The sequence below is a fragment of the Juglans microcarpa x Juglans regia genome, chromosome 1S, assembly GCF_004785595.1.
Source record: "Juglans microcarpa x Juglans regia isolate MS1-56 chromosome 1S, Jm3101_v1.0, whole genome shotgun sequence".
Lineage (NCBI taxonomy): Eukaryota > Viridiplantae > Streptophyta > Magnoliopsida > Fagales > Juglandaceae > Juglans > Juglans microcarpa x Juglans regia.
This window is the reverse complement of record NC_054595.1, coordinates 22,162,668-22,234,756: the sequence shown is the minus strand read 5'-3', so window position 1 is coordinate 22,234,756 and position 72,089 is coordinate 22,162,668. Positions and strand designations below refer to the sequence as shown.

General features: G+C 35.3%; 3 protein-coding genes, 1 long non-coding RNA gene and 1 pseudogene across 8 annotated transcripts in view; 4 read left to right on the top strand and 1 right to left on the bottom strand.

Annotated features, from left to right (window-relative positions):
- The first annotated feature begins 14,196 nt into the window (after positions 1–14,196).
- LOC121246258 (probable methyltransferase PMT3) lies at positions 14,197–19,205 on the top strand. Of its 4 annotated transcripts, none has more exons than XR_005937090.1 (9): positions 14,197–14,488; positions 15,351–15,790; positions 15,891–16,055; positions 16,177–16,359; positions 16,571–17,165; positions 17,744–17,856; positions 17,946–18,166; positions 18,533–18,910; positions 18,962–19,205. XR_005937090.1 is itself a non-coding variant. In XM_041144367.1 (9 exons), exons 2-8 carry the CDS (start codon positions 15,512–15,514, stop codon positions 18,852–18,854), a joined length of 1,878 nt encoding a protein of 625 aa, XP_041000301.1. In that variant the 5' UTR covers positions 14,223–14,488; positions 15,351–15,511; the 3' UTR covers positions 18,855–18,868; positions 18,961–19,205. The 4 variants fall into 4 exon arrangements, 2 of the variants coding, with proteins under 2 accessions (XP_041000301.1, XP_041000302.1); XR_005937089.1 differs by having other exon boundaries at positions 14,223–14,488; positions 18,533–18,922; positions 18,976–19,205; XM_041144367.1 differs by having other exon boundaries at positions 14,223–14,488; positions 18,533–18,868; positions 18,961–19,205.
- An 832-nt stretch (positions 19,206–20,037) lies between these two features.
- On the bottom strand, positions 20,038–33,250 carry LOC121246263. Its single transcript, XR_005937091.1, has 3 exons — positions 32,675–33,250; positions 25,477–25,484; positions 20,038–20,048 (listed from the first exon to the last, which is right to left on the bottom strand). It is a non-coding gene; the product is annotated as an uncharacterized LOC121246263 (long non-coding RNA).
- On the top strand, positions 30,345–45,837 carry LOC121246260 (annotated as a pseudogene).
- Positions 45,838–46,958: 1,121 nt separating this feature from the next.
- On the top strand, positions 46,959–49,589 carry LOC121247677 (uncharacterized protein At4g14342-like). Its single transcript, XM_041146082.1, has 4 exons — positions 46,959–47,116; positions 47,719–47,804; positions 47,918–48,041; positions 49,300–49,589. Exons 1-4 carry the CDS (start codon positions 47,111–47,113, stop codon positions 49,345–49,347), a joined length of 264 nt encoding a protein of 87 aa, XP_041002016.1. The 5' UTR covers positions 46,959–47,110; the 3' UTR covers positions 49,348–49,589.
- An 11,731-nt stretch (positions 49,590–61,320) lies between these two features.
- LOC121246522 (casein kinase 1-like protein 10) overlaps positions 61,321–72,089 on the top strand; it is a 10,812-nt gene continuing 43 nt past the window's right edge. Inside the window, exons 1-14 of one of the 2 annotated variants that reach the window (XM_041144701.1) lie at positions 61,321–62,088; positions 62,198–62,238; positions 62,849–62,922; positions 63,024–63,171; positions 63,301–63,396; positions 68,989–69,059; positions 69,874–69,935; positions 70,030–70,093; positions 70,181–70,265; positions 70,477–70,603; positions 70,705–70,778; positions 70,878–70,938; positions 71,286–71,410; positions 71,522–72,089. The exon at positions 71,522–72,089 is cut by the window's right edge and continues 43 nt beyond it. In XM_041144701.1, the coding sequence (XP_041000635.1) occupies positions 62,013–62,088; positions 62,198–62,238; positions 62,849–62,922; positions 63,024–63,171; positions 63,301–63,396; positions 68,989–69,059; positions 69,874–69,935; positions 70,030–70,093; positions 70,181–70,265; positions 70,477–70,603; positions 70,705–70,778; positions 70,878–70,938; positions 71,286–71,410; positions 71,522–71,797 (1,380 nt within the window). In that variant the 5' untranslated portion in view covers positions 61,321–62,012 and the 3' untranslated portion in view covers positions 71,798–72,089. The remainder of the gene's footprint in view (positions 62,089–62,197; positions 62,239–62,848; positions 62,923–63,023; positions 63,172–63,300; positions 63,397–68,988; positions 69,060–69,873; positions 69,936–70,029; positions 70,094–70,180; positions 70,266–70,476; positions 70,604–70,704; positions 70,779–70,877; positions 70,939–71,285; positions 71,411–71,521) is intronic. The other variant, XM_041144699.1, reaches the window with a different exon arrangement.

Sequence of the window (72,089 nt, the reverse complement as noted above, 5' to 3'; positions counted from 1 at the left end):
CTTATTCTTCCTCCTTTCACGGTGACTTTGGGGCACACTTTACTACAGCCGACAACAAATTGAACATGATGATGAACTATTCCTCCCATGGTTGGGTTTTTTTTCAGCCATGACACTGATTTCTTCGACTTCATTCAAGCTCGATCCACTGATTTCTTCTAAATGAGTTAAACCATTGTGCCTGTTACTGGTACTAATAAGTTCAGATATTGCTGGAGTCTAGAGATTGTATTATCCATTTAAACTCATTTGATTGGCTGGCCTTTTAATTAATTACTTTCCCATTATTCATATATATATATAGGTAGCTTATATCGGATTATACATCAAGATGCTTTCAGGTGAATCAAGGGACCCATCTATAGGACATTAGCATATCAGAAAAAGAAAAAGAATTATCAAAGCCATAATCTTTATAATAATGCTAAGATATTTTATATTGGTTTTTTTAGCAGTGGGTTTACTTTTCCTACCTATATTAATATTTTAATAATTATCCCAGTAGGCCATAATTTATCAAATTTGGTTGTTATATATTAAACGTCAAGATATCATGTACACACGGTTGTGATGGGGCCCCCCCGTTGATGATGGAGCTTCCTAGCCTTTTCATGTATTATTATTATTCCTGTGTTGCATAATTAGAATCAACAAAAACATTATGAATAAAATGATAAAAAATCTTGATGTTAAGAAATTATAACAGTTGGCCTGCGTATATATAGTTAGTGGGTTTTCATGTTATTTGAGTCCTATGCTTATCAATTAATTTGACATGATCTGATGTGGAAACACGCGTACCAGCTTGATTTCTCTTGTGGTGTGTATAATTAATCCATTGCGTGTACTACATGTTAGACATCTTTTCGTTACGTTAAGAAGTGATTTCCTAGGTTGGAAATTTGTCTTAAGATGTTTTATTTCTCGTTTGAATTAAGCTCGAGTTTTCTTTTCTGATTTTACAACTGTTCTATTATCTTGATTATGCATTGGGTGGAATTCGAACAGTAAGGTATGTAGCTAGCTAGCTAACTATAGGAATAATTGGAGCCAATTATACTTAACCTACATGTATTTATAATTAGATCATGCAATTAAGCTAAGCTATCATTTTTTTTTTTTTTTTACCTTACTATATATGAAAAACAATGCATACATCATTGTCTTCTGTTTAGAGTTCTCCTCTAATTTATTATGGTCGAAATAATCTGATAATTTGATGATTTCTAGTAATATTGACTGCACTACTCTCTCATGCATTCAGCTACTCCATAAAGTTCATGATCAGAGGAGCTAGCTAGTTTTGGACATGCATCGATGATCAAGGAGGATCTTTTAATTTGTCCTTCTAGCCTTTTTATTGAGAATCCACCCCCCTCCCTTTTGATTGTTTGTTTGTAAGCTAGCTAGGATGTTTCAGTCGATCTGAAGTTGTTCCAATATATCAATAATATGTCTTTAAGCCATATATTGAAAATCCAAAGGCTTTCTAGACTAGATTAGTATCGTCTAGATCGATGTCGTTGATTATGTTCAAACATGCATATACTTAAAATTAGGGAAAAGAAAAGACGTCTACTCCCAAGTCCTTAATACTAGAAGTACTACCGCAGAAAGTGAAGTTTCCGCAAATAATTAATAATTAATATTGCTTAATGTTTTGTTATGTTTTATCAAATGTGACAATAATCCTACAAGAATGAAGTGAGTCTCGACGCATTAATCAATATTTGTAATTAGTCATGTGTTCTTCAATATAGTATAAGTACGTAGGTATTTAATCATATGCATGATATGGTACTGTTTAGAGGATCAATTATCAGAATATATTAATTGCAGTTAGCAGTAATCCGGCCATAACTATTATTAATTTACAAACTTTGGCATGCAATGTGATCGATCTGCACCGACATGTTGTGGCTATACTTCTGAGGATACGGAGCTTAATTTATCATCATTATCATTTTTTTAAGTCTGCTAATTTAGTAATTTAATTTTGGCCATAAATCCTGATCTGGTCATTTAATTTTTTCTCTCTTTGCTTCGAATTACTTTAAATGTTGACCACAAGCTAGCTAGCTGGCATCCAGTTTCCGACACCGGAGAAAGATCACACGGGCCGGATTCTTTATTTATTTTTTATCAATGCCTGCCTAAAGATTTATAAACATATATTATGTGTATATATGCATGTTTAAATTTTTTTCCTTAAAGTACTACTATCGCGACCAAACTTCCCAGAAAATTATTAAGTTTAGCTCGCCATCAACTTTCCCAGTCCCTTTCAATGCACGTTTGGGCAATATGAGGAAAAATTGTTAGTTACTCCTGGATTTTAGATGATGTGGTATTTTAATTTCACCCTATCACAACATGTCATGTAATTAATTAAACTTGTTGACAAAAGTACTAATTTTAGTAACATGACATCTTATTTTAAGATTAAGATGTCATGATAATTGCTCTAAATGAGACGAATTAATAGATTTATATAGCTTAAGAGGCGCCATAGCTTGTCTTTTCCTTGAGGTGAGAGCTAGCTTCTGCATTCAAGTGCAAAAATGTGCGATTAATTCTCAATCGTAATACAAAATAAACTGATCAAGCTACGGTAGTGCATGCAAACACATGAAACTAGTTAGGTGATCAACTAGCTAGATGGAAGAGTTAATTAATATATAATCAGGCCAGCTGCGCGCTAGCTTTCATTAATGAAGTTTTTCTGGGTCGTGTCCATTAATTTTAGTATTAATTTGCTTCAAGCTGCAGCTACCGACATTCCCTTACAAAGTTCAAATTTTGGTTGGTATAAATTAATACGTCAGGATTCTTCATTTTTCCAGCCAAAAAGTAAAGCAGATCATATGGTTCCCTCTTCATTTAATCAAGCTATTTCTAGAAGGAATGTTAGAGAAATTTCTTTACACCTTGTCCCGTTCTGAAATTGATCTGCAGCAGGCTAGGTCGAGGTTGCATGCTTCTGTCTGATCGACGGCTTGCTTCTAAGTAAAACGGTGGAGGAAACCTTTTAGTAGCTAGGACGTTGGATATTGTTTAGTGCCCTGTGCCTGCCTGCCTGCCATTAATTAGGTTTTCAGATCGCGTGCACATGCTGGTGAAAATTTTAAATGCTAGCTAGATATATAAGTAGTACTACTCCAGGCAAATTTAATTTTAGCAGATGCAGATCACGTACGTACGTGATTTAGATATCACATGCTACGTACATACGTATATATATATGATCCTATTCAAATGATCAGCTAGCACGCATGTGATCCATATATGCATGTAATTGGTAATTAATCGATAGCTTTGCAAAGTTGCCTGCATGCACCGTGAATTGTGGTAATTAAATTATAATCAGTGTCTGAACGCAGCCAGAGAGAGAATCATGCCATCACGATCTAGGCCTAGATATCCCCCTTAATTCCCATTATAATTATATACCATAAGTTCGATGATGCATAATCATGAACATCAATGATCGATTCTAGAGACATATTTTACTCATGATCATCACCCATTTCTAAAACCTAATATTCACGCTGCTTCTTGTTCAAGTTTCTTCTTCTTGATCTTTTTTTCCTACTTTTCAGTAGAATGATCTTAATCTTCAAGCTATCGCTGTTTTTTATATCATTAGGAAGTAGAGTTTGGAAATGGTGGACAGAGACTGTTGGGAAGGAAACTACATGTACAAGACTGGAGGGTTATGCACATATTTGGGCAAGTAAAATACAAAGTACAAAACCAAAAATGGTTTTGAGCAGCTTCCCGGGGGCGATCGAGGGAATCATTTTCGATGACTTTTCACGTACACGAAGAAAGAATCTTATAGAAAATATTAATATAAATAATAATAATAATAACAACGACAATAATTTCAAACAATGTAAAGAAAAATATAGGAAAAGAAAAGATAGGGGTACGAGAATTGGGCACAGCAGGCAGGGTCACTTCAGTTCATGGGAGGTGGTGGCATTCTTTTCTTTTATTGGGGCCTACACCGCCCGTGCTGGCCCGTCATTCATGTCGGCCTATGAGAGAGAGAGAGAGAGAGCAGGAGTGGGTCCAGTCAATGGAGGGATCCCAGGACGATCTATGACCACGTGGACCCGTAGTGGCCGTGAGAGTCATAGTCCTCCTGATTTGGAACGTACAAAAATCACCTCTCCTGTCTTTCGTCAGTGATTTTCATTTACTTACCCATATTTTCTGGTAAATATTGAGAGAACCTTTTACATGCTTCCCCTTAAAGTCTCCGATGTGACAGCATCAGATGGTTTTGATTGATAATAGGTTCGTTTTTTAAAGCAAATTTTGTGTAGTAATGTCAAAGGCACGCCAAACCCACTAAAATTTGTTTGTAATGTGAATTTAGATAGATAAATTGTAATAAAAGTTAAAAATTAAATAAAATATTATTTATTAAAATTATTATATATTTGAGTTTTAAATAAAGTTAAATTATTTATTATATTTTATTTTAAAATTTTAAAAAAAATTATAATAATAAAATAAAATAAAATAAGATAAAATAAAATAAACAAAATTGATATGTTCAATTATCCAAGATAAACGCTGCGCAAGCAGCTGATGATGTGAAAAAAAAAATCTAAGTGAACCGTTTCGACTCCATGGCCTTCCCTCAAAATTTTTTTCCTTAATTTCCTCCCTCTCTGCGTGTTCTTTCCTCCTCCGTTTCCTCCTCAAGAACAAACACTTTCACTATAGGGTCCTAAATATCCTCATCCCATAATCTCGTTTTCTCTTAAAAGAAAAAAACAAACTAAATAAATGATTCGGTTTATGTCTTTTTGGTTTGTCAGGTATTGATAAACGAGTAAGAAATTAATCAGAGAGAAGATGGTTGATGAGATCATATAGAGTTCATAATATCACGTGTTTTTATTTTAATTTGCATGGTGTAGTAGTGGAATTTGAACTAGATGATGGATGGTATGCCAAGTACCTCATATTGTAAGGGAAAACTATTACCTATAATATTAATGCCGCGTCAATAAATTTTTAAAGATTGGGTCAAGACTATCCAATCGACCACAGCATTTTCTACATGTGTTAGAGTTATAGTCCTATAACAAAATTGTTTATTTTTTTTTATCAAAATTAACGTATTTTCATCGCAAATAATTTTTCTTAAATGATTATTTTTCTTGTAATATTGTCACAACATGATTCAATAGAACCTAATTAAATATAAAATGATGACTTTGGCTATGTTTAGATGTTGAAATGATCTTAGATAATTTGTAAATAGTAATAGTAAGTAATGAATAATAATAATAAAATAATAAATAATTTGTGAATAGTAATCAATTACTATATATAAAAGCGGAGTCATATAATTTCAACGTAGCATTTTATCCAGAAAAGTAAGCATTCTACCCATTAAATTTAAAATGTTATGTTTATAAAGCGATAAGCTTTTTAAAAATAATGTTTCACTATGAACCATTATAACTTTTAAGTTTCATTTTATTTCTTACATATATAAATATAAACCGATTCAAAACTCCGCCCAAAAATATTATTTTAACACTTATATTGTTTTATATTTTAAGCGAAGTCATATAATTTCGATGTGACATTCTATCCATAAATTTAAGCATTCTACCTATTAAACTTGAAGTGTTATATTTATAGAATGGTAATCTTTTTAAAAGTAATATTTCATTATGAATTATTGTAATTTTTAAGTTCTATTTATTTTCTTACATATTAAGATATAAATCGACTCAAGTTTTTATCCAAATGCACTATTTTAATATTTATATTATTTTGTCAGATAAACCGTTCTATAAATTGTTTTGAATTTTTCTATTATAAAAGTCAATTGCTCTAAATCTCTCTTTTTCATGCCCAACATACACAATAATCTGTGAATTGCGCGAGTTATAAATTTATAAATAATAATAAGATAGTATAAAGTAATCTGCACTAACCAAATATAGCCTCACTGGTCTGATTCATCTGCAAGCCACTCCTCAAGAGTTGCTCTGTTCACCCTGGGGTGCCCGATCCTTACCTAAAGATCAAGATGGTTGACCACCTTAAAGAGGTGGTTGGGCATACCAAACCCAACCTGTAAAGGAAAAGGAAAATATTAATATGTGATTTGAATTTATTTTTTTATTTTGATCGTTTATATATTTATTTATTATTTAATTATATAAAAATAATAATTTTAATATATTGATATATTTTTTATTTTTTAAAAATATTTAATTATATTAAAAAAAGTAAAAAAATAAAATAAAAATAAAACATCAACTTTACGTTAGCAGGCACGGCGAGCGGCCAAAGCTGGCAAGCTAGCAGGACTCTAAAATAGAATGACTCATGTGACTTGTCATGTCAATCAGATTGTACGACATTGTATTAGTATTATTTTTACTTATAATACTCGCATCTTTATCCCAATAATATAGACTATAAAAAACAATAAAATATATACCTACAACCACGATATACGATCGATTAGCCTGTCAACTCATCGAAAATTCAGTTGACATCATTCAATTTTAAGTTAAATCTAATATTTAAATATTTAATTTTTAAAATATTAAATTTATTATAACTCAAAATTTTTTTATATATAAGATTTATAATTTTTTTAATTTAATATATCTTTATATATGAAATTTTAATTTTTTTTAATTTTTTATAAATAGTATTAAACTCATTTTAATATTTAAATACATCTACAGTCATTTTAGATGAACTCTACATAATTCACTCTACATACTCAACTCATTATTATTTATAAAAAATTTAAATCAACTTAACATCCAAACACAACTCAAGATCCATTTGCATATTATAACTCAAGAAATATATAAATGCAACCTTGGTTAAGGCCCAAAGTTGTTATTTTATTTTTTGGGGGGTATGAGTAAGATATAATGGAATGTAGGGGTCGGGCTCAATTATTCTAGTAGATAAGATTTGTTGATATTGTGGCAAATATTTGGAATCATATCTTAATTGGATCGGAAAATATTTTAAAAAAATCAAAATAAAAAAGAAGATAAACTCTTTTTGTTCAATAACGTAGTGTCTCTTTCAACGAAATATTTCGAATCTATCTCATACACCCATGGCTGGCTTCTATTCTTCATGCCTGTATTTTTTATTTTTTATTTTTTAATGACGTTGGCCAAAAGTAATGCTGAGAATTTTGTTTTTTTCTTCACCAAAAAAAAAAAAAAAAAAAATCAAGTACATTGAAAGGAACTCTTAGTTTTTTTTTTTTTTTTTTATATATAAAAATGAAAGAAATAATTATACAACATGTGACTTTGAGACTTGAGAGTGGGGGCTCACCAGCTCACTTTGTTGGGTTTGGTAATAGAATAGTGGGCTGACTCGACGGCTCGCAGACGCTGTAAACTAGGCTAGGAGAATCCATGAAGAGCCCTACTGTTTTTTATAACTTTGAGCTTGGTAAAAGCTGGGCCTCCTCTAGCATAAGGTCCAAGCCCAATATTAAACATTTATCTCGACTCTCATAGATTTTCTTTCTTTCTTTCTTTTTTGTTTTATTTTTTATTTCTTTTAGTTTTTAATTTTTTATTATAAATTAAAATGACTTATCATGTCAAGTCACTTCAATTTATATATATATTTTTTTAAATTAAGTTTAAGATTTTTGTACACGGATATGTTGTTTGTCTATGAAAGAAAAACAAAATACATGGATACAAATGTATGAGCTTCTGCTTCACCTTTTTTTTTTTCCCAACTTGTTTTTTTAATGGCCAGTGTAAAATTAACTAGAATGACGTGCAATCAGAGCCTCGTATTTTTGGACTTTTCGAAAAGAAAAGATCTCTTCAAGTTTTCATTGTTGGAGGAGGATTTTAGATTTGTATGTTGAAATGAGTTCACTTGACTTGACTTGTGAATAATAGTATTTTATAAATTTTATTGAGATGAGTTTAAATTTTTAGATTGAGATGGATTTAACTTTTTAAATTAAAAAATAAATTTAACTTTTTTATGAAAAGTTGAAAAAGTAATAGATTCCTTCAATGATTGGTTTGGAATGAGTTGAATTTAGTTCAACAACCAGACAAAACCTAAAATTACCCATCTCGAGGCAGTCTATGGGAATCTTTTCTCTCCCATCCATAAATATGAGAGTTTGCTATTGAAAAAAATAACATCATAAGCGAGTGAGATTGGAACACTAGAGACGAGTACAAGCTGCGCGCTAAGTGTTGAAAGTTGCGGCATGTGGTCGCCACAATGGAGGGGAGTTGTGGATTGAGGGTTGCAACATGAGTGGTAGGGTGTATTCTCGATGGTTTTGGATAAAAGTCAGTGGATCAATTCATACCCATTCCCCTTTGCTCCCTTTCCCCTTATACAGAATTAACAAATAAAAATAACAAACTACTCTAATTGACTCCAACATGTTCTAACAGTGCAACACTACTAGGTGCGTGGACAAAAGGCTACTCTCGATTCTTGCGTACTACACCATCCCAAGTGCAACATTTCAGTTGTTAATATACTGTACCGTATGAGACCGGCCTTGAACGACACCGATGAGGCTTAATGACTCAACTTTGTCTTCAAGTTTTATTCGTCACCACTGTTCTGACTTGAGCACGAAACAACTCCTCCCCTCTTAAAGCTCTTGAAGCTCTTGAAGCTTCCACAAAATTTTCCAAATGTTGTCATCCGATGATGCTCCAGACCACTTCACCAACACCTTGATCACTGCTCTATTTTCCTTGGCGTTTGAAATGCCAATCAATCACCGCCTCCTATTATGGTTGAAGTGCACCATTTTTATCCATTGGTGGCAGAGTCGGTAGAGGTTGAATCTAATCACCCAACTTTTTCTCAAGGCACGAGACATGAAACACCAGATGGATCTTGGACGAGGGAGGTAAGCTCAAGCGATATGCAACGGTCCCAATCTTCCAAAGTATCTAAAATGTCCCATAGAACCTAGGAGACAACTTCATGTTAAGACATATTGCCACTGATTTCTGATGGTAGGGTTGTAAACGTAGGTACACCCAGTCTCCGATTTCAAATTTTCTGTCTATCCTCTTACGATTTGCATAAGACTTCATACGATTCTGGGTCCATACCAGATTTTCCTTTAATAACTTCCTAATTTGTTCTCTTGATCTCAGCAGACGATCTAACTTTCGTAGATGAGGTTCCTGGTACATAAGTTAGCAGTCTAGGCGGCAGATAGTCGTAGAGGGCTTCGAAAAGTGATAGCTTTGTTGAGGTATGATACAAACTGTTATAGCACTATTCTGCCATGCTCAACCACTTGCTCCACTCCTTTTGTTTTGGCCCCTGCATAGCAACGTAAGTAACCCTCCAAACACTTATTAAGGGCTTCCTCAATTTGCCCATCCGATTAGGGGTGATAGGCTGAATTGAAATTGAGTGTCGAGCCTTGTAGTGTAAACATGTATTTCCAAAACGAGCTAAAAAATATGGGGTCTTGGTCTGAAACAATGAATTTAGAGAATCCATGTAGTTTGAACATCGATCCATGAATGTTTGAGCCACACATTGGGTTGTATAGGGATGTGCTAATGCCATAAAATGACTATACTTAATGTAGCAATCAACTACTACCAATATGGCACTAAGCCCCTGGGAAATGAGTAGTCCCTTGATAAAGTCCACAGAGATATCTGCCCACGCTTGATTAGGGACGGAGAGGGGTTGCCGTAGTCTAGGGGGTGCACTATCTCACCCTTGTAAATTTGTCAAATATCGCACTCTCTAATTGTCTTGCATATGGGTTAACGTGTATGTCTTCCAGAACCTTGTTCTTAAGGACAGAACTCAACACCACCACAATCCTCCATTTCTTTGTAATTAATCCCTATTGGAGTGAATAGCCTTTGGGAACCTTTATATTATTCTACGGCTTGTGGAGTAGCTCTTCCATCTCGATAGAAGTAGAGTAACTAAGTTTAAGTTCTTCAATCCAATCAGGGATAGTGCATCAGCCACCTTGTTTTCCCTTCCTTTCTTGTACTCAATTGAGAAGTCATAGCCCGTAAGTTTTATAACTCATTTTTGTTGAGCTACCGTGCCCACCTTTTGTTCTAGCAAGAATTCTAAAACTTGTTGGTTAGTCTTAATAATGAATGACTGCCCTAACAAACAAGGCCAAGAGTTTTTTTCACATGTAGACATCAGCAATGCCTTCCCTTTTAATGACCTGCTCATAAAAGCAATTGGTTGTCCATCTTGCATCAACACTGCCTCTATCCCAGTACCACTTGTATTGCATTGGATAGTGAAAAATCTAGAAAAAATGACAGCCTTAATACTGGGGGATGAGAAACTGCTTCTTTTTGGTTCTGAAAGGCTTAAGTGGCAACTTCATTCCAGCTGAAAGCATTCTTCTTCAAAAGAGTTGTAAGAGGGGCTGCAATTACCCCATAGTTCTTGATAAATTTCTAGTAATAACCTGTCAAACCAAGGAAACCCCTCAATGATTTTGGGTCGACAAGTAATGGTCATTCCATCATGGACTTTACTCTAGAACAATCAGTCTTAACTCCTTCGACTGAGATAATATACCCCAAGTAATTCACCCATTTCACTCCAAAACTGCATTTTGAGATCTTAGCATAGAGCTAGTTGTCTCTCAGCACCTCTAATACTTGTTCCAAATGATTTGCCCAACATTTTCTATAAATTAGGATATCATCGAAAAATACAAACACAAATCTCCTCAAGAAGGGCTTGAACACCTTGTTCATTAGCCATTGAAATGTAATCGGCGCATTAGTGAGCCTAAAGGGTATTACTAGGAATTTATAATGTCATTCGTGTGTATGAAATGCAATATTTGTTGTGTCCTCTGGTACCACTCTAATTTGGTTATACCTAGATCTTAAATCTAATTCAGAGAACACCTTATAATTATATAACTCATCCAAGAGTTCATCAGTTACGAGTATAGGGAATTTATCTTTAATTATTTCTTGATTCAGGGCTCTATAGTCCACTCAAAGCCGTTAACTACCATCAACCTTGAGGACCAGTAACATAGGTGAGGAGAAGGGACTGGTGCTGGTCTAATCAAACCAGATTGTAGTACGTATCTCACTATTTTTTCAATCTCTGACTTTTGGTAGTGAAGATACCTATAAGGTCTTGTGGAGACTAGAAGTGCACCTTCTTTGAGTACAATTATGTGATCCTTAGTTCTTAGGGGTGGGAGCCCCTTGGGTTCCTCAAACACTACTGTAAACCTTCCCAATACTTTAGAGATTTTCTCACCCTGGTTTCCATGCTAACACTCTCCTAGTAGGAGTGAAAGACTTATGACCCTTCAGCATGTCTCCATATTACTAGAGAATTGGGGGATTCTCAAGTTTTATTTAGTGTTGTCTCACCTACTTTTTTCCATGACTTTCGAGTACTTAGTAAGTATTCTTCCTTCATTTTTGCCAATCCAAAAGTTGCTTTCAAGTTGACAGGATTGAGCATTCGAATGGGGATTCGAATCTCATCCTTCAACCCACTCAAAAAGTAACTCAGCTCGTGGTGATTTGAGAGGCCACTATTGGATAACGGCTCAAACTAAGGTTTATCGGTGGCCACTATTGGTGTTTGCTTCAGACAAGTTAGTGCCTCCATTGGATCGTCATATGTCGAGATCCAAATATGATTTGTAGGGCTCGTGTAAATGCTTCCCAATTGTTGAAAAATGTACTCTCTAACACATCCTGGTACCATACCAATGCCTCTTCATTCATGTTGTATGAAACCATAAAAAAAAACGTTGGGCAGGTGGGCTTTGATAATAATTGAAGTATTGATTTACTTTGAAAACCCATCCCGCAGAGTTGTCTCCTTCAAATTGGGGAAACTCCAGCCTTACTCCCCTGTGTAGACCTCTCCTGGCATCATGGACCTATAGCTCCGGGTCATTGTGGTGCTCTCTATTAGCCATGGTAGTTTGATTGCCTACAAGAGTTCGCATCTAAGGGAAATTATCTATAACAAGCAAATTAAGGAATGGAATGGAAATTATCTAAGGGAGAGTTTCATTCATGGATTCATTCACTCTAGGAATTGATTAGAGACAATTCTGAACCTCCCAATGGAATACTCCATATACAAGGCAATTCATACCCATTCTCCTATGCTCCCTTTACCTTAATACAGAATTAACAAATCAAAATAACAAACTGCTCTAATGGACAAAAGGCTACTCCTGTTTCTCAAATACTACACTATTCCAGACGCAGTTGTTGGTAAACGGTACCGTATGAGACCGGCCTTGAAGGACACCGTAGGAGGCTTGATGACTCAACTTTGTCTTCAAGTTTTATTCGTCACCACTGTTCTGACTTTCCGGCGAGCACTGTGTAAGATTTTCTTAAGGGATTAGGCTAGGGAGTAGGGCGTCTGAGTCAGAAAATTCCAAGGTTGACTTGCGTCAAAACTTGGTATTGTTTGGACCAGTAATGGGAATAAAATGACTATATACAATCTTTATCGATCTCCTTTCTAATAATGCGCATCTGCCTAATGCAATAATAATGAATCGAAGCTCATCTTACTAGCTACCTCACTAGCTGTCTTTCCCATTTTATTTTCTTGAATGAGATGGTGTACTAAAATCCATGCATCAAACTTCTTACTTTTCATTCCACTCACACTTTTGTTCGAGAAGCCGCAACATAAAATTTGAAATAGGATATTAGTGAGTAATGTTATTCATCATCATTTTTTTTTATTATACTCTTATCATTTCATGATGTGATATTAGATGATTGGAGATTATTTATTATATTTTACTTGTGAATTTATTATCTAATACTACATCATATGATGATGAGAAGATGAATAGATTTTTTCTCCCGATTATATAACAAACGTATAAATGATCCATCTTAAAAAGAAAGTTATTTTTTAAAGAATGGGATTCCTTAATTTTATTTTATTTTTTTAATAAAAAGGACACAAAAAGAACGGTAGAAATTAAGGTCCAACAAAATGTCTCGTTCAGTATGCACTATGCATGCAGGATCAATCTTTGCCGACCAACTTGTGAGTGATTTGCAGCTTGCCGTTAAAGTTTAAAACTCATTCAATCAATTGCAATTTTTAATATATTACTCATTTCAATATTTTCAGATATTAATGTTTTTAGATATCTTTAAATTATTTTTGTTTCCTAATTTTATTTTATTTTTATCACCTTTTTGTGGAGAGGGGAGATTATAATTAATTCCTTTTTTATATTGTTTGAGGGCTGATCCTAAAGACTGAGGGTTTGGATATAAAACCTTCTTATCTCATCTTATCATTATAATTTTTTTAAATTATCATATAAAAATATAATAAACAATTCAATTTTTTCAAATCTCTAAATAAAAATAATACTAAAAAATTATATCTAACAATATTTTATTCAACTACTATTCAAAACATATCATCTCATCTCATCTAAACTGTCTATCCAAACCCAACCTCGAGTTTTGAAGTGATTGTAAATTAATTAGGTGATAAATTGAGATGTGTTTGGTGTTTTTTTTTTTCTTTTTTTTTCCAAAAAATAGAAAACACAATGGAAGTCCAGGTGGATTTGAATTAAAATTGGGATCACCAAAGTTAACTATTTAATATTTGTTTACTTTGTAGCTAGCTTTAATGTCATAATATCATTTCTCAATTACTAAAGCACTTTATATCTTATATAAAATACATATTCACACATATATATATATATATATAATTAAAATGGATATTTTCACGCTTAAAAAACCAAAAACAAGAAATATAGTATAAGAAGTTTATGGTTGATACACCTACAAATTTTCTACAATTATTTAACTCATTTTAAATTAATCAATATAATTTCAGTTTTACGTAGTTACCTTTAATTTTAAATAGGGTGATAAGATAGTTGTAAATTAATTGTAGATTTATCATTTTTTATATTTAGTACTTATTTCAAACCTAAAGATGGAAATTCTCTTTTTGTTGTTTAAAATATACTCGAACTGAATGTAAAAATTATTTATTTTTAAAATCAGAACATTGAATATAGCAAATAAACATTATAGTTTTATAAATAATTTTCACAAAATTTACCTGAAACCATCTGGCTTAGTTAATAATTAGCAATAAATGAATTATTGTGGGAGCGATCTCATTTGCGTTAATTGACAACTAGCTAGCTCAGAATTACAAGTGTTCGTTGACAACTAGGCGTTAATGGATATTTAACGACATTTGACGTACTGTGAAACGAGCATACACACTCACGAACAGTCCCACGATACAAACAAAGGCAAAACTCTGAGATCTGATCTCTCCCCCTGGCCCCCACTTTGTTTCCTGTTATAGAAGTGGAGTAAGCACAAGGAGCTTCTATTGACCCAGATCTCCGCTTAGGATTTCAGGGGCTCTTTCACGTACCACAATCAGACCCACTTCGTCATTCGGTTCAAACCCAGTAAGCCTTTTGCCTTCTGTCCTTGTTTCTTGGCATTTGAGTTTCTGGGTTTTGGGTAGAGTTTTTGTTTCGTGGCTGGATCTGATTGAATTGGCGTTACTGGGTGCGGTTTATTTTGTTGTTTTAATATCGAATGATTTGAATCTGTTGTGTTGTTTCTTTGTGATTTTTGTTGTGGTAAGTTGGTTGCTTATTCTTGTTTGAGAAAAGGGTGATTTTGATAAGTTAACGGAGCTTTCCAAATGGGAAGCGTGGTGTTGCCTTGGTCTTTGTCCCAGATCTGTGAGTTCCACTTCAATTCGTGGCTTAGAGAAAGTGTCATTTTTTTCATTGCTCGGATTTCAATTCACTGAAGGGACATGAAGATTGGGATAGATAGATTATATTGCTAAATCTTCGTTTTTATTTGCGTTCAATATCATATTTTCTTTTCTTCTAGGGTCCGTCAATCATTTTCCTTACTTGGTTGTCAATTCACTGAATACAATCGTGGCTGGTTAACTTCAACTTGTTTTCGTGCTTATTCTTGTTTGTAATTTTTTATCTGGCACTTTCCATCCGTAGATTTTGAATGGAAACACGCTTTGAAATCTTGGGAGACAAATTGCAACTTTCCATGGAACTACGTTGATAAAATTCTTGATTTACAGTCTGTTTCGTACCGCAGTAATGTGAGGGTGCTTCTTCACACAGGACTTTTTAATAAATATTTATTTTATGTGTTTTCTTAACTAACGATATTTGACCATTGGTTTCCCTAGTTATTTGATGTCCTTTTGAACTGGCCAGGTTTGATATGGATTGTATTAGGTTTTTCAGATTTTCTCATCAACTTATGGTTGTTTGCTTTTAATTTTTACAGGTCTATTGATCAATCTCTATGATTCTTGACTGCTAAGTCTTCAGGGATCTCATTTGTGTGTTTGACACAAGATATCTTCATGAAATGAGATCTGTATAGTGATCTATTAATACATAAGTGGAAGTGAAAAGTTGTGATTGAAGAGCTTGAAAACTAAATAAATGATGAGGGGAAGATCTGATGGAACACAAAAGAAGCGTTTAATCACTTCTTTGTGTGTTGTGGCAATCTTTCTTGGTTTTCTGTATGTATACTATGGATCCATTTTTGGCTCTACAAACCATGGTACATCTGCCCTAGAATATGGGAGCAGATCTTTGAGAAGACTTGGTTCATCGTATTTGGGTGGGGATGAAGATGCTGATAGCAAGCAAGATGAATCTTCAACAAGATTTGGCCTAGAAAATGGAGAGGATGTTATCACACCAAAGAGTCTCCCAGTAAGTTCTTTCGGAATATACTTGGTGTTTGGCCCATCTGTTCAGTTTAATTGTTTTCTTAATACATCCATTGAGTCCATTTGTCAACTGATTTTTGAAGGTTTGTGATGATCGACATTCAGAACTAATTCCCTGCCTAGACAGACACCTCATATACCAAATGAGGTTGAAGCTGGACTTATCTTTAATGGAGCACTATGAGAGACATTGCCCTCTTCCAGAAAGGCGGTACAACTGCTTGATTCCTCCTCCACGAGGATACAAGGTGGGGGAGATGCTAAGTTTGAGCGAGATAACGATGTGGAATATCTGTTATTTTCAAGAGTTTTGCATCCTCATCTATTCTACTAAATATTAGTTGTTCTGTTGCTGGTGTGGTGTTTCAGGTCCCAATCAAGTGGCCGGAAAGCAGAGATCAAGTATGGAAAGCAAACATACCTCATACTCACCTTGCACACGAGAAGTCTGACCAGAACTGGATGGTTGTGAAAGGTGAAAAGATTGTATTTCCGGGTGGAGGTACTCATTTTCACTATGGAGCAGATAAGTATATTGCTTCAATTGCAAATGTAAGATGATTGCTGGCCTTTACTGAATACCTTTTGCTAAGTACTTTTTCGAGTTAGTAGGCCATATAGAATTTTGCATACTTCCTGTGCTCTGCATTGCCCTATGGCTCATTTTCTTTTTTATTCAGCTCTTGCTATATCTCTGATTTATTTTTTAGTAAATATACTTCATGGATGAAGAAATAATCTTACATGTGGCTTAATTTTGCAGATGCTAAACTTTTCACACAATAATATAAACAATGAAGGAAGATTAAGAACAGTTCTTGATGTTGGCTGTGGTGTTGCGAGTTTTGGAGCTTATCTCCTCTCATCTGATGTTATAACGATGTCCTTAGCACCGAATGATGTGCATCAAAACCAAATTCAGTTCGCCCTAGAAAGAGGAATTCCTGCATATCTTGGTGTTCTAGGAACCAAGAGGCTCCCTTACCCTAGCAGATCTTTTGAACTTGCTCACTGTTCTCGTTGTAGGATTGATTGGCTTCAAAGAGATGGAATTCTTCTTCTTGAGCTAGATAGATTACTCAGACCAGGCGGCTATTTTGCCTACTCATCTCCCGAGGCATATGCTCAGGATGAAGAGGATCTCAGAATATGGAGAGAGATGAGTGCCCTTGTGGGACGTATGTGTTGGACAATAGCTTCAAAGAGGAACCAAACTGTTATTTGGCAAAAGCCTCTGACAAATGACTGTTATATGGAAAGAAAACCTGGTACCCTCCCTCCTCTCTGCCAGTCTGGTGATAATCCAGATAAAGTTTGGGGTGTGTCAATGGAAGCATGCATCACACCATACTCTGATCGTGAGTGCCTTCTCCTATTTTCTTTAGCATAATTACTTGTTTTCTTCACTGTTATAAATTGTTAACGGAAGGTTAATATTTTTTGAGTTGCTAAACAAAAGTTGTTCTTGCCTTTATGAATTATGATGCCTATGTACCACTAATTTAAAAAGTTTGTTTAAGTTTTCTTTTGACTTTGGATCTATTTAGTCAAAGCTTTAAATTACCTTCACCGTTATTTATGTCATAAGCAATAAAAACAAACACTAAGGTTTTGTTTGTTTTGGCATAAAATATATTCTGGAAAATGTTTTTTGTGCTTTCCTGTGTTTGGTGCTACCAAAAATTATTAGCGAAAAAAAGTATTTCATAGTCAACTGAAAATTAGCCAAAGAAACAGAAAATGACGTGTGCTTTGATGAAGTGAGCTATTTTTTAGACAGCCTACGCTCCCTCCCCTCCACCTGCAGACCATCAAGCTGCAGTGACGTACCAAATAAAGAAACTTATTATTTTATATTAGAAGATAAAATCTTGATGGTGACTGCATTTTGAGGGCTTCAATAGGATAGTGCTAAAATTTTGCTTGGTCTTATCAGATGATCATATGGTTAAGGGCAGTGGATTGGCTCCTTGGCCATCTAGGCTGACTGCTCCTCCTCCTCGACTTGCTGATTTTGGCTATTCAACTGACATGTTTGAAAAGGACACGGTAATAATTGGCAGCACTCGATCTACTTTTTTTCGTTATCAGTTATTCTGTTGCTTAGTCGGCTTATGTGTTGCTGGTAAGTGGTGTAGGAAGTTTGGAAAGAGAGGGTTGTGAGCTATTGGAATCTCTTGAGCCCAAAGATTTCATCAAACACACTGAGGAATGTGATGGACATGAAGACAAACATGGGTTCGTTTGCAGCTGCTCTGAAGGACAAGGATGTTTGGGTCATGAATGTTGTCCCTGAAGATGGACCAAACACGCTTAAGCTGATATACGACAGAGGCCTCATAGGCACTGTTCATGACTGGTATGAATATTGATTTCTGAAATATAATCTTGTGATTTAATGTTTAGATGGGAATACCTTGTTCTGTCTTATGGTGGACTGTTATTTATGGAAATAATTACACCCCAGATAAGTGACAGTAATTGGTAATTGACTTCTATCATATGAATGGTACTTATCTTCAAAAAAAAAAAAATGGTAATTGACTTCAAGTTTACCTGCCTGTTTACACAAGTTTCGAAAATGCTAGGTGGAGATATGGCTGATATGTTTTGCATTTTCTAATGTTTTGCATTCTAGAAGTCAAGGTCCATAGATTCTTGGAGAAGTTGTCAGATGAAGTTGGAGGTGGTTGATTTTAACTTGTGATGAAATGTATTTCGACAGGTGCCAAGCATTTTCAACATACCCTCGAACATATGATCTACTCCATGCTTGGACTGTCTTTTCTGACATTGAGAAGAAAGATTGCAGTCCTGAAGATTTGCTGATTGAGATGGATCGGATACTTCGACCTACTGGTTTCATAATCATCCGTGACAAGCTAGCAGTGATAAATTTCATAAAGAAGTACTTAGTGCCGTTGCACTGGGAAGCAGTGGCGACATCTGATTCCAGTTCAGATTCAGACCAGGATGGAGACGACATTGTGTTTGTTATTCAGAAGAAAATGTGGCTGACAAGTGAAAGCCTGAGGGATTCGGAATAGGACCGATGGTTGCTTCTTTGTTCCCTGTTTCTCATCTAAGTCTCTGCTCCCCCCCAAGGGATTACAACATGTCCCAAGTATTTATTTAGAAAACAATTATATTTTCCCAAGGGATTACAACATGTCCCAAGTATTTATTCAGAAAACAATTATATTTTGTAGCATTGAATGATTTTTACTATATTATTTTTTATTTCCTTTTTCTACAATGAGTTTAGTCGATAAGCCATAGACTACAAGCATCTATAGACTATTTCTTCATCTTTTTCTTTTCTTTTTGAAATATGGGCAATTGTGTAAACTGTTTCAGCAATTGATCAATAACTAAAACAAATATTTGCTTCTGAAGTATTTAGAATTGTTGCATATTTTGCTTGCCCAATTTTAATACATATCTTGTCTTTCTGTTATTTTTAGTTTCCATTTAATGCAGTCGAGATGTTATTGATTCCTTCTCTTTTAAGTGGATTTTCATCAAAATGAGGATGTTGATTTAAACTTTGATAGAATATCTGAGGAAATATCGTCGCAACTGTCCAATTGGTCCAATTTGGGAAATTTTATTTCCCAACTGCAAATAAAATTCTCGGACCTGTTTATGTAAGTACCTCTGCCTTTTCCTCACGAGACATGCATCTACGTCTTTACTTCACCGTATGGTATCTAGTTTCTGCATTTTGTTAGAATTATGCCTAATGGATACAGAGGATTAGGCACAGAGGTGAGATGAAACACTTATCTCATCTCATTTCAGTCCCGTTTGGATGATGAGATGAGATGATTTTAAATGAAAGTTGAATAAAATATTATTATTATTTTGGAATTTGAAAATGTTGAATTGTTTATTATATTTTATGTAAAATTTTGAGAAAGTTGTAATGATGAGATGAAATGAAATGAAGCCGTTTCTGTATCCAAATGGAGCTTTCATCTAATTTGAACTAATAATCTTACTATTGTTTACAAAACATCTCAATTCATCTCATCTTATCTCACTATCCAAACAGGCCTTACAGTCCTCTTGTTCAAAGTGCTAGCAATGCATGTGATCCAACTTGGTTATGATTATGTTGTTAAGAATATAATACAAACAACACTCTTTTGAAAAAGTGCCCAAGTGCTACACATACTTTTGAAAAAGTGAATAAACATGAGATTCACATAAAAAAATATTTTTTTTAATAGAGAATCTCACTCTTTTCTAAAACAAATACATAGTATTTTCATAACTTATAATTGTTTCTACTATTAATTCTATTAGAACAATTATTGAGTAATCCCATATAACAAACAAGTCTCATTTTATTTTAGAAAGGGAAATTATTAAAACTTAATGATTGTTACATAAACAGATTCAATGTTGAACATGAGTGTCAAATCATCCAAACTCCAGAACTACGTAATAATCTTCCAAACATCATTTCACACTTGTCTCAAAAGTTTAAGCGGATGAAAAGATGTAAATTTAATTATTTATACTATATTCTTAACATTCTCACTCTTACGCGTGGGTTCAACACGATTAATTAAGTGGAATTGATTACATAGTCCTAATTCAAACAACAGACATACAACACTATTGTAAATTGGAATTACTTGCTTGTCAATAGCCCGGGAAATGCCAAAACTAGACGTGGAAAGGTCGTCTTAGAGTTGAAAATCATGGTAGCATGCATTCCAATCACTTGTCATAGAGGTTAAGCTTGTCGAAGCCTTTGTAAAATCTATCCGTAACAGAAGGTTAATGGTCGTCATAAAAAAGTAAAAAGGGCAACATGCCTCGCCGCAACAAAACCGAAAAGCCGCTACAACTATCTTTCAGGGCGACTTCTTTTTAACTTCTTGTTTATAAAGTTAACAGCCAAATCGAAGTCTCGGGATTCCACCAACTAAAGTAATGGACACCGAAGTCTTCCATATCAAGTCTTTATAGAGCTCTTGATTCTTGACAGCACTTTCTTTAATTTATGGATTATTTAAATTTACTCATGAATTGGACTGTTTGCATTCAAAAATAAGATGAGATGATTTTAGATAAAAGATAAAAATTAAAAAATATTATTAAAATATTATTTTTTTAATATTATTATTATTATTATTATTATTAAATTTAAAAAAATTGAATTGAGATATGAAAAAATTGAATTGTTTATTATGTTTTATGTGAGAATTTAAAAACATTGTAATGATGAGATAAGATGAGATGAAACACTTTCTGAATCTAAACAAGACCAGACTTTCTTTTATGCATCCTTTTCATAATTTTAACAAAATCTGGCCATTAACCAATTTTACCCTTTCTAGTACTCTTTTAAAAAACCTTCATGTATTCATTTTAGAACAAGGAACTTTTTCGAAAAATACCGTAATTAGTCTTACATTATATGGATCATGCTTAAAAGTGAGAGAAGGGGGGTGGGGATTGAAACTCAGATAAATACAAGTACTTCCAGACATATTCTGAAACCAAAGCCACTCCATGGCGAGCTCAGATTCTCATCTCGTCTTCAATAATGTACGTGAGACGAGACATAACAGTGACCCATGCATGGGACCCAAGGTTTTTTGTTTTGTTTTGTTATTTTCGTCTCGCTACTTTGTTCTGTTTTATAACCCAGCTGTTAGGAGTTGCTAGCTAGTTGTTGTCCAGCATATGCATGCATGCATGATACAGCTGTTTAAGAAGTACTGAACTTGAACTTTATCTTCTTCTATCTGATCTTAAACATGACCAATCTTAATTGTCAAAAAGGGCATTTCTTCCTTTCCATAAAGCACAAGTAACAAAATGGCCTCTTTTTTCTCTGTTAATTAACTTCCTCGTGCGTTGGTTCCTTAACATCCACACACATCCGCCTCTGCTGCCGACATCTATGATGCTGTTGGTTTTCTTTTCCTTCAGTGGGACATGCATTTGAGCCGTCTGCTGGCAACACGAAAACAGTTATCCTATACTTTTTCTTTGTTCTTCTTTACTTGTTTTCTTGTGCAAAAATAAACTGATTTCTCCCTGAAGAACATGTGTATGTCGTCTTTTTGTCCTTCGTGATCAGTTTCATGTATAATAAGGAATGCCAGGTTATAGATGCCTGGCCTTGAACTCTAGCCACATGGTACTGAAGTTTTTTTACGTTATAATTAAGTGCATTCCACGTCCTAATACCAAACAGAGAGTACTGCACGCACTTTTTCATACTTTATATGTATATTCCATCGATCAAAGGTACTGTACCGTCTAGGTATAAATAAAAAGGTCTACGTCAAGAGCTCTCTCTCTCTCTCTCTCTCTCTCTCTCTCTCTCTCCCTGCTTAACTATGATGTGTTTATCAGTAAGCTGGAAAACAAGAGCAAACTAGAAAGGGTTCAGATCAACTAGTGAACAGAATCTTTTGAACGCATCGATCTTGTCATTTTTTATCTTATTTCATTTGTTGAAAAATTCAGATTTCATTGTTATGTGCATAATTTTTTGTCTCCATTCATGGATGATCATCTCATAGAAGTTTGGACAAGGTTAATCCGCGATAGTCCTAGCTATGTGGTGAACAACTTAATATGAACATCTTGTTGAATACTGTGGAGTCGGGTCCACACCGCTCGAGCTGAGTCTCTAGCTGCTCAAGTGGAGGCAAGTTAGAGAGTTCGTTCAAAACAGCTTGACAGTAAGTTCGAGCAAATGCAAGTCAGAAAGTTCGTTCGATACCACTCGACATATCACTGGAGTGGAGACAAGTCAGAGAATTCGCTCGAAGAGCCGCTCGACACATGGCTCGAGTAATTGTAAAAAATAAGTTCGCTCGATGCGAGCTTGACATGCCGTTTGAGTAAACATTACTATTACTAAATAAAAAAACTCTAAAGAATCTTTATCCATCCCATCTGCATATCCAAGTGCAAATATTGCAAGGCTTATTCAAGTACTCGTCCTACCTCATCCTCACGGAGTTGAGGACCACATTTATAAAAAAATAACCCTAATATATATATATATATATATGTATATATAGTTTGACAAAATGAACGCAATGACGACCCAGGTGAAACTTACATCTTGTTTGGATTAAAAAATATTCTCAACTCATCTCATATAATTATGTGATAATTATTATTATTATAACTTTTCAAAACTTTCAAACAAAATATAATAAACAATTTCACTTTTTCAAATCTCAAAATAAAAATCATATTAAAAAATTTTATTCTAACAAAATTTTATTCAATTTTTAACTTTTATCTCATCTCATCTTAATTCAACTTACTATTCAAACCGATCTCCTTAACTGTACGAGGCTGGACTGGAGTGAAACAACTTGATGCTTGGGTATTTATGGCATCAATTGATCAAGAAGGAAATGGTTGCCTAAATCATCCACCGGAACATTCTAATAAATAATAACTTTTTTACATTTTTTTAAAATGAGATCTACTTTTTACAAATGCTTGCACAAGACTTATTTATTTATAATTTGTACAAATCATTTATCTCTATAATATATATATATATATATATATATGCATCAAAATATCTATTTTCATTTCTCTATTTAGAGTACTGATCCGTTTGGTAGCTAATAAATGGAATGCATGTGGTTTTGAAAGGGGAAAGTGAAACGCGTTGAATGCATGCATGCATGCAGCTAAATATTGGCTAAATCAAAATCGCATCTTTTTGAAGAATAATTTCGTGATGATCATGTATGCATGCATCTAATTGTGGGATAATGTGTGTGTATATATTTGTCCATAAACTACAAAAGTGTAGGGCATAGTTCAGACTAATATTTTCTTTTAAGAAAATAGTGTTATTTGTGGGCATAAACTCAGTCGTTGACATTGACAATGTGATCAGTAGATAATAATATTATTGGAGTTCCCTTTTTTTAAGATGGCTACATTAGTGGAATTCTAACAAACTATGACAATTAAACTAAGAAAAGTCAAAATAATAAAAAAGGAAATGAATTTACGTTGTTGACATTGATTATTAGCTTTAATTAAAGCTAATAGAAAGACACGTCAACTAGCATAAACAGAAAAATGAATGATAAGAATATTATAATTTCTTGATATCAATTATGGATGGTAACATATGACACAATCCGTGAATTTAATAGTAACACGATATGAAATTAACGAGTTTGAGTTTGATATTAACATATTCGGGTCAAAACAGATTGACCCGTTAAAGTGACGATTTATAAACGGGTCAACCTGCTTAATACGAAATTAATCTGTTTTGACATGTTTTGAATTTATTTCAAAATTAAAACTTTATTATTGTTAAGTTGTAATATTAATGGTATTTCTCAATATGCTTATGTTTTTATTGTTGAGATTGTAACTTTAGATATATACTCATATTTGTTGTTGTATAGTTTGTAATTTTGGTTTTATTTTATATTAAAATTTTAAAAATATTAATGTATATTTTTTAAGATAATGTAGTTAATAATAAATATAGATTTTAACTTTTATGTGAAATTATATTAATCAGGTCAAATGAGTTATGTGTTTTAGTTCAATCTATTTACATAAAATAAAAGAGTTTAAATGAGTCGTATCGTGGTAACATATTTTTAATTAATTATTAAACAGGTCAAAATGAATGACACGACACAATCTGTTATCTCAATGAGTTAGGTTAAGATTTGAAAGTTTGATATATTTAACTTAACAGGTTGAATTCAAGTTGGTCTATATAATTAAATATTTATGATTTGATACGACACGAATATGACTCGAAAACATGAATTGTCACCTCTAAATTATGAACAGATTTACGTCTATAAGAGGAGAGTGAGATAAATTATAATATTTATTCTTGTTAGTATAAATATTTGAGATAACATTAAATAAACAATAAATATTAGAGAGATGCTACGAACCGGCTGTGGTGTAAAGATATAATTTACACCTTCTAATAACCGAATGACACGTCACCATTCTAAGAAGATTAGGCTGCGTTTAGATGTTAAACTGAGTTGAGTGGATATAATAAAATATTATTAGAATATTATTTTTTAATAATATTATTATTTTGATATTTGAAAAAATTGAATTGTTTATTAAATTTTGTATTGAAATTTTTAAAAAAATTGTAATGATAAATTGAGATGAGTTGAGGAATCAAATAAAACCTAACTGCGTTTGAATATTGAATTGAGTTGAGTTGATATGATAAAATATTGTTAGAATATTATTTTTTAATATTATTATTATTTTGAGATTTGAAAAAATTGAATTGTTTATTATATTTTGTATTAAAATTTGTAAAAATTGTAATGATGAATTGAGATGAGTTGAGTTTGGTTTAGTTTCAAATACCCACCTGTCTGAGCTGATTATCCCAAACAATCCTCTCCTCTTTCTCAAGCTTTTTGTGCGCTCTCTCTCTCCTCAACAAATATACCATATTTAAGCATTCACAATGCTCATGTAAAATATACTTTTTTAGTAAAATATGGAACCCAGAAAGCTACATAAAGCTACAGCAAAGCCTTCAGAACCCGCTAGTGCAACTTGTGGCATCCCTGCTAGTGCATACAATCCACTGTTGAGAACATATTCCATAATTTTGAAGTGCCCCCAACATCCTCTGCTTCGCCTCTTCAAACCAACGACAGTTCAAACTAATTATATAATATTATATATCAAGAGATATTATAAATATTAAAAGATATGAAAATATTATAAATTTCTTGATAGTTAGAATAAATATTTGAAATGAATAAAAAATATTTAAATGATATAGAGAAAAAATAATTAAACGATAAGTTGATGTATGGCTTGTTGTAAAAATTAATATCTAAAAAAAAAAAATAAGTTTTAATAATATATTTTGAAAGATAGGATAAATGATTCCTTGGAAATATAAGAACTCAATTTTGGAATCATTCTCAAACCATGTGAATGAGAAAGAAGAATCTGGGTCAGTAACTGTTATGAACTTAATAGGTAAAATTCACTATTGAAAACTAACTTACAATAGAAGAGTATCTAGGAGTTTATAAACTATCAACCAATCTCATACTTAGTTGATGTGAAATTGTAACAATCACCATTATCTGCAGCTGACGTCCACGGCAGTCCCCGTGCTCACACGGGCTGGTTGTGCTCTAGGTCTTTTTTTAACTCTGGGCGAACACTGTCATACCGGCATCATCCCCTATGTCGCACAATTGCAACCGTCGTAACATGACCTTAGACATGGAGTGACTCTGATATCATTTGTTATGAACCCACTAAGTAGAAATCATCTTTGAAAATAAACTTATAAAGGAAGGGTGTATAGAAGTTTATAAATCATCAATGAATCTCATACTTAGTCGACGTAGGATCGTAACAATAACCAATGATTCGAATAACAAAATGAAGAAACTGGATAATACGGGCATGGATGAAGTGGGTTTCGGTTTTGTGCGAACTAGTGGGTTTCAAAGATTTGTGGGGCATTTGCATAATTATTTGTTTATGGCTGCGTAGCCTGCGATGGATCGAGGGGAGGGAGACAGAGGGGTGCAGCGAGAGAGAGAGAGAGAGTGGCGGGATTGCATGGGAAAATCACTTGGGACCGGTTTTATTGTAACGGCGGAACCTTGGGCCAACTTTCCTAAAGCGTGAGATATTCATGTAAAATGAAAAAAATATTAAAACATCGTAAATAATGAATATATACAAAATTAAATTTTGATAATTTGTTATAAAAATAAATTTAAAAATCAAAACTTAGAGTATTTTTTAATTTTTTGACGATAATATTTTATAGAATAATATTTATCTATTATTATTTTTATAATAAAATATTTAAAAATTATTTTCATCATAAAAATTATCAAGAGATCTTTTAAAATATCATCTTTCATTCTAGTATCTAAGTTACTTTATCAAGTTTCATGTAAAATTTAAATATTTTCGTGTTATATTAAGCATAAAATGTTACAATTGACGCCTTAAATAAAATTTACCTTACTCAGTGAAGTTCAGAAGATAAAACTTTTCAACTATTTTTTTATATAAATTATCAATTTTAAATAATTTTTCTTATATTTTTACTTTAGATTCTATATTAAAAAATCTAAATTTAGTTTGGGATCCATACTAATAGTTCATTATTTATCCTAAACTTAGTTTTAATTTAATTTTTGTAGGACCACAACCTTGAAATTAAATAATATATAGAAATTATACAAAATTCAAAGGCTATAGGAAAAAAAATGGAGCGGCATTTCTATGTATATTGAGATTTTAAAAATTTTTACAGAGCATATAGAAATTATAATTTTTTTGGAGGCGCCAATTTCTATATACATAGAATTGTGTATAAATTTTAGGAGCTATTTTGAATTTTAAAAACAAAAAATTGGGGGGCCACTGATTGTAATATTCTTAGAATGATGTGGTGTCATCCGGCTAGCGGAGGGTTTAAACTCTCTCTTTTTAACACATTCGGTTTGAAGTTATTCTCTAAATACTAATACTCACTTTGTATATCTTATCCCTTTTGTACTTGAAGTCTTATGTCCAAACTTTGTGAGTATCTTTTTCATATTCACATATTTTTCATTGGAGTGACATGTGCGGAGATAAATAACAACTTACTGTTATTCTTATAATACTTGGGAAACTGATGCTATGCCATCTAGACTCGTTTGTTTGTAGAAATGAGATGAGATGAATTTAAATTAAAATTAAAAAGTTGAATAAAATATTATTAAAATATATTAGGGTTATTATTTTTGTCTTGAAATTTGAAAAAGTTGAATTGTTTATTTTATTTTGTATAGAAATTTGAAAAAGTTGTAATGATGATATGAGATGAGATGAGATGAAATGTTTTTTGAAAATAAACAAGGCCTAAGTTTATCCCCTCAATTTGACCGATCATGTATTTTATTTTATTTTATTTCTTTAATTTATAAATAATTAAGGAAGTGACTTTTAGTGTATTATTTTTTTTAAATATTTTTACAAATGTTTAAAGATGTTTAAGAAATATTTAAAAGAAAAAACAAAAAAACAGAAGTACAATTTGCATTAGGGGCACACCAAGTGGGCAAACTTAGATGGTATAGTAGCACTACCATTTTAAGGGATCCATATCCTTCTATCAAAGAACAGTAAGATCTCTTGTAGATGTTGAAAAATTTGTGAATAATAATAAAATGGTTTGTAAATAATATTGAAATGGTTTATGAATAATAATGAAATAATTTAAGTTAAGATGTTTTATGGAGTTTTGAAAAATGAGAGAGAAAATGTTAAATAAAAATATTATAAAATTAAAATATTATTATAATATATTTTTTAAATATTATTTTTATTTTAGGGTTTGCAAAATTTGAATTATTTTTTACATTTTGTTTGAAAGTTTATGAAAGTTGTAATAATTACATAATGATTAAATGAAAAAGTTACAGATTTAAAATTGGAAAATATTTGTGTTTACAATATTTAAATGTTAAGATGAGATAAATAAGATGGAATAATATGAAACCATCTTGCAATACAAATGAGGCCTATACCATGACTTCATTGAGACCTGTAAACAAGATCACTAAGATGTTGTTTAGGAATAAAGCTTTTATATTATCTCAGAACTTTTTATAATTTTATTTCTAAACATTACTCAAATATAAATATTTTTTAATTTCAAATTTTCAATATTTTTATCTAATCATCACCTAATTATTACAATTGAATTTTTTCAAATATCAAAACATAAACAATATTAAAATATATATATATTTAACAATATTTTAATTTTATAATATTTTTATTTAACTTTTTCTCTTATTTTTTAAAATCCAATAAAATATCATAATTTAGACTCTTTTACTACTATTCACAAATTATTTTATTATTTTTTACAAAATTTTTATCTCATTTCATTTCTCAAGCTTCTCCTAAGTTTTCACTGGTAGCCACCCAAAAAAGAAAAAAAAGAGTTTCTCTGGTTTATACTTCTTGACCGCCATTAAATTTCGTATCTATATACCCTTGTCACTTTGTTATTGCCACTTTGAATATTCGATGTCTAGTGGCAATCATAAAAACCGTCATTATAGGTTCTTGTAGCGGCGGTTCTCGTGATGATATGTTCTCTCTTCCACAGAGCATTTAAGAAAAAAAGGGAAAAGGGAAAATGACGTAAAGAAAAAAAGGGAACATTCGTTCTCTGTTTCCTTCCTTGCTAAGTGTTTTACTCTACATTTATTTTCGTAGTTCTGCCATCTGTCATGGGGCATTAATTTATATATTTCCCACAATAACTTCTACACTATAGTATTGCTCATAACTTGAGAAAAAATATACTGTTTATAGCAGACTGCATTGTGGAGTTAGAGGAAACTCCTCTTAATCTATAATTGTTTCAGTTTAATGAAATGAGTTCCTTTACAAAAAAAAAAAAAAAAAAAAAAAAAAAAGGGCGAGCGAGCTATTTAGCCGTGAAAGATATTTATTATTTTCCTTTTCACTTGTTCAATGCTAAAGTAAAGAATTATTTTAGGCTTCGTTTGGTTGTTAAAAGTATTTCAAAACATATATTAATAATAGTAAATAATTTATAAATAATAATGAATTATTTCTAAATAATAATAAATTATTTATAAATAATAATGAAGTAGTCTAAAAAGATTTGAGAACATTTATGTTCGCAAACACAGCCTAGCAGGTTTGGAGCCTTAGATGAGACACAAAATTCTCATTTAGTTTCATTTTATTTCATCCAATCTTATTTTTAGACATAATTTAAATATAAAATTTTCAAACTAATCATTACAATTTTTTTAAACTTTCAAATAAAAAATAAAAAATAATTTCAACTTTTTCAAATTTCAAAACAAAAACAACATTATAGAACTATATTATTACAATATTTTAACTTTATAATATTTTTTATTCAATTTTTTCTTTTTCATTTTCTAAAACTTTAAAAATACTGAACTTCAAACAATCTCATATTATTCACAAATTATCTTATTACTATTCACAAATTTTTATCTCATTTCACTCAAACAAACCGGATTTAGATCTTAAATTTTGGTATCATTAATTTTCTTTGAATTTATGCATTTTTATATTAAAGAATTATTTTAAGAGAATACAAAATATTGAGCATCATGTAGCCCTAAAATGAAGAATGCAAGCTACGTTCTGCACATAATTTTGGTCTAAATTTATAAAGAAGTATGCAAGCTCTTGTTTATTATTATTTTCGAGTCAGTATCGATGGAATAGGTTGTCGTAGTAAAAAGATGTCAATTACAAATCGTGATTGTATGTCATGATCTAAGATCTAAGTATTCGACTTCATTTAATTACAAACTTTATTAACCATTTTTATATACTCTTAAATATTATTAGCTTTATTCGTGGATCAATGAGTCCTAAAAATAAAAAAAACAATAATTTTTAAAGAAAAAAAGGCACTAAAAAATGAGGAAAACCCAAACTGCCAACAGCAGAGAAGCACATTAAATAAATAAATAAGTAAATAAAAGTCTTTCAAAAAGCAAAAGAGCACAAAAAGGCCGAGCAGGGAACCGGGATCATCATCAACCCCATAGTGCTCCTCTTCACAATCACAGTTCCTTTGTCACCGTAATTCGCGGACTCTCCCGTTCCCGTCTCTCTTACTCTAGCGTTTCGCTCCGCTGCTCTTTTCTAGCTCCTTCAGCTCCCGTGGTACGCTCTCCCTCTCTCTCAGGAACCGCCTGATTCCGTTTCGTGTAAGCTAAAGGTATCTGCAATCTAGGGTTTTCGGAGATTCTCGTTCGGAATTGAGTTTGTTCGTTATTTAATTTGAGTTTTATTACTTTGTAGCTCTGCTTGGTCACTGATAAAATGTGGGAAAATTAAAGGAAAACGAAACCTTGATAAGCCATCTAGGATGGTGAATTAGACTAAGTTATCGCTGTTTGAGCATGTATCTTTTAATGATCTTATTTTACTTTGCTCTAGGCCAATAACTTCTTTGAGTATATTTCTTCTTGTTTCTCGGAAGCAAACGGTGCATTCGCTGTATCTGTTCTAGAAACTAAGATCTTCAAGTTGGGGGCGCCTTTTTTCTTACAGTTACTTGGAAATGGCATCGTTCAGGAATCGAGTTCGGGTTTCATGCCGTAAGTGAAGTTTGTTCGTCAATTACAGAGCACATGCATCGGATACTTAGTGATCGATGCTGCATCGCCTTATAGGATGAAATGTTTACTCCATAATTATTGGTGAGATGAGGTAATATCTGCACTTGAAAGTGTGGATTGACTAAGTGGGAGGATAACTTGAGTGTAAAAGATGGAAAAGGCGAGGGGTTGGTTCAATAAATTTAGGTCGAAAGATAAGTCAAAGGCTTCTAAGAAGAATGAAGCTACAGGGAATGGGAAGGAGGTCTTGAAAATGCCGACGAGTGAGGACGCTCCTTCAAATGTGACTAAGCAGAAGGTTGCGGCCGCAAAACAATATATAGAAGACCACTACAAGAAGCAGATGAAGAGCCTGCAGGAGAGGAAGGAGCGGTATGTTTTCAATGCTTCTTTTTTAATAATGCGCTGGTCATGTTGTAAACTGTGAGTCTACACTTTAAACTGGCCATGATAGTTTCCTTTTTCTCACTTGTTAGAAAAAATGATTAATATTACATTCTGGCAGATTGAAGATGTTTATTACAATGAGTACCTTCCCCTTTAGTTTCTATGGCTACCTTCATGGGTCACTGATAAGTAGTAAGGCTTTGCATGCAGTCCTTGCTGATTTGACTGCATGAACACCAGAAGGACCCAAATTGTTTAACTCCCCGGCTACATTTATACTGGGATGAGTATAGCAATTTATCCAGCTCTTTGTTTATTCTCTATGATCAATTATTTCCACTAATGGTGGTTTTTTTATTCAATAGAAATAATATTGCACCCTTTTCCACAGCCATATACTGGCTTGTAAAAGTACCTAATATTCTGGCTAATGATTTTATTTCATCAAAGAGGTTTTTGAAGCAAACTAGTTTTTAGAAGCTTGAGTGATGATATTAAACTACTTATATTTGATTCAGACGCAATATACTTGAAAAGAAGTTGGCTGATGCTGAGGTCTCCGAGGAAGAGCAGAACAACTTGCTAAAGCATTTGGAGAAGAAGGAAACTGAATACATGCGCCTTCAAAGGCATAAGATGGGTGCTGATGATTTTGAGCCATTGACGATGATAGGGAAGGGTGCATTTGGAGAAGTATACTATTTTGCTTTGACCTATATATAATATATATATATATATATATATATATATTAGTTCTAATTATTTGCATGGGATTTCTGTTTGTAATTATAGCACAATTTTATTCATCTGTTCCCGCCAGTAGTTTAGAGGAAACAAGAAACCAAATTAGTATAATGCATTTAAATAGTATTTTGCAGCTAGTACATATGACAGTGGCCAGTGAATTTTTTATTATGTTTTTCCAAATGTTTTACACCTATCTCATGCATTCCACTCCCCCCCTCCCTTTCCCCCCCCCCCCTCTCTCTCTCTCTCTCACACACACACACACACACAAACACACACACGCACACACACATGGTGGGGTTATGTTCTGGAAGAAGGCTTGTAAGTAGGTATTCTTTATGTTCTTTATGTTTATGAATGTTATGGTGTTGGAGTTATGACACATAACTAGTGGGTTGAGGTGACCTGAAGGGGATTGGTTACCTTTTAGAAAGAGAGGAGAAATAATGTAAGGGAAGAGTGAGATGAAAATTATGAACAAAAGAATCCAATAACTAGAGCAACTGGCACATTTTTAATTTTATTATGCATAAATTTGTCACTTTTTTTTTTTATTGGCACCGGGCGTCTGAGAACAAAGTCCGAACTAATCTCGAGGGTGCATAGGCCCTCGGCAAAGAGTTTTTCACAAGTGCACATCGGGTAATTTAAAAGAAAGTTCCTCTAATCTGATGACTCCTTGAAATTGTTTGCACCTAAGAGGATTCAAACCTTAGACTTGGAGGGAGCATACCTCCAAGATGAAGGCCTTTACCACTTCAGCCAACTCCTAGGGGTTATAAATTTGTCACTTGATTTATGTCCATTAAAATATTTTCTGCATAGGGCTACTTTCTGCCCCAAAAGCTTAAATAACTCTGAATAGAAAAACTTTAGGACCTAATTTTTTTTTTTTTAGTCACAATGTGGGTCACTTCTTTCTTCTGAAGAACTTCTGTTTAGGCAATGAATAAGAAGGATGTGCTGTTGGATATAAAACGTACTTGAATTTTTTCGAAGTTGGAGTTTTTAGTTAATGATGTTCTTGACTTATTCTGGGCATGTAATTAACCTGTTCTGTGAAGTTCATCCACAATGTTCTTAGATCGATTGGTTGCCCGTTACTAATTTTCCTTGTGGTGCAGGTTAGAATTTGTAGGGAGAAGGCAACTGGACATGTATATGCTATGAAGAAGCTTAAGAAATCAGAGATGCTTCGCAGAGGCCAAGTATATATTTAACTGAAGACATTTTCTCTCTCCTAAAAATTTTCTCTCCGTACATTTCTTCTTTCTTTGTTTTTACTACTGGTTGGTTGTGGTGTGTCAATGACTACATCTCCTTTGGAGATTAGTGCATTAGTCCAGTTTGAGCTACTGTGTTGGTTGGTTTTCATGGGGCTGTGCAGAGAGGTTGTTATTGTACATAAGGTATTTGAGTTCAGAAATGAGAATGAAAGGTGGTGGAGAATCACAGAGAGTGGTCGTCGTGTGGTGAAATACATTTCTTTGGATCATGAAGCCCTGGGGTGGTTGGGTTTAATGGTAAGGGAATGTGCAGAGTCATTGGATTCTTCAGAGTTCTTGAGAACTCGTAGAAAAGGAAATAATGTGTTAATGGTGAGGAGGGGATGCAATAACAATGGCAGTTTTATCTTCATCTCGGAGTTTGGGCATGAAAAGAGGAAAGGGCTGCTAGTGGTGCCGGAAGGAAGGAAGGGGGAGGGGTGGAGGAATTTTGGAGTTACATTGAAGGAGATCAGTCCCCCTCCCTCTGTTTCGAGTGTGAGAAACAGAGTAGCTAAAGGTGGTGGTGTTTCGAAGAGTGACGGTGGTGCTCCATCGTGGATGGCAGCTGGTGCACAGTCGTACAGTGAGGTGCTCCAAGCACAACAGGTATAGCGAGCTGTGAGTGCTGTGGTGCTAGGCGTGAATAGTATAGAGATTGTGCGGCAACGAGGGGGAGATGGTTATGTATTGTTGGGGTCAAAGGAGGAAAATATCTTAAGAGTGCTGGGTGACATGGAGAAAAAAGTGGGGACGTTATTAGATGAAATAGACTGGCTGAAATGCAGCGTTAAGGGTAAGGAGATGCTGAGTTTGGGCATGGGCTGTGATGCGGGCTTTACTGAATGGAGGGACTTGGGCCGTGTTTCGAGCCAGAGGGTTATGGACGTAGGAAGAGGGCAGATGGAGTAGTTTGTCTCGATGGGCTTAGAGATGGGCCCTGCTTTGTGCCAGGCTGTAGGCCCAAAGAAAGGCTGGAGGGCAAAACAGCTGCAGACCGAGATTTGGGCCGAGTCATCCTCTGATGGCGCCGATAAGCGCCTCACCGGTTGCTCCACCGGCACAGAAACAACCGACGGTAGCGGGCGATCACTCTAGTGAGCCGATAGACTCATTCCGGCTAGAGGAGTTGGAGGACAACGAAATGGAACCAGATGAGACCTTGAGGGTTGTTTTTCCGTCGTCGTCAGGGGGGTTGGTGATGGGGAGTGCACATACTCAGTCGTGCGTGGCGTTTGAAGGCCCAGGTGCTGCGTGTGTAGTCTTGCCGGCATAGGAGGGGCTTTTGTGTGATTACCTGTCACCGATTCGTGGGCTGTGTTTGGAGAAGGCACAGTATACGCCGTGTGTAGTGGATGGAGGCCCGGTGGTGAATCTTGTGCAGTTAGTGTTGTCGGAGCATGATCCCTCGATACTGAGGTCTTTGAGTGACTCTCTATCAATGGAGATGGTCTCCTTTGAGGAGAATAAGTCGGGTGGAGGGATTGAAGAATTAAAATTTTCGGTTCCTGCTAGTGGGGAACCAGAAGCAGTGTGTGGCTTGGAATTGGATTTTTTTACTCCTGCCAACACTGGTGAGGAGGGGGCAATTCTATCTCCTTTGTGTACACTCCCCCCCAACTATGAGAGTAGTTCATCAAAGTGGGTTTTCAAGAAAGTTGAAGAGATTCAAGCTATTATTGGGATTTCGTTTGGAGGTTATGAAGAACAATTTAAGGCTCTTCTCGTAGCACTTGAGGATAACCATTTGAAGTCAGCCTCAAAGCGGGATAGAGAATTTAAAAAGTTAACTTGCTCAATTGATTATGATGTGAAAGAAGGGAGTAGCGGAAGGGATAGATCGAGAGGGAGGGGTATGAAACCTAAGATTTTATCTTGGAATGTTCGGGGGCTCAATGATCACAATAAACGCCTTCGTATTAAATCATTATTGTGGATGTGGAAGTGTGATGTGATATGTTTTCAAGAAACAAAGTTGCGATGCATTGATAGGAAAATTGTGAGAAGCTTATGAGGGTGCTCGTATGTGGGTTGGACTTATTTGGCCTCTTTGGGAGCCTTAGGTGGAGTGTTAATTATGTGGGATAAAAGAGTGATTGAGTTGATTGAGGAGTGTATTGGAGAGTTCTCGATTGTGACTCTTTTTAAAAATGTGGTGGATGGATGGGAATGGGTATTTGCTGGCTCCTATGGTCCTAATGTGGATAGGGAGAGGAGAAGTTTGTGGGAGGAGTTGGCTGGTATTTATTCATTATGGGATGTGTTGTGGTGCATGAGGAGTGATTTTAACACTATTCGCTTCCCTAGTGAGCGATCAGGGCACTGTCAACATTCCATAGCTATAGATGAATTCAGTGAGTTCATCTTTGATCTGGACCTCATGGATATCCCTCTGGTAGGGGGTGAGTATACCTGGTCAAATGGGCGGGTTTGGTCGAGATTGGATAGATTCCTTATATCTCCTTCGTGGGAAGATAAATATCCGAAAGTATGTCAGAAACGACTAGCTCGAGTTAGTTCAGATCACTTTCCTATCCTTTTGGATTGTGGGAGTATTCACAGAGGGCGTCGGTATTTCAAGTTTGAAAACATGTGGCTTGCAGCGGATGGATTTGTAGAGATGGTGCGTGGGTGGTGGTCTTCATACCAGATTATTGGTATTCCAAGTTACATTCTGGCAGACAAGTTGAAGGCACTGAAACGACTTGAAGAAGTGGAATTCGGAGGTTTTTGGTCACATTGACAATCAAAAGATTACATTGTTGGAGGGACTGCAAGACATAGAGGATAAAGAATTCTTGGGAGATAATTCGAAGGAGGTGTTATTGAGGAAGAGCATGGTTATGGCAAACTTGGAGAGGGTTTTGTTGTCAGAGGAGATTTCATGGCGTTAAAAACCCAAGGCCCTTTGGTTGAAAGAAGGTGATAGGTGTACGAAGTTTTTTCACAAAGTGGCTAATTCACATCGGCATAACAATGCCATTGAGTCACTCCAATCAGGTTCTCTGGTGTTATCTTCTCATCTCGAGATAGAAAACCATATAGTACAATACTATGAGACTCTTCTCACATAATCGGATTCTTGGAGGCCGAAGCTTGATGCTTTGCATTTTGAGGCAATTGATGCGCAGAGTGTCAGTGTTTTGGAGTGACCTTTTGTTGAAGAAGAGATTTATAAGGTAATATCTGGCCTGACAAAGGACAACGTCGGGGCCGGATGGTTTTTCAATGGGTATTTTTTAAACTTGTTGGGACATTGTGAAAGATGATGTTATGCAGGTTTTCAGGGAATTTCACTCCTTCCAAAAGTTTGAAAAATCTCTTAATGCGACTTTTATTGCTCTCATTTCCAAGAAACACGGGGCTTTGGCGATTGAGGACTTTCGGCCTATAAGTCTGGTTAGTAGCATTTATAAGATTATCTCGAAGGTTCTGGCTAACCGGTTTAGCCCGGTGTTGGAACATATTATTTCCAAGTCCCAGAACACATTTATTTGAGGAAGACAAATTCTTGATTCAATACTTGTTGCAAATGAGTGCTTGGACTACAGATTACGGTGGGAGGTTAAGGTGTTTTGTGCAAGCTTGACATGGAGAAGACATATGATCATGTGAATTGAGATTTTCTCTTATACCTGCTTGAGAGATGTGGTTTTGGGGTTAGGTGGATTGCATGGATATGCACAGCTCGGTTCTCGGTTTTGGTTAACGGCACACCTGCTGGTTATTTTGATAGTTCGTGGGGATTGCGACAGGGAGATCCTTTATCTCCTCTTCTATTTGTGATAGTTATGGAGGCTTTAAATAGGATGATGCAGGTTGTTGTTGGGGGAAGTTTCTTATCGGGGTTTCCAGGTGGGCAATAGTTTTGGTGGCCCTACTATCATTTCAGACCTTCTTTTTATAGATGATACGTTAGTTTTTTGTGAAGTGGATAAGAGCCAGATTAAAACTTTACGAGCATTGTTACTTTGCTTTGAAGCAGTGTCGGGGTTAAACGTGAATTTGGGCAAGTCTGATATGGTTCCTGTTGGTGTGGTCTCTAATATCCGAAGCTTGGCAAGACTGCTGGATTGTAAGTTATTCTCTCTCCCAATGAAATATCTGGGCTTTCTGCTGGGAGCAACATTCAAGAATAGATCTATATGGGATGGGGTAGTGGAGAAGATAGAGAGAAGGTTGGCTAGCTGGAAACGAGTATATTTATGAAATGGGGGCCGCCTCACTCTTATCAAGAGTACTCTCACTAACCTCTCCACCTATTTTTTATCTTTGTTTCCTATGCCCGTAGGGGTGGTGAACAGAGTGGAGAAACTCTTATGGGCGTTCTTATGGGGAGGCATGGGAGAAGAAAAGAAATTTCATCTGGTAAAATGGAAGACTGTATGTGCCTCAGTTCTGAATGGAGGGTTGGAAGTGTGTAACTTGAGAACTTTTAATAAAGCTTTATTGGGAAAATGGCTTTGGAGATATTGTTTGGAAGGGGGAGGATTGTGGAAGTGGCTGGTGCTCTAAGGAAGTGAGAGAGGGGTATGGTGTGGGCTTATGGAAGTATATAAGGAAGGGGTGGCCATGTTTTGCAAATCAAATTCGTTTTGTAGTTGGTGAGGGCATCCGTATCAGATTTTGGCGGGATGTGTGGTGTGGAGATCACGCATTGGAAAGGGCTTTTCCGGCCTTATACTGTATTTCAATTAATAGGGAGGCATCAGTGGCGGAAGTGCGTTTATTCTCTCATGGTGCGTACCAGTGGAATATTCTTTTTAATAGGGATTTCCATGACTGGGAATTACCAATTGTTTCAGAATTTTTCAGCTTACTATACTCCACGGAGACTACTATGACACAACGAGATAGCTTGAAGTGGCGGTCTAATAATCACAAGATGTGTACAGCTAAGGTGTATTATAGCATCTTGACAACACAATTTGATATTACTCTGTTTCCTTGGAAGAACATTTGGAAGTCTCGAGTGCCTTCTGAAGTAGCTTTTTTTTGTTGGGAGTGCTGCTCTTGGAAAGATATTGACCACGACCAACTTGAAAAAGAGAGGATGTGTGGTGTTGGAGTGGTGTTACATGTGCAAGAAGAATGGAGAATTTGTGGACCATCTATTACTACACTGTGACGTAACAATGGTGTTGTGGGATGAGATCTTTCTTAGGGTTGATGTTGCTTGGGTTATGCCTATGAGGGTGATGGATTTGTTGGGTTGTTGGCCAAAGATGCAAGGCTGTCATCAAGTGGCAGTAGTGTGGAAGATGATTCCGTTGTGTATTATGTGGTGTATTTGGACAGAAAGGAATGCGTGTTGCTTTGAAGATAAGGAACGCACAATATCTGAGTTGAAGAAGTTTTTTCTCCACACTCTAATGTGTTGGTTTTCCACTATTGTATTACATGGAGATAATATTCATGAATTCTTGTCTTTAATTTACCGCTTTTAGAATGAATTTAGGAGCTCTTATGTATACTTCCTGTGTACAAGGGCTATGCATATTTCATTCATATATATAATATCTATCTTTTACTGATAAAAAAATATATATATATTTAACTGAGCCCAAGAGAAAATTTTGTAAGTGTATTGTCATAATCGAATTGCTAATTTGCAGTTGAATTTGTTCAGGTCGAACATGTGAAAGCTGAGAGGAATCTACTTGCCGAGGTTGATAGCAATTGCATCGTCAAGCTCTATTGTTCATTCCAAGATGAGGAGTATTTATATCTCATTATGGAATATCTACCCGGTGGAGATATGATGACTTTATTGATGCGCAAGGATACACTGACAGAAGATGAGGCCAGATTTTATGTTGCGGAAACAGTCCTAGCTATTGAGTCCATACATAAACATCATTACATTCATAGGTACTTTGACAATTTGTCTACATTGTGTGATGGGAGGCTACGAAGATGCCTTTTCCTTTGAAGTCTTGTTGTTTCATATGATGAATTCCATGTTCACGTATCGCAGAGATATAAAGCCAGATAACCTGCTCCTTGATAGAAATGGTCACATGAAATTATCAGATTTTGGATTATGTAAACCCCTGGACTGCACTAATCTTCAAGAGAAGGATTTTTCTGCTGGAAACAACCTTAGTGGGGCTCTTCAGAGTGATGGGCGCCCTGTGGCGCCAAAACGCACACAACAGGAGCAACTTCAGCATTGGCAGAGGAACAGGAGGATGCTTGTAAGTTTCATGAGATCACATGTCTTCAAGATGCCATATGCCTAATTATGAGGCTCAGTAAATTTTCTTACTTATTAAAAAAAAAAAAAATTGTCATCAAGATTCCTCTTCCTCATAGTTTAGAGGGTTCATTTTCATGTTTTTTCCATGCCATAGTTGTAAATCCCATCTATTTACCCAAAAAAGTTGAAAAATCCTATCTACAAAGAGGTTCCAAATTCAACCTTTTCCCAGTGAAATTTGATTTTGCATGTTCTTTTTTTTTTTTTTTTCCCCAGAATCTTATGGTAACATGCAGGGTTATGTTGTTAAAATATCAAATCGTTTCACTATTTTTAATGTCGTAGGCTTATTCTACTGTTGGAACTCCTGATTATATTGCCCCAGAAGTTTTGCTGAAGAAAGGATATGGAATGGAATGTGATTGGTTGGTATCTTAACATTTTTTTCTAATCCGTATTTTATATGATATAAGCTAGTGAGATCCTATTTTTACTTATCCAGGTGGTCTCTTGGTGCCATCATGTATGAAATGCTTGTAGGATATCCACCCTTTTACTCGGATGAACCTATGTCAACCTGTAGGAAGGTAACTTCAAGAATACCAGTTCTTTACTTTTCTTGATATGATTTCTTATATCATATGTCAAGCAGGGCATGCTTATCTTTATTTCCTTTTCCTTTTTTCTCATTACACCTGTGACTCTCTTGGAGTTGGACCGCAGTACCAAGTTCCAACAACTATAATAGGATGCACGTTCTTCAATCACAGAAGCATGGTGAAGTTTGCTAGAGAACGAAATATGGGTGTTAGCTTTAATTGAAAGTTATGAGATAGAAAAATGGAAAACAAGGCACTGGAGAGACTGAAAATACTTCCTTGATTTGTGTGTGGTACAGTTGTTGATGCTTTTCTTTCAATATGAATCCCTATTAACATTTTTTTTATAAGTTATTGTTAATTAACATTTTAAAATTGTTTTTGGAGGTTTCTTGCTCAATTTAATCTTTCTAGATTATATAGTATAATGGAATCTTTTCTTATATTTAAGGATCTAGAGCTGAGTGTTCCTAAAGGGTTTATGCTGGAAATGTTGTATTAATTGCCAATTGAACTCAGCAAAATTTGTATCATTATAATATACTTGAGATTGTTCTCATGATCCTCTTTGTGTGTTATGGTTCCCTTGCATGATCATTACTTTTTACCATTTTCTTTTTGTATATGCTGCAACTCTGGTGCAAACATATCATGTAATGCAGCGGCGCCCTTATAAAATTAATTTTTTATTTTTTTAAATGTGGCCATCTGTATGAAGGAGGCACTATAATGAATACAAGTTAGTTGGAAGGGATTATTTTACCCTGCTTATTAATTTTTCATATTGTTTAGAAAGGTCTGAAAATAAATTTCTTGGTGCGTGTTTATAAATCTGCACGTTGGCATTTTCTCAGTTTAATTTGAAAGTTATGTGAATGGAATGGATCCAATTATGAACTGCCCTTGTTTAACACATTTACAGTAATATGTTCTATGCTTTTTTTCTATAAGAATTTTATTAATATGAATAGAAGACTAGGCGAAGCCCAAGTACAATCTGCTCTCTGTTCCAAATTTTTGTTTTCCAATCAAGACATACATCGACCCATTCACTCTGGCATAAAAATATTAACTGACTTAGTTTAGATCTCACTTTTTTACCTCAAGTTTGTGCCTCTTCTTGGTTAATCTAAACTTGCTTACTCATGGGGACTTGGATGCATTTTCCATTCTGCCTCTTGTTACCTCGTAGCTATGATGAGTTCTGACTACTGTGGAGTTTTACTGCAAGTTTCTTTTTCTTTTTTTTTTTTTTTTTGGGGGGGGGGGGGGGGGGGGGGGGGGGGGGGGGGGGGGTTATGTGTGATTGTTTTTAGTTCCTTACCTTGTATTTCTTGTCTCTCTTATTTATGATGGAAAATGGCTCATCTAAATTATGCAGATAGTTAATTGGAGAACTCATTTGAAATTTCCCGAAGAAGCAAAACTATCCCAGAAGCGAAGGATCTTATTAGTAAAATGTTATGTAATGTTGACCATAGGCTTGGAACAAAAGGCGCCGATGAAATAAAGGTGTCTTGTGGTGTATTCTGTTCTATTGGTTTGCTTTTAAACATTGAAATTCTAATTAATGAATTTACTTGTTGGCTGGTTATTTTTAGGCTCATCCATGGTTCAAAGGCATTGACTGGGACAAATTGTATGGAGTGAAAGCTGCATTTATTCCTGAGGTCAATGATGAATTGGATACTCAAAACTTTGAGAAGTTTGAAGAGGTGAATTAGTTGTTTTTACCATTTCTGAGTGTGTGAAAATACACTGATCTGCATGTTTTTGAGGCATTTTGTTGCTAACCTTTATGTTCTTTCTCATGATTTATTGATAATGCTATAGGCTGACAAACAAATCCAAACTTCGTCAAAAGCTGGTCCATGGAGGAAGGTTGGTATATACAATTTGAATTGAAATGAGACTAAAGAGGTGCTATAGTTGTAATAACCCTGGATGAAGTGTAGGAGGGTAGTGAATGAAATCCCACATTACTTGGGAGAGAGAAGTTCTTGCGTTTTATAATGATTCCAAGGGGCTCAATTGTTACCAACTAGTCATTTTGGAGCAGAAGTCAATATGTGGCTTGGGTTTTCTTTGGTTATTTATGATAAAAGTATCTTCACAGCTAGTCAGGGTCCGTTTTATCCTCAACTTGGCTTGTATCTCATAATGTTGACCATTGTTTGGCAATAAAGTGCCATTTCCCACAGTTTGAGCAGCTGATATCACTCCATTGTTGATGGAACCACTGTTCTATTCACTTCTGTCATTCCAAAGTTTTCTTAATGTACTGTATTTGGTGCGACTCTGTTGTTTGGCATGTTCATAAATCATTTGGTGTTTTCCTCCTATTGGTCTGCAAACTGAAATTGTTTAGTATTCAATTATTCATAAATATGATGAGAGCTTCCCTTTTTGTTTAGTTAATTGATTTTTCTTGAGGTCTCATTAATCGATAGTATGTTAGCACTACGTATCTTATTGCTGTTTAAATTCTTTACTGAAAGGGTGGTATTTGTTTCCAATGTTCTTATTGCTGTTTTCTCCACTGCTGCAGATGCTGTCATCTAAGGATATCAACTTTGTTGGTTATACATACAAGAACTTTGACATTGTAAATGATGATCAATTGCCTGGGATTGGTACGTGCTTGCTCTCTTAATGGATGCATACTTCTATTTGTCCTATTGGTTTTGTTTCCTTATTTGTCGATTGTTTCAACAGTTTCAAGAGTTCTTTAGGCTTTCTTTCTTATTTCTAGGTTTATTCCTTTTTGTCGTTTTCATACTTTTTAATGTGTACCTAGCTGCTAATAAAAAAAAAAAAAAAATTGTTTACCTAGTTTGGGGGATTGATGGTTTTGGGGATCTGACCAAGGTTTTTATGTGCTGTGGGTCACTAACATGTCATAACTCATTTCAGGGTTGGAATTTATGCAACTGACCCAATGTAGTTAGTAGGCCTGTGCACATGGGCCGACGAACCGATTGATCCGATTTATTCAATCCGATCCGTCCGACAATATGATTGGTCATTACAAATCGGTTCTCAACCCGCTTAATGTCGGATTTGTTCTTCGGGTGTTAATTCCACCGACTCTATAAATTTAAAACTTGCCACGGAAGTTAATGCGTACGAGTATGACTCGCAACTTTTTTCTATTGGCTCTGTTGCATCGTCTTTCATATATTACATCTCCTGTAAAGCTTCACCATTTATGGCTGTTGATATGCCTCGAGAAGCACAAGTTCTAAATGTTTTCATCCTTTGCCTTTTACTCTCTCTCTCTCTCTCTCCTCCATTGCCTATGCAGCCTTTAACTCATCTCTTCCAATTTCTTTCTTTTTTGCATTAAAAGCCTTTTCTCTCATGGCGAAGACTCCATTAAAACACCATAGAGAGGAAATCCTTTAGAATGTGTTCCGTCTCTATTTTTCTAGCACTGTTTCTCCTCTCAGGCTTGAACAAATATCATTATTTGGCACCTTTGATTCCTCAAACCCAAACCACTAGCTGCCCACACAGCCCACATGCAGGCTCACCATACAGAAAATTTGCGAGATGAAAACCAGAGATGAATTAGGAGAAAGAAAAGAAATTAATTAGTGATACCAAGAAAAATTCGCCATGAAAGCAACTCATCATCCTTTGAGCTTCTTTCTTATTCTTCTGTCTTTTGCTCCCCCACCAGAGTCTAATCCGCCTCCTCCACTACCACCACCACTATCGAACCCAAGCTCCGAGTACCTTTTCTTCCACGAAGGCGGGTCTCCCCCTGATCAAATTCAGCATGCCGTTTACAGATCTGGTTCTCTACTGTCAGTGTAACTTTGCTTGAGCTAGACGCCGCCGTTTGCAGATTTGTTGCCGCTGCTGGTGCTGGGCAGGTCGAGGCTTGGGGATGCCTCACCTCAGCTCGAGATCTTCTCCTTCGATCCCAAGACCCCTTCTCTCTCTTCCTCTCCTGTGGTTTGTAAACCATTGAATTGGTTTTCAAATTTTTTTTCCCCTAAGCGAATCGGTTTTCGTTTCTGGAAGCATGAAAAGACCTTGTTTTTAAAGGTTGGGTCATACGGGTTCGACCCGGTTTGATTTTGTTTGGGTTGAGTCGGTTCGGGTTGGCGCCTTATATGAAAGTTCTCGGGTCAGGTCGGGTCGGGTGCAACCCCGGCTTTACCAGGTCGGGTTGCAGCCCTAGTAGTTAGGACTGGGTTATATGGCTGTATTGAGGTTATTAAATTGTACAGAGTTTCCTGACTAAATGTGGGGAAAGGGAGAGCTGATTATGAAAGTTCTTAACCTGCCTCTTCTACCATTGTATTCAAGCAATGGTTTACTTTTTTCAAACCTTTTTGCAAGACCATTTCTCAAGTGGTGGCCATATCCTTTGAGGACTGTGGCATAACTGGAGTTATTATTTATATACTTACCACGCCTGGTATGTCTTAAGTTGTACTAAATTGAAGTTTTAGAAATTTATACAATGATGTGCTCATTATAACATATAAAGCATAGCTTGCAATTATGTTCAGGTTATAACTATTCTATCTGTACACTCTTTTATCGTTCTTTTTTTAAAGTAAGAACATAACTTCATCTACTGAGATAAATGATGTGGAAATGATCTTTTATGTGGATGTTTTTTTGGGATTCATATGTACAGCTGAATTAAAGAAGAAGAGCACTAAAACTAAGAGGCCCTCCATCAAGTCCCTTTTTGGTAAGATATTTTCAGAACCTCTCATATTCAGTTTTTTTTTTTTTTTTCCCCATCCCATTAAGTTTAGGATCTAGTGCGAGTATTTCTTTCATGATACTAACAAATCATATAACTTTTAGATGTAGAGCCATATATATTACTTCAACAGGAAAGGGTACTAGGGCCCATGTTTCTTTAATTTCAAGGACTTTTTTATTCATTCTTTTTTGTACGGCAATGAGAAGACTGGGAGTTTTTAAGGAATATCTCGGTGAAGTTGCCTAACTTTTAAGCAAATTCACAATGTCCCTTGCCTTTCCTCATCTACGATGTTGAAATTTGAACAGACAGTTCAAGTTAGTTTTTATTTATGAGAGTGCAGTATTTTGGATCGGCTTGGCTGGTATCGATGTGCCAGCTTATTTCAAGTTTTCAGATTAGTGCTTGGAGTAAAGCTGATGCAGTTCTGTTGTCTTATAAAATCGGTTCATCTATTACAGATGATGAGTCGGCCAAGGCTGCCAATCAACCTGTTCATGGGAGTTTTCTCAACCTCTTGCCTCCCCAACTAGAAGTCCCTGAGAAACAGAGACAATCCTAATGATCTACACTTATTTTTGTCATAACCTCAGATGGCCACGAAAGAGTGATTTGTTCTTCGGTGAATGTCTTTTATTTTACTGCTTCCTGAATTTCATTGTTTTAGAGTGAACGTTTTTGGGGCGAAGGCCTGAAACGAGTTGTTTGGTCTCTGTAAAATAGCTTCTGGAAATATTTATTCTTTGAAAATATTCATTTTTCTTCCCTATGTAATGGAAAAAAAAAAAAAAAAAAAAAGAAAAGAAAAAACCCTTGTATAATACGAGCATGATTGTTTATGTAACCAACTTACCGTTAGTGTTGACGGTAGTGGTAGTGTACTACTTATACACGAAAAAGAAGATTTTATTAATATCGTAAGATTATGTTTCTGATCTCTATTTCCATCCCCACCCTTCTCTCTCTCTTCTCTCACTTGGAGATTTGAATGAGTCGGAGATTACCGTTCAATGCTGTGGTTTGGGTTGGCATTCCTTCAGTTGAAGTCAGTATGTGTGTTTTCTTGTTGATGGTAAGAATTGAACTGTCGAACCTCATTCCACTCTTTGAATATTTATATATATATATAAATGTATGTATGTATGACTTTTTTAGTGGATTCAGCGAATCTGCTTAGCCATGGGAAACTTCGACCATTAAAATTGGTAAGATACCGAATTTCAAGTGTTGAGAATAAGCAAAGTATGAAACTCGAAATCTTTAGTTAAAATAATGTAGATAAGTATTAATCTTAATTGACATTATATATTATGATAGGGTGGGAGTACCATGTGTCAGTCTTTTGAGAGTATCTAATGATAACATATTTTGATTATTGGACTTTTATTAAGCAAAGTTAAAGAAGAAGGCACAATTATAGAACCTGACTCAACTCTCTAGATAACGGATTTCTTGGACGAAACTTGTCTTTTGATCATTTTGTTGGTTAATTTTTGGCAAGTGAAAACATATAAACGTTTTAAAATCTTTTGTGAGAAGTGCTCATATTTTTACAAAAATAAATTTATAAATTATTGCTGTTTTAAATATAAAAATATTTACAATCATATTTATCTTATCAAGTCATTGTTCGTTTATAAATATTTTTATAAGATTTAATTGTCAGGCATCTCTTTCGTAAGATTGCTTAGAATATGTTTCCTGATGCTAATTTTTTTTCAATAATGACATATCAAGACAACGAGATAAAATTGTGATGAGAATTCGACTTTTTTTTGTTAGAAAACACTACTTTGCTCTCTTATTTGTACCGCTCTATTTGACCGCTAGGTAAATTTTTTTTTTTTTTTAACTTAGTGATTAAGAAAGTGATTTTAAGTGTATTAGTATATTTTTTTTTAAAAAAAAATATTTAAAATCTATTAAAAAATGTAAATTAAAAAAAAAAAAAAAAAAAAAACGCTGGGCGTACCAAAGAGTGGGGCTACACTCCTTTTTGTTTTGTTTTGTTTTTAAATTCTCTTGAGTTCTCTTTTCTTTTCAAATCGAGAGCAAGGAGACGGTGCGTTTTTGGAACGCATCTGCTATCCGTTATCCAAGGGCGGACAAAAGTCTCTTTCTTCTGGTCGAACAACTTTTGCTCGTTCTCGTCGTCGCAGTTCCATTGGTTTCCTCCAGTCGTCAATATGCAGGTCTCTCTCTCTCTCTCTCTCTCTCTCTCTCCAGTAACTTTCCAACTTCCTGAACCCCTCCGAACTCACAACGGTACAATCAAAACCCTGAACTCCAAACCCTAATTTCCTATCCCTTCTACTCATTCCCCCTTTGCGCCTCAAAACCCTAATATTCTAGCAGTGCTGCTCAGAAAAATCTCAGGGAACATACAATAACGATTCGAGGAGCATGAAATAACGATTCGAAATCTTCTTTATTATCTTTCTCATACGTTTGTTTCGGCGACTGAGAACTCCTCAACCGGATTCCCTTTGTTTGTTTTGAACCTACATCTTCTTGAAATCCACCAAAATTTGTTATATATATTTTTCCATAAATTCTAGTGTTTTACAAATTGGGGGATAAACTATAAAGTAACAAAAATAATTGTCGAATATATATTTGGCTGATTCTCCTCCTCCCCCCCCCCCCCCCCCCCCCCCCCCCCCCCCCCCCCCCCTTCCTCTCAGCTTGTAGGAGTATCATTCCTTGATAATATATGGTGTTCAATGTAACTTGACTTTTATCTTTATTTAATGACTTAAAAAAACTGAAAAGCTTGGTACTTGTAATTGTGCAGGCCAGTGATAGGTTTAATATCAATTCCCAGCTTGAACATCTCCAAGCTAAATATGTCGGTACTGGGCATGCAGATATGAATAGATTGTGAGGCTTGCGTATTCTCTGAAAACCAATATTTTTTCCAGTAATAGTATTTACTCGCTAATTTGTTGTTATTAATTCGTAAATATGTAAATATACACGCTTTGTATGTGTAGTGAATGGGCCGTGAACATTCAACGGGATAGCTATGCATCATACGTTGGCCACAACCCCATACTAGCGTACTTTGCTATTGCAGAAAATGAATCAATTGGAAGAGAGCATTACAACTTCATGCAGGTTTTTTCTTTCTCATTTTTCTGTGTTATCTATGCTTGATATTGCCTGTAAAAGCATTTCTACTCACAAATTTCGGTTTCTTCAAGGTTTTGGTTGGAGGGTATCTTCTTGGGTGCGAGAAAATGGTATAAGAATGGCAGCAAGAATCTATTGCCTTCATTCCATTCATCTCTCTCGTATAGAGGGAATGCAGTTATAGAAGTCTGGAGCTAATAGACAAAGGGAGCGATAACTGATAATGACCTCACCTCATACTTCTAGAAACAACCTCCTAGAAGAAATACATACTAGAACATTCTATTACTCTAACCACCCCCCCGGGAGCATATATGTCAAATAGGCCAAACTTGGAAGAAATGAACTAATTGGTTCGTACGTAAAGATTTTATGAACAGGCCGGTAGGCTGATCTTCACACAAACAGTATAGATATATCTTCACTTAGTATTTTGCCCCAAATGAAATGACAATCTACTTCAATGTGCTTGATTTTCTCATGGAACACAAGGTTGGGAGCAATGTGCAAAACAGTTTGATTATCACAGGCAATTGGAATAAGAGTAGGTGTTGTGAAACCAATATCCTGGAGAATGTGTCATGACCAAGTAAACTTGCTAGCTGTATGACCTATTTCTTAGCGTCTTCACTTGATTAACCACGTTCTGTTTCATTTGCAAGTAGGCTTGAACCTTGAACTTAAAGGAATCCGGTTGCAGTAACTTTCTGTGGTGGCTAAATTTGAGGCTTTGGGGTTGGTTTGATTGGTTAAAAGATGACTGGAGCTAGGGGAAAACTTTCGATGTTTTTAGGGTTTCAAATTGCATGAAAGAAGGGTTTCTGGTCCGAGGAGGCTGGGAAAGGGAATTTCTGTGGGTCATGCCTTCAGCAATAAAAAAGAGATCTTTCTTTTTTTTTTTTTTTTTTTTTTTTTGGTGGGGGGGGGAGAGGCGGGGCTTGAAGTTTACAATGCTACTTCTGAACAATATATTCAGATGACGTGGTTGCCATTAGCTTCTCACATGATCTCCGCATATAAATTCTCAATCCAAAGCCCTAAGTCTGAACCATAGTCACCCACTATATCTTATTTAATTAACTATTCAACAAAATAGTTTTTTCTTACAGTATTTGTCTTGAAGTTGCTATTCTGGTTTTCTATTCAAGCATCTAAGCATTTTTATTTAATAATATTGGATAATGGCTTAATGACTTCTGGAACCTTCCTGATAAATTACGTAATCCCAATTTTTTCCCTGCAGAAAATGCTTTTGCCTTGTGGTCTCCCACCTGAAAGAGAAGATGATTGAGAATTTTCACGTGGACCAAATCTGGAAGATTTCAAACTCTCGATCTGTGCAGGCTGAGAGTTCCCATATTTATTCCCACATTTGTGATATCTATGTGTGTTTTTTGCTTGGAAGAACAATTATTGTTTGTGCAACCAAAGAATGGAGTACTCTCATCAAACTTGTTTATTTGGGCTTTTAAACATCAGTCCTTATTTTGAGGCGTGGACATTTTTAGTATTGATCTGGTTAGTATTGCTTTATCTTATCTCTCAGCTTCTTTTTAATTCAATTGGAGGACACATCATTTCTTCTCTCTTCAATAGAAAGAAGCTTGTGGATGAATCAGCACGTCTTTGTGACAGAGACCTGGTCCTTGTTCGTTTCTTGCAAGAAAAGAGGTTTGGTACCAGAAAGGTTGTAAGTTATAGGATGGTTCAAAATAGGGATATCAACTGGTGATGATAGGAGCAATCGGATTCAGTTCTCAGAAATGGCTCATTAAACACCTTGGTGCAAGCATCATTATGCCATAACAATTTCTGCATAACCAGGTGCGCTCTACGCTCTGTAGCCTTTACTACATCATTTCTAGCATTTGCCCGAGAAGGAAGAGTTACATCTTTAAGGGTTCACGCCCAATTGATTTTAGTTGGACTAGAATATGATACTCATGGTCCCATGGACCTCTACCACCAACTCCTTCCACATCGCCACCACCACTGGCATGATGTCTGTTGACAAAAACCCATCTCCAAGACCCTCTCATTCCAATGACTTCCACCTAAACCCTGCTCAGAACCCTCTGCACATACCCCACCACCGTCAAAACTGAGTCCAAGGCCGAACAACTCCTCACCTATATCCTCCAAACAAAAGGTCCATATTCCTTTCACTTGTCGACCTTCCTCTCGGTATGCTCAAACCTTAACCTCTTAAATGGCTCACTCCTGCTCTTCAACACCCTCCACCCCGTCTGTAATATCCATGCCCCAAGCCCAACGTTTCTTAAGCTGATGTAGTCTACTTTAAAAAAAAAAAAAGGCAAGTGGATTGTGCACAGAACTGAAACGGTGAGTTTCACCTAGGTTTTGTTTTTCATCCATTTGAATGAAAAGCCCTTGCATCTTCATCCCTTAGGTGTTTCTCCTGTTACTTCTTCAGCCGATGTTGTTCTCATCTCAAACGTCTACGCCTCTCTCTCTCTCTCTCTCACACACACACACACACACAAATCTATATAAAAATGATATACCACATGATGCCGAATAACTTCAGAATATTCAAGCGCCGCAAACCTTTCGGAATATGTACGTTGCCGCCGTTCATAACGGATCTCTTTAATAAATTTTCAGTCATCTGGTTTTCTTGCCTAAGTTATGGTGTTATCCCAATAAATACCCTCAAACCCCGAAGCTCAACTCTGCACCCAACACAGGTTTGGGTTTTGTTGGGATTTGATAAGTCTATTCTTTTTCTTGGTTTCTCTTATATTTTTTAGTTGTGTTGCTGATTGTAGTTGAGATGAGCTTGAAATATGTTTTGTCTTTATACAATTTGTTAGTAGGTTATATGGTGATTTTTAGGTAAGAAATTTTTGGAAGAGCATATGTTTGTTTTTTTTTTTTATAAGTAAAAATATTATATATATATATCAATAGGAGTAATCAAGTACACTGAACGTATACAAGAAAACTCCTAGCCCATACTAGAGAGCTCATAATGACCCCAAGCCCGAATACAATGGAATACACCAAGCCCAAATTGGAATATAACACACTTTCCCAACCCCTTGTTTCCCGTAAGAAGACCTCGTTTGGATTTAGAGATGAGTTTAGGGGAGTTGAGATGGTTTGAAATGAGTTGAATAAAATATTATTTTTAATAATAATATTTTTTTGAGATTTGAAAAAATTGAATTGTTTATTATATTTTGTGTGAAAATTTGAAAAAGTTGTAATGATGAGATGAGATGAGTTGATGTGAATTTCGAATCCAAACGGGGCCTACTACTCCACCCTAAACTTCCTTTACGAGGACGTCTTCATAATGCCTTCTTTTTAGTCTTCCTTCGACTTGAGCTACATCCCTTAGCGTTGTTGTAGTTGATTGCCCAAGAAAGACGCTTTAACTCCCAGTTTTTCTTGAAACTTGATTTGGTTTCAAGCGAGTGGTCCGCCTCAATCGCAATGAGTAGTGTTTTAAATTGGTCTTTTCATCCTGCATATGAAAGCCCCACAATATGTTGAATCTCGTTAATCTTATGCAGAACCCAATCCGATGGTGAAGCTATATTGTTTATCAGAGGAAGAGAAACCAGGGGAACAACATTATCCCCAGACACAGTCTCAATTGCACTTCCGACCCTAGACATTCCTACTCATATGGCACCAACGACAAACTCATAATTTCGTCCCTGTCATGTCTTGTATTCAAATCTTAAACTTCCTCAATAGCTATATTGTTGTTGTCCATTGAGGGTTTGTTTACCTTCGACACAAGTGTCGTCGTTCCATCGACGAGGACATTGTTTGTAAGTGCTCCACCCCAGACGATCCTTTCTGTGCCACTTTGTCAGACTTTATTGCTCCCTCAGGAGGCATAGAAAATGTAGGGGAAGCACTACCTTCTGTTACCCCATTTTTATCTTCTGAAAGAGGCTCGTATGCTTCTTCCAAAGTCCTTAAAATCCTGAAAGGACCCCCATCTACAACTGAAAGTGAATCATGAAAAAATGTACCAATCTCATTTGCAATTGGTGATTGAGGGCTATTAGACAGCAAGCTGCCGATGTCCTGAGTGTTACCAGGGTGAACAGTGATGTCGGCATCTGACGACCCTATCTGTGACGGAGTCGAGATGCCCTATGCCGCCGCACTTGAGTCCTTTAAACCCATAGGGTCTACCCCTCGCCCCCCTTGTCTATTTTCAATCCACCACTCAAATCTGTGACCAGGTCCAACCCCTTATCGACTTTAATTATAAGATCTCTCACATACTCCATAACTCTTGTCAATTGAGCTCTAACAACCCACAAGACCCCTCCACTTCTCCCACCCTCAAACACCCGATAGAGGTAGCCTTTCCACCCTGCAACACATGATGCTTACCTTTCACTTCTGCCACTGTTACCTGACAACCTTTGTTTCCTACAAGTGTCTTACACTTTCCTTTCGCTGCGAAGCTATTCTCTGCCGGACTACTTGCTGGTGACCTCAACACTAAGGCGTACGAGGCACCGTTGATCGAGGGAGGCCTTCCCACTATCTTTGCATCAGCAAGCTCTCCTCTATTTGCTTGCTTCAGAACAACGGCTTTGGACCCAGTGACACTTCGAATGGAATGCAAAAAACTTTTCCATCCGATGCCATTTGCACCTTCTGGGATCACCAATAAATCTTTCCTCCTTCCATTCCAGAAATATGAGAGTTGCAGAAAATTGCCCTTTGCGTTAATGTGATGTTGAATGATGATAACTCCATTACTCATCCTTAGCTCCTTAAAGAATCCTTCATGACATACGAGTTCTAAACAATCCTCTATCCCTTAGATACCCATGAAGCTGAAGCTGCCGTTCCACACAGACACACGAACTTAGCCATCATTTTACTTCGTTCAGAGATGCGAAAACTATTTCCTTCCTCTTTTGTAAAATTGAAAGTTTTTTTATTTCACCTTCAACTACCTCTCACTATCCATTTGAGACAAATCCACATTGCGTGTCATCATCCTTCGATCCCAAATCACAGGATCATCTCCCAAGATCATATCGTTTCGTCATCTCATGGAGAGAAGATGTTATACAAGAATAAAATGCAGATATGAGGTGTTATACGAGAAAGAGTTATTGAACTACTCCAGATCTGCACCGACGAACCAAAGGAGTCGAAATCCCGATCATCGGAGGGAGGATCGACACCGGAGTGCCCTCAGAGGGGTCATCGGAGCCTGTCGGTCTTGTCTGTGACAATGGCGGAGGCACAGGTTCGACGGTTGATGTCGCCTCCGAGAGATCTCTTTGTCACTGAGAATCTCGTTGATTTAGCCCCAGAGAACACTTTAGGTTGCCTTAGGGAGGATCGACATCGGACTGCCCTCAGCGGTGTCGCTGGAGCCCCGTCGGTCTTGTCTGTGGCGGTGGCGGGGTGCCTTAGGTTTTGGGTGGAGGGTGACGGCGGGGATTGGGTACCTTAGGGTTTTCTCTTAAGGTACTTAAAATATCTTATTTGTTTGATTTTATGAAACGAAGAGGTGTTTTTATCGAAATTTGGTAGGAAGAACAAGTCAATGGTCGGAGCTTTGGGTGTTTTGATTTTTAAAAGTGAAGTGGGTTTCTGATGGATGGTGGATGTTTAAATCTCTAGTTGACTTAAGTTTATGAAATAAGAAATTTTGATCAGAGTTTTTGAGAAATCTATCTTGATGAAATTTAAGATCAGTGTTATGGAAATTCTGGAATAAGGAATACGTGGGCTATTGGTTTAAGCTCTTAGAAATAAATATAGTATAATGGAGAGATTTTTCTTGAAGTATACGCGTTGACTAATTTCTGGGAAAATTTCTATTTAGAAGTTAGTTTGGATATCACACTTCATAAAGTATTTATATAGCATAATTTGATTTGAAAGAGAAATTTTAAAATTTGAATCTTACAAATCAAATCTTATCATTTAAGTGATATAGATGGTGTGATCGACACACCGACTTGAGAATATAATAACTTAGTTTCTAACCTTAAAAGTACTATATTTGAAGTGTTACGATATTATAATTATTGTATATTTTTGATTTTATTGTGATACATATATTTTCGATTCTATGATTAAGTGTTACGATATTATAAATAGTGTTTAATTAAGTTACTTTAAGGTGCTAATTTTTTATAGATTTCTCGAAGGTATGTGAATAGTTTTAGAAAGAGAAATTCTTACTTTAAGATGTTTAGGATTTTTCGTAAATGGTTTACATAATTTATTTAGATTCTAAGTAACACTACTGTCATTTTCAAGTGGTAATTGGTATATCTAGATTCCAAGTAAGTGGGCTTAATTAATTTGATATTTTTATTTAAAATTTTATTGGCACGTTTATTAAATACGTTATTGTTCAGAAAAGTTATTTGTATTGCATAATAAATGTTAGAATATCTCATGGCACATTAGTATTTCATGAAATGTGTGACTTGAGCGTATAAGAAAATAATGGTTTCATAGCATGAACTTTTATGTATATTGTCATGGCATATTTATAGACGATTTTTTTTAGAAACTTTATTTGATTTATGATACGATTATATTTACATGAAAAATATGTACTACATGTGTGGTATATACACATTTCTCATGTTCTCCTCCCCCAACAATATAGTAACGGTACTGTATAAAATTATAGACATCATATATTATATCACACATGAGAATGTGTGTACCAAAGGACGTTGAGAATGTGTATATACCACACATGAGAAATGTATGTGGAGAATAACTACATTGAAGAACATTGAGAAAGTGTAGACCCTATACATAAAAGTTAATGGGAAAGATAACCACACCGAAGGACATTAAGAAGGTGTAGAAACTAAATGGAGATGAATTTATAGAAATGATAGCTACATTTGAAAGGAGATCATTTTTTGACTCTTTTTTTTTTTCTTTTTTCTTTTTCTTTTTAAGTGCTTCTCTATATAGTACAAGATTTACAATTTTATGTTCAAAACTATGAATTCAGTTATTGTTTTTATTTTTAGTTTTATGCATGATTTAATAAATGAGGCTCGTATGTTTGACCCACTTTAATTAATCCTACTTACAGAGTCGTGGATTTACCTTCCTCCTGTAATATTTCTTGAGCAATGTTAGATACAGTTATGGGTTGTACAAGAACTATGTACTCATTTTGAAAAAGAGTGAGGTATACTATTAAAGAATTAATTTTTTCATGTGAGTCTCATTTTAATTCATTTTTTTTAAAAGGAGCACGCAGTACTTGTGCATTTTATGACTGTAAATATCATTTTTCAAATTTTTTATTTTACATATATTAAAGAGGAGCATGTCAATAAAAAAACTTAAAGGACACAAGGGAGGGTTATAAGAAGAGTTATGAAATAAGTGTCATTTATAAAATATTTTATTTGAAAGAATAAATTTTATGAAAGAATAATTTGAGTTTGTTTGAATTCACATTTTTCATCTAACTAAAATAATCAAACCAGCTTAGATTGTTCTTTCATAAAATTTCAAATAAAATATTCTATAGATGACACTTATTTCATAGCTCCCCTTTTAACCCTGCCATATGTCCTCTAAGCTTCTTTATTGGTATGCTCATCTTTAATATCTGTAAAATAAGAAATTTTATTGGTGGAATGTAAGCTTACGGCTTAGTAAATAGGATTAATTAAGATAGGTGAAACATATGAGCCTTACAAGCGTAAATCATGCATAAAACGAAGGCATTGTTTAATTTGAGAGAGCCTTTCAATCCATCTCATCTCATTTAATTATTACAGTTTTCTCAAACTTTCTCACAAAATATAATAAACAATTCAGTTTTTTCAAATTTCAAAACAAAAATAATATTCTAATAATATTTTATTCAATTTTCATCTTATCTCATATCAACTCACCATCAAAACCTCCTTTAAAAATAATAAAAAAAAGAATAATTAAATTTATAGTATTAATGGTAATATTGCAAAATTTGTACTATGCAAAAAAGTATTACAAAAAATTTTCCTCCATAAAGAGAGCTACACCTATCAACTGTAGCTATCATTCCCATAAATTTCTCTATCTTTGCGATCTACTCCTTTCTCAATGTTTTTCGGTGTAGTTGTATTTCCTATTAACTTCTCTATTAAGGTCTACACCTTTTTAGCGTACTTATCATCATACATTCCTCATGTGTGAGATCTACACATTCTCAATATCTTTCGGTGTAATTCTCATCCTCCAATGATATAGTAATGATATTGTACTATGACTATAAACGTCATATATTATATCATGCGATTAATTCCATAAAAATGTAGTAGATGTTTTTTATGTAAATATAATTGTATCATAAATTACAAGAAGTTTTCAAAAAAAAAAAAATCGTCTATGAATATGTCGTGACAACATATGTAAAAGGTCATACTATAAAATCATTATTTTCTTATATGCTTAAGTCACACATTTCATGAGATGCTAATTTGTCATTAAACAATTTTTCTGTAATAACATCTTATAACATATTTAATAAAAATGCTCAGAAAATTTTAAATAAAAATATCATATTAATTAAACTCACTTATCTGGATACACCAATTACCACTTGACAACTACAATAGTATCACTCAGAACCTAAATAAATGATGTAAACCATTTCTAAACATCTTCAAGTAAGAAATCTCATCTTAAAGTAACTTAATTAAAACACTATGTATAATATCGTAACACATAACCATTGAACCCAAAATATATGTATCACTTGTCGACACTACACTCGGGGAAAACAGTTACATGCGGGATATATAACAAGGGGTGGATTCGATGATAACGTGTTTCTAGCTAGCTCCCTCGTGGATGATATGCCCGTCCCTCGTGGATATGTATGCCAATTGTGGTAACATTAGGATAGCTAGGTGGTCTTCTGAAATATGGAGCTAACATGACATGATGTCATGGGACGGGCACGAATCATATGGTCAATATTGTTGTCTGCTTGCAGAGTTCACAAGAATGTTGAACGGCCAGAAAAGGTGGCTGAGAAATTATTAAGGGTTGATCCCTGTGAACATGGGAGCACACATCATATTTATCAAACATATGTTCTGCTGCCAGGAGATGGAAAGAAATGAAAAGTTGAGGATCTCATGAAAAAGGCCTATCTTGCATCTGGATCTGAGTTAAGAACAAGGTGCATGCTTCTGTGGCTGGAGATAAATCCCATCCGTACAGCCATTCGAGTTTCAAGCAATATTCGTGTCTGCATGGACTGCCCACACAGCAACTAAAAATTATATATATCAAAGATTAGTTTGTGAGGGATAATACCCGATTTCACCATTTCAAGAATGGAAAGTGTTCTTTTGGTGATTATTGGGGACTCACATAATAAGATCATATCATTCTGGTAAACCTCTGAGAGCTCGTTTGTTTTTGCAGATGAGATAATATAAGTTAAAATTAAAGTTAAAAGTTGAATAAAATATTATTAGAATATATTTTTTTAATATTATTTTTATTTTGGTATTTGAAAAATGTTGAATTATTTAATATTAATATTATTTCATCTCATCTCATAATTATAACTTTCTTAAATTTTTACACAAAATAAAATGAACAATTCAACTTTTTTAAATTCTAAAATAAAAATAATATTAAAAAAATATATGCGAGAAATATTTTATTCAACTTTTAACTCAAAGTAGCAGGATTTTTGATTTTGCGGCTATTCTCTCCTAAAGTTTAAAGTTCCAATCGAGTGCAAATAATTTTTAACAGCCATGACCATCGGAAAAAAACCAATGATAAGACAAAAGAGACGTTGGGTATGCCCGATCTCTTGGATTCCTTGTCATAAAAAGAAAAGAAAACATTGTCTTTCTGGTTGAGAGAAAGTAGTGAACAAGAAGTTGAAATATGGGATGACTTGGTTGAGGGAACACTCGTTTTCATTGCAAATCCTCCAACTATCTGGTTGTTGTCATCTAACTCATAACTCGATCTGTGCGGTAACTGACATTGCTCCTTTGAAGAACAGCGGCACATGTTGTGTTCGGAGAACCATCCATTGATGACCAAAGAAGGTTTTACAGGAAAAGACATGCTTCCTTTGTACAACTGCATCGCATGTTCTCTTCAGTAAACTGTCTATTGATTAAAAACTTAAAAGAAAGATTTTTCCCACGAGACATAGCTACCAAATGTAATTTCCATTTCTGTCCATGACCAAAGGGGAAAATAACAACAACAAAAAAAAAAAAAAAAAAAAAAAAAGAAGACGACAATTTGGTCGACATGCCCCCAATTAACAATGATCAGGTCAAATCGGCCACCAACCATTTTATTCCAACGTATACTAGTGTTATAGCTACGCGTCGTGCTGTTAGATGCAACGTTGCAAACATCTACCCACTTGATAAGGGTACCTTGGATTTTTCATTTTTCTTTTTTAAGCTCAGATGCTTCTTTTGTCTCTATTTTATGGACTTGGAGAACCTCGCCTAAGCCTAAATTAAGGAGAAAAATGAAAAGAAAAGGAAGAAAGAGACTTGGGAAACCTCACCCTTTCGAGAGATGGAAAATAGAGAATGCACGTTTGCAATTGCTTCAAGGTTGTCCAGTCTTGAGGTTTCTGACAAGCAATTAAATTGAGATTATACTTGGAAAAATAAGATAACCGTACAACTATTTTATAGTTATTTTACATCTTTTACATAAAATGAATGTTAATTTTGTAATATTCAAATTTATTTTTAAAGAAATGTCATGATTTTATTGATTCTTTAAAAATGAAGTGTATAATAATTGTAAAAGAGTTGTAGCTGTATCATTATTTTATCAATGAGATTATCGCTCCCCTACCGACCAGTTATTAAAGCTAGATATTCCCAATATCTGAGCATTGGCTTTGGCTTATGCATCTATATATTCATCTTTATATTTACATAATATCTTTAAATTGGTCTACATTAGATTATGCATCTTCAAAATTTTGCATAGCTATGAATAGTATTTCTTTAAATTTGAAGAAATATTATTCACTCTCTAAACATTATTTTATTGTTTTTTCTCTCTCATACCCATTAAAATTAATTTTGCAAAATTTGTATTAAGATGATTTTGATATATGAAATTTGTATTAAATTAATGATACAAAGTGTTTCTTAATATATATTAATATTTATTGATAAAATTGTTCATTTTAATATATGAAATGGGTAATATTTAGATATATGGAATTGATATTTTTGAGCATATGATGCCAATTGTAAAATATATAAAAATAATAATTTTAAGGAAAAAAATTATTATTATTTAGTTCAAAAATACATAATGCAACGTGAGAGTTTTTCTTAATATGCAAAATCATCCAAAAAAAAATTAATACTAGTACTCTTCTACAATGAGATACTACCAATGTGATTTTGTCGGTAATATTACAAATTGTATATATTATATCAGTATCACGTCCATGGCATCATAAATAGCATTATTCTTTTCATTTTCCTTTTATAAATTATATATAGGGCTTGAGAATCCCAGCCAGCCAACCACCCCCTTCTTCTTTTTTGTCCCTCGCAGAGCTTTTGAAAGTGGTACAAATTGATTTCAACTGTCTATTTTAACCCTCAAAACTTCAACAAGTAGCCTACTTTCCCCCCAAGTTCACCACTGAGTAACATGAGTAGATTATGAATTTATGAGATATTTTTCAAGTTCTTTTTTTTTTTCCTTCTTAAATAAGAAAATGAAGGTACGAACATGAATACTAAAGAATATGGAATATATATTTTAAACGAAATATTTCAATAGTAATTGTACAATTCAAATTATAAAAAATCTCTAATTCTTTTAAGAGACTTAGAGCATTCATAATGGTTTTTTTTTTATATTATCTTTTAAAATACATCACTAAATTTTACTTTTTTCCTATTTTACATACTGACTTTTATAATATATTTTATATCAGTTTATCTATTTTTTTCATATCACTTAAATAATATTTTTTTATTCTTTTTAAACACATTTCATTTCTACCAATAAATTTGTAATATCCATATATTTTTTTATATTTGTAATATATTATTATATACTATATAATATAATTCAGTCGTATACACACCAAATAAAATTATAAAAGAAAATAAAAATATGAAAAAATTGAATAAATAATATTTCCAAGATGTTTTTTAGAAAAAATAAAATATAAATGTTTTAAATGAGGAACAATAAAAAAGAATTTGTATTGAAATATAAAAGTAAAATAAAATGAGAGAGTAAATGAAGTATAAATAATAATAAAATTATTTGAATGATGAATAGTACCAGCTAAATATAGCGGATTACTGTAGCAATTTGTATTTTACATTTTTTTTATATAATAAGATGGAACTCATTCTATGAACAATTTTTTAAATAATTTACATTTTTTGTATTATAAATAAGCTAGTGAGAATGCTCTTAGGGCTGGTTTGGTTATATAAAAGTTTAAAATTAAATTATCTTATCTCATCTCATCATTACAATTTTATCTAATTTTTATATAAAATATAATAAATAATTTAAAATTTTAAATTTTAAAATAAAAATAATATTAAAAAATAATATTATAATAATATTTTATTTAATTTTTAACAAAACATCTAATCTGAAATACGTAATGAAACGGAAACGGAACCTAATTGGTAGTGACAAGAAAGAAGAAATACTTCCACCAACAACAACGCGTGACATTTATCTGTTTAGAATGTGAATGGTAGTTGCAAAAATGAGATTAAATAACCAGTTAATTAATTTTCATACATTCCTTATAAAAAGATGTAAATACGATCAGGTCACGGGAAAATTAACACATAGCCAGTTATTTAGTGAGTAGATCAAAGAAGATAATGGAATTTATAGGAAATCACTATATAAGACAATATATATTTTTTTGATAAATAATATAAGACAATATATATATATAATTATATATACATATTTCAGCCAGAAAATATATATAAGGAGTCTTTAGAATATATATTCATTTGTAATACAATCACATTCCTTTCCAGTTAACCCCATGAAAATTCTTCAAAAAAAAAAAAAAAAACCCCATGAAAATAAAAAAAAGTAGAGTTCATGAGTAGCACAGCTGCACAGGGCAGCATACGCGCTATATATATTAGAAAAATTTTCAATTCTTAAAAAAAAAATTAATTTTCTTTGTCTTAAACAATTAGATATTAGAATAATAATAATAAAGTCGGGCCAATAATAAAACCAAATTCAAGAATAAAATTTAGCTTTTTCTTCATCAATCATCCACTTTCTCATCCATTTTCCTTGGTGTCTCTCTCTCCCCAATATCCCTTTCCAGAGAATCTCAAGAATTTTCTAAGAAAACTCAATCCCGGTCCCTAACCCAGATCCGAAAGATCCCTTCGGAGACTACCTACGGATCGATTTGGCCTCGAGAATCGCAAGCAGATTAAGATTCCTTTTCCGACTACGAAGACCCAATTTCATTCTTTCCCTCACATCAGTAATCCTTACCCACAATAAATCCCCATTAAACGATCCCCTTTTTTCTTGCCCTCTCTTATTTCACATTCTTTTTCTCATCCCGATTTTCCCAAGAAAAACTCCTTTTAGATGACCCTAAAACCCACGTTCAATTCGGTGATTAGTGCGTTTTCCTTAGTTTTTTAATTTTTTTTATTTAAGTTGTATTCTAGAGCTCTCTATATATATGTTGCGTAGATTTTTTCTTGAGAAAAGTTTTGATTTTGATCTATAGAAAAGATTTTTGGATCGTTGTGTTTGTGTTGGGATTTAATGGATCTGAGAGTGGATTGAAATCAATGATCTGTCTTCGATGAGCTTTTTGGATGAGCAAAACTTTTTGATTATTGTATTGGTGGATTGGATAATAAGCTAAGACGGTGAAGGGGCCGAGCTTACTGCTTTTATCTTCGTTTGATTGGGAACTGGATTATGGATCACGTGATTGGTGGAAAGTTTAAGCTCGGGCGGAAGATCGGCAGCGGCTCGTTTGGAGAGCTCTATTTGGGTACGCAAATCACACGTGTAAAGTAGCATTGTTTGAATTTTTGGTTTTTTACTTGTTGTCGAGAATCAGTTGTCTCATAATGCTCTTGTTTGATGTTGTTTTGTTTCAGGTGTTAATGTACAAAGTGGAGAGGAAGTGGCTGTCAAGCTGGTATGTGTTGGGGGGTGGGGGATCTGGGTTCATTTCTTTGTTCGGTTTAAATTTTGTTCGGGAAGTTTGACCTTTTCCTCCTTTTGGTATTGGGTGGCGTTGAAGTATAGTGTTAGATACCTGTGAGTGGATCAGTTTTTTTCCTTCGCCGCAATCTAAGAGTTTGAGGTCTCGATTTGTATTTGTAGAGAAACAGTCATGTATTGAACAAGAGAAAAAGGATGGCTCTAGTATCCTTCTACATATTATTGGTTGCCTCTTTCCAATTAACTCTTTAGAAAGTTGGATTTCTTCAATGCCTAAAAGGCTAAAACCATCTTATTAGGTAGCTTTCATCTTTATTTGTAATCAAAGACTTCATCCTCCAGCATCCTTCATATATTATTATCTACATTTACTTTGATCTTAATACCAATCTTAATCTGTAGGTTGAATGTTCTGGTTTTATTACAAGTTTTATATTAATCAGTTTTTTCTGTGCTTGAGTGGTGTTTATACAAGGTTGAGCACTTCAATTGAAGTTGTTGTCGTTCTCTTTTATTTTTGGAAACTATCACCTATAGTGAGTATATGACTTCAATTGCACTCCTATATTTGTCTCTGTCCCCAGGAGTCTGTGAAGACCAAGCACCCTCAGCTTCACTATGAGTCAAAGTTATACATGCTTCTGCAAGGAGGAAGTGAGTTTCCCTTTCTATTCCTTTTGTTTATCGTGAGTAGATACAAAAGGTTGTTTCTGTGAGTTGGATCTTTGTATTATTAATTTATCTTTTACTTGTATGAAGCGGGTATCCCCATCTGAAATGGTTTGGTGTTGAGGGCGAGTATAATGTTATGGTTATTGACCTGCTTGGTCCAAGCCTAGAAGACCTGTTCAACTATTGCAACCGAAAGTTCACTTTAAAAACGGTTTTGATGCTTGCTGATCAGTTAGTAAGTATTCTATTGTTTTGAATGGAGGTATCTTTGGTAAATATATTGTTACATGTACAGAGAAAACGGAAGGTTTATTTTCTAAAATCGCTTCCATGCTGATGGTTTTTTTTCTGTTATTTAATGTAGATAAACAGAGTTGAATACATGCATTCACGGGGTTTTCTTCACCGTGATATAAAGCCAGACAACTTTTTAATGGGTTTAGGGCGCAAAGCTAATCAGGTAATAATTTTTTTATACAGTCTTAATTTATGCTTTCAACATGCGTTACTTTAAATGCATGTACATGTTGAAACTTAATTGGTATTCTAATATATGTGCACTAGGTCCCCTTTATTTCTACTTAATTCTTTGTGTGGTTTTCACTTGAAATATTGTATGTCTCAAAAAAGCGATGTTTTCGTGATTTATTTCTCAAAACTGTTTTTTATCTCAAAATAAGTGTCTTGGTGCTAATTTTGAGTATTACACACTAGAATCTTATATGGGTTTGGAGATAGGGCCAGAGACTGGTTTGTTGGCTGTTTCTCGGGATCTTGAGAAATTGTTGTCGGGGTCAAGGGCAATGAGTTTCATCCGAAGTTTTGAATAAATTTGATTGTTGATTGCTTGATATTTTTGATGATGCGGAACCTCACAAAGGCAGAGCCATTTAGACCCACCCTTATGGAGTAAACCTCAGATACACGATCTCACCCACCGAAACTATGTATCAAGTAATCCAAAGGAACTCCTATAGCAGAATTGAACTCAAGATGTCTCGCTCTACAGCTCATCCTAACCCCACCTTTGACCACTAGACTGTACCTGATGGGTAGTGTTGATTGCTTGATATAACACTTTATTTAGTGAGACTGGAATATATATAGGATAGATTGTAGTAAATAATGATAAGCCCTAGATCCTGATTTATTCCTTCATGGATAATGCTTGTTGAGTGGAAACTATTGAAGTAGGGTTATATTACGTATAAAAAAACGATTCTAGGGTTATTTATGAAGAGGTTATTTCTAGTTTTTGAAATTTCAATCATTACTAAACATTGATTCCTTACTAGGTAGAATTGACTTTTATAATGATCCCATGAAGTTCCAATTGTAACCTTGAATAGTCTTTTTGGGCTATAAGTCTAGAATATTTGACTTGTAGTTTCATTTGGTCGTTAGAAACGATATCAAAATCAACCTAGTAACAACATTTTTTGGAAGGGCCGGTGGAGGTGATTGATGATGTGCTTTCTCAAAGAGAGGTAATGATGGTCCCTGAGACTCAATCTCCCATTAGTAAGGCTGTGGTTGCATGGGAGGGCAGGAATTTATTTGGGGAGGAAGAAAGGGCGACTCCTAAGCTGCAATGGGTTTCTAGTGATGGGGAACCGATACCGTTAAACAGTGTGCTACCAGACGAGCCGAATGTTCCTGATTGGGTGATTCGAAAGGTGAAGGATTTGCACCGCTGGATAGGCATGGATTGTGGGGGCTATGAAGAGCAGTTTGTGGCTCTACTTACTGCAATTGAAGCAAGCCATACACAGTCTAAGAAATCAGGGTTGAAGAAACAGCGGGAGCTCAAACGACTAACTTGGTCTTTGAACTATGACGGAAGCTCAAGTCGTGAAATATCCAAAGGGAAGGGGCATGCTTATCTTTTATGAAGTCGAAGATTGTGTCTTGGAATGTCCGTGGGTCGAATGAGGTGAATAAGCGGCTTCGCATAAAAAACTTGTTGAGAGAATGGAGGGTGGATATAGTTTGTTTACAAGAAACTAAATTGAAAAGTGTTTCTCAAAGTCTAATGCGTAGCATCTGGAGTTGCACTTATGCGGATTGGGTATATCTAGCCTCGAATGGGGCTTCGGGTGGAATCGTAGTGATGTAGGATAAAAGAGTTGTTGAGAAAATTGAGGAATTTGTGGGGAGTATATAGTGGCATGCTCTTTTAAGAGTGTGGCAGATAACTTTGTGTGGGCTTTTGCAAGTTTATATGGTCCAAATGTAGACAACGACAGACGTTTCTTATGGGAGGAACTCGCTGGGCTACATAGCTGGTGGGAGCTTCTTTGGTGTATATGAGGGGATTTTAACGTAATCAGATTTCCTAGTGAACGATCGGGAGAGAGTAGGCTACGCCCAGCAATGACAGAGTTCTCAGACTGTATCTTTGATTTGAACTTGCTGGATATTTTGCTGTTAGGAGGCTCCTTCACTTGGTCGAATAATTAGACAAGGTCACGGCTAGACAGATTCCTAATTTCACCGGAATGGGAGGTGCACTTTCTTGAAGTGTGCCAAAAGAGGCTGCCACGTCTTTGCTCGGACCATTTTCCTATTATGTTGGATTGTGGTGGCATTCGAAGCGGGCTTCGTTACTTTAAGTTTGAAAATGTGGTTAAAAAGTGAAGGTTTTGTGGACAGGGTTAAGCAATGGTGGTCTTCTTATCAGTTCCATGGTAATCCCTCATACATCCTAGCTTGTAAGCTAAAAGCTTTAAAAAATGACCTTAAGCTTTGGAATTCACAATCCTTTGGAGATATTTGGGAGCGAAAAAAATCCATGGTGGAGGAATTACAACAGTTTGAGCACTTATTGGAGGATAGAGCCCTTACTCCGGATGAGATATTGCGCAAGTCAGAAGTGGTCGCAGAATTAGAAAAAATACTATCACTAGAGGAAATTTCAAGGCGCCAGAAGTCGAGAGCTTTGTGGTTGAAAGAAGAGGACAGGAGTACTAAGTTCTTCCATAGAATTGCTAACTCATAGAAAAACTAATACCATTGATATGCTAAACATTAATGGTATGGAATGTAAGGAGGCTCTTGCGATTCGTGACCATGTGGTGGACTTCTATGATCAACTGTTAACAGAGCGTGTGGGATGGAGGCCAAAGTTGGACGTTCTTGTTTTTGACACTATTACGTCTCAGGAAGCCTCTTGGTTGGATAGGCCTTTTCAGGAGAGGGAAGTGTATGATGTAGTCAAACGTATGAGTAAAGACAAAGCTCCTGGTCCAGATGGTTTCTTGATGGGTTTCTTCCAATCTTGCTGGGAGGTGGTGAAAGGGGACATTATAAATGTGTTTCAGGAAGTATACTTGGTTGGAAAGTTTGAGAAAAACCTTAATGCTACTTTTATAGAGTTGATTCCAAAGAAGACGGGAGCGGTGGAGGTAAAGGATTTTCGACCCATTAGCCTTGTGAATGGGGTGTATAAAATTATATCCAAGGTCCTTGCTAACAGACTGGGGGCGGTTTTGAGCAAGATTATTTCGAATCCACAAAATGCATTTGTTAAGGTGCGGCAAATTTTGGATTGTCCTTATAGCAAATGAGGGTCTGGATAGCAGATTAAAGACTGGCTCCACAGGTATTATTTGTAAGTTAGATATGGAAAAGGCATATGACCATGTCAATTGGGACTTCCTCCTGTATTTGTTGGGGAGGTGTGACTTTGGGCCTAGGTGGTGTAATTGGATTAGTTGGTGCATATCCACAGCCAGATATTCAGTATTGATTAATGGTTACCCTACCGGCTTCTTCCGTAGCTCTTGAGGTCTAAGGCAAGGAGATCCTTTGTCCCCACTTCTCTTTGTTATTATTATGGAGGCCTTGAGTAGGATGACATCGGCAGCAGTCATGCACGGGTTTGTGACTGGATTTATGATTGGTGATCCCAGTGGGGGTATTATTACTTTGTCTCATTTACTTTTTGCAAATGATACACACTTCTTCTGTGAGGCGGATCAAAACCAGTTAAGGGCTTTAAAGGCTTTGTTACTATGCTTTGAAGCAGCGTCAGGCTTGAAAGTGAACTTTGACAAGTCAGAGTTAGTGCCAGTGGGGAACGTGAGTAATACTAGGTAGGTAGCTAGTATTCTTGGGTGCAAGGTAGCCTCTCTTCTGATTACCTATCTAGGATTGCCACTAGGGGCTGCAGCAAGGGCCTCATCCATATGGGATTCAGTCATAGAGAAGATAGGACGAAAATTGGCAGGGTGGAAAAGATTGTACTTGTCGAAAGGTGGCCGTTTGACTCTTATCAAGAGTACCCTTTCTAACCTACCTATATGCTTTCTATCTTTGTTTCAGTTGCTTGCCAGGGTAGCGGCTCAGATTGATAAATTGTACCGTGATTTCTTATGGGGTGGGCTAGGGGATGAATTCAAATTTCAGCTGGTCAGCTAGGATAAGGTGTGTACACCAATCTCATCTGGTGGATTGGGTATAAAAAACCTGAGAATTTTCAATCGGGCCCTGCTTGGGAAGTGGTTATGGAGGCATAATAACGAGACAGAAGCCTTATGGAAGCTGGTGATTGACTATAAATATGGAAGCATGCGGGGGGGATGGTGTACTGAAGAGGTGTATGGGCCTAGAGGTGTGGGAGTTTGCAAACACATTAGGAAGGGGTGGGGGATTTTAGTAGCCTTTCTAAATTGGTGTTGGGGAGGGGTTCTCGCATTTAAGTTTTGGAAGGACATATGGTGTGGGAATGAGGCCCTAAAGGATACATTTCCAGCTATTTTTCAATTGGCATGCAACCAGGAAGCCTCAATAGAGGACCTTATGCTTCTAACAGGGGATCAAGTTCAGTGGAACGTCACATTTAGTAGAGCGGCTCAAGACTGGGAAGTGGACTCCTTTGAGGCGTTTTTCAGCTTACTTTATTCTATGAAGCCAAATGGACAGCAAGTCGATAGGCTGTGGTGGAAGCCTATGGGTAAGGGCATTTTCTCAGTTCGATCCTTTTATAAATCCTTTTCCCAAGTTGCCAACACCCCGTTCCCATGGAGGAGAATCTGGAGAAATAAGGCGCCTCCGAAAGCGATCTTCTTTACTTGGACAGCAGCGTCAGGGAAGATTCTGACTACCGACAATCTGAGGAAGCGTCGTTTAGTCATTCTAGATTGGTGTTGCATGTGCAAGAGAGCTGGCGAGACAGTGGATCACCTTTTGCTACACTGCGAGTCTACTAGAGCCTTGTGGGTTGAAGTATTTAGCCGGATAGAGTTAGCCGTTGTTATGCCTGCAACGGTGGTAGATCTATTGGCCAGCTGGACACTTCCGAGAGGAGCTCAACAAATCAAGGCGGTGTGGAATATGATCCCGATCTGTATTATGTGGTGTATATGGCAAGAACGTAACGATCGGACTTTCGAAAACAAAGAGCGGTCTCCAGAGGAGCTTAGAATTTTTTTTTTCCGTACTTTATTTCTATGGGCCATTGCTTTAGATTTTAATGGCCTGACTTTTCATGACTTTCTAGTTTCTCTTACTTCACCCTAGATAGGTCTTACCTCTTGTATACCATCTTGTGTACTTGGGCTTTGCCTATCTTTATTAATATATCTTTGATTACTTATAAAAAAAAAAATAATTAGAATAAAATTTTTCAGATTGATGATTAGATGGATCAACCATGGGAACGTGAAAGATACCTATATGGTTAATACACATTCCAAGTTGATTCAATCTATTTCTATATTTTTTCCTTCTTTAGCAAAATTATCCCAACTCACATCTAAGGGGGACCAAGGTGGGAATATCAGAGTGTTAGGGGTTTTATTTTAAATAAATATAACCTGGCTACTTTTGCCAAACTTTCACAAGACAGTTCAGCTAACCATGTTGTGTAACATATCTTTTTGCCAAATGCCCTTGACCCTTGGCAGCATTGATCTAATTAACTGATACTGACTTAGTCTCTTATACATGACTAAGGTCCTTCAGAAATTAATAGTTCTGACTGTTTCAGATGTGTCCTTACATGCATTGCTTTTGTTTTTCCTTGCTTAACCGAGTTTATTTTGAACCATAGGTTTATGTGATTGATTATGGTCTGGCAAAAAAGTATAGGGATCTTCAAACACACAAGCACATACCTTACAGGTAATCCAGCATTATTTTTTTCTTGTGGCTCCTGGCTCCTGATTAGGTTGTTCTTGGTTGTTGTACCCAGTATTTTTATGTTATCTAAACTATTCCCGCATTACCAGTGCATCCTAATCTGAGTTTTTGTTGCTAGCACTGATCAAAAAAATTTAGTTCTGTTCTACCAAATTAGAGAGATTTTTATTTCTGGTACAAACAAGCATGCTTCACCACCATCCCCTTTTACTTTTCCGATTTCATATTTTAACTTGGGTTATTTATTTATTTATTTATTTATTTTTTGGGGAGGGGGGGGGGGGTGAGCTGCTCTTGCATGCATAGGCATACTCAGATGTACTTTTTATCTGCCCCCTATTCAACAAATTTTATCATTGGAATGTGACTATATTTCTTACTCCCCAATTGTTCTAGTTATTGTATTCATAGATTGCTCCTTCTTACGAGTTGTCCTCATTGGAACTTCTTGCATGTAGAAGTCATGCAAAAATGTGGACAACCTTGGAGAATTAGTTTTTACCTAATATAAAGGTGGATTTTCAAATTTAATGGGAGCTTTATCAATATCTGACATGGTTCCATTTGTCTATGTATGCTTCAACTATCGAGTGTTTCATTATACCCTTGTCTTTGTTATGTTTAATATTTGGGTCCCAATCACTAGTGAATTACTGGCTTCCTGATGTATTGGTATGCTACTTGTCTGTCATTTTTTAGTATGTCACCATTTGTCAATTGTCAATACAAAGCCTCCCCCTCTTCAAGTCCTTCTCTTGTTCATTTCCGTTTCTCATGAGATTCTCTTTTGGTACAGGGAAAATAAGAATCTCACAGGAACAGCTCGTTATGCAAGTGTCAATACTCACCTTGGAGTTGGTGAGTGAACTTCCCTTTATGCTGCTAATGTACTGTGAGATGGTTTTGGGTTTTGCTGTCGCTTATTTAGATGTGAATATTATTGTATCTGCAGAACAAAGTAGAAGAGATGATCTGGAGTCTCTTGGTTATGTGCTTATGTATTTTCTGAGGGGAAGGTTGATCACTTATCTGGCATTCTTGCTTCACCTAGTTTGTCTAAGCTTATTTATATTTTTAATGTAAAACTTGCAATTCTCTTTCAGCCTTCCTTGGCAAGGCTTAAAAGCAGGAACTAAGAAGCAGAAATATGACAAGATCAGCGAAAAGAAGATGCTTACTCCCATAGAGGTATCATCACTTGCTCCTGCAAGCAACTTATGCAAGACACTTATTCGTTTTACTAGGACTTTTGGTTTTAGTTCATAACAGGAAAAAAAAAAAAAGCCCTGGTTAATGCTATAGAATGTCAATAGTCTGATCTGCAGTTCACGTTCTGATTATAAGTGCCCCGAACATACGTAAAGTGAAGGTATAAAAATACTTATATTCTATTCGACAGGTCCTTTGCAAATCGTATCCATCAGAGTTCACGTCATACTTTCATTATTGCCGATCACTACGTTTTGAAGACAAACCGGATTATTCATATCTGAAGAGGCTTTTCCGGGACCTATTTATTCGAGAAGGTTACTTTTAGACTATTAACCCCAGCCCTTGAGACAAATTTCACTTGTTTTACAAGAGCTTTCACAAAAACTTGGAATTCAGTGAGTTGTAATTGGTGCAGGTTATCAGTTTGACTATGTATTTGATTGGACTATATTGAAGTATCCTCAAATTGGCTCCAGTTCTAGAGCACGAGTTAGTACCTAATTTGTTAGCATTTACTTATTTGTAAAAAACAGTCTATATGTGGGTGGTAAATGATCTTATTACCTTTTCATGTCCCTTCTTAAACAGCCAAGCGGGAAACCAGCGCTAAACCCAGGAACATCTGCTGAGAAAATAGAGAGGCCTTCAGGTCTGTCCCCTTTCACAGCTAGGCTTGGAATAAAGTTAGTTTTGAATAATTAAGTTCTGTAGGTGTTCAGAATTCCTCTAATATGTGTAACAAGGGCTTTGAGCTCGCAAGTGCCAAGTGCTGAGCCTTCCTCTGTGCTGTGGGCTAAGATAACCTATTTTCACTTTCTAAATGCTGGATTTCCTAGTTTGATAGCTTTGGTATTTACTTGGAAAGTTTATGGAGCAGTAGGATCTATAGTACTTTGTTTAAAATTTTCATATTACTACACGGTTCCATTTCTTATTTTAATGGGAAGATGAACAAGTTTTCAACATATGACGCATACCGTTGTATGTTTCTTCTAGTGGGACAAGAAATCCGAGAACGGTTTTCTGGTGCTGTCGAGGCATTTTCCAGGAGGAATGGCTCGGGGCATGGTGATCACTCAAGGCACAGATCTTCGGATGATGTGCCATCGTCCAAGGATGTGGTGAGTATTTGCAAGTGGTGTGCAATTTTTCTGCATAATTTTATAAATTTATCCATTTCAATTTCCACATGATCATCTTTTGCACTCTTCCGTCTATTTTGCATTTGGCAGCAACCTGATTCTGAAAGGGGACGCTCTTCTCGTAATGGCAGTGCCTCAAAGAGGCCTGTAATGTCAAGCAGTAGGCCAAGCTCCTCTGGTGAGCCCAGTGAGAATCGGTCAAGCCGGCTGGTGTCAGGCAATGGTCGCCTGTCCACAACCCAGAGGATTCAACCTGGGTTTGAATCCAAAACATCTTTTAGCCGTGGTGCAACCACTAGAGGTAGTCGTGATGATGCACTTCGGAGCTTTGAGCTCCTGTCGATCGGTACAGGTAAGAGGAAATAAAGGATGAATCCATCTGGTAAGAACTGCTCTGTGTCAGGGCTCAAGACTACCCCTTTGCAGTTTGTTACGAAATCTAAAGTATTATGGTTTTACCTCGGCTACTTTGTACATGTGTATCAATGGTTGGGTTGAACTCGCAGCTAAAAGCTCACTGAAGTTCCTCTCGAGAGCACTTCCAGACTCTTGGCACCTCTTGGAGTTTCTGGCCCTTATTATGGCTCTTGGACTCATCCAAGAAAAGAGGGAAATTATGTCACCTTAGGGAAATGTTCATACATCCTGAGACACTGAT

Bases quoted from the DNA above. Each gene is read 5' to 3' on its own strand.
- LOC121246258 (XM_041144367.1), top strand. From the start codon at position 15,512: ATGATGAGGGGAAGATCTGATGGAACACAAAAGAAGCGTTTAATCACT. The intron at 15,791-15,890 runs GTAAGTTCTTTC...TGATTTTTGAAG, and splicing joins TCACACCAAAGAGTCTCCCA to GTTTGTGATGATCGACATTC. The intron at 16,056-16,176 runs GTGGGGGAGATG...GTGGTGTTTCAG, and splicing joins CTCCTCCACGAGGATACAAG to GTCCCAATCAAGTGGCCGGA.
- LOC121247677 (XM_041146082.1), top strand. The intron at 47,805-47,917 runs GTGAGGCTTGCG...TTGTATGTGTAG, and splicing joins CATGCAGATATGAATAGATT to TGAATGGGCCGTGAACATTC. The intron at 48,042-49,299 runs GTTTTTTCTTTC...TTTTCCCTGCAG, and splicing joins AGCATTACAACTTCATGCAG to AAAATGCTTTTGCCTTGTGG.